Source organism: Lepeophtheirus salmonis, chromosome 8 (assembly GCF_016086655.4).
Source record: "Lepeophtheirus salmonis chromosome 8, UVic_Lsal_1.4, whole genome shotgun sequence".
Taxonomy (NCBI): domain Eukaryota; kingdom Metazoa; phylum Arthropoda; class Copepoda; order Siphonostomatoida; family Caligidae; genus Lepeophtheirus; species Lepeophtheirus salmonis.
Window position 1 is genome coordinate 27,375,399 of NC_052138.2, and position 70,144 is coordinate 27,445,542.

Genomic DNA, 70,144 nt, shown 5'->3' on the forward strand with positions numbered 1-70,144 from the left:
ACGACGGATTCGACTGTGGCAACTTTTCGGCCTCCCATATTTTCTTCTGTCCAGCCGACAATGGTACTCGCACAATGATCAATGTGGAGTTCTTTGGTATAAGACCATCTTCTGTTGAGTACACTTCTCCAGTTTGTTGATTAGTAATTTGAAGATCGAAATCTGTCACTCTGCCCAAACGTTTGGCTCTAATGATAGTCCGCTTTAAATCAATAACTGAGATGTGGAACCCATCACAGGGAACAGCGTTAAATTCCAAATCGTTTTTAAATTTATAACGAACAGACATTTTTTTTTTAAGTCTTTAATTACGGACACATCAAACTAACTTATAAGTAATTTAAATACTTTTTTTTATAAGAAGTGTAAGAAAGTTTTGTTTTTTTATAAACGACGATGTCGCTATAAGCTGTGGAAACAAAAGGATAAATTGGCTTAGCTAGGCATTAGGTACATTAACCACCAAAAAAAAAAAAAATATGACCCGTATAATATTCAAGGACGGAATGTGTTTTGTCTTTTTTTATCTCAATTTATTTTATAACCAAAAATTGTGTTAAAAAAAGCAAATGCTTCATGAAAAAATGTTAAAAGATATTATTTAACATCCTCAATTGTACGATTTGTAAAAAAATGTTTTAAAAAGGGGTAATAATATAATTAATATTATAATATCAGAATATGAGACTCTTTGAAATGTAGAGCATTCAAGCCACCCTTCATCAAAGTGTCTCCAAGAAAATAATAATATAACGAATCATATGAATAATTTTATAAGAATCATCATCAATGTATAGATAAGAGTGAAAATATGATTTATAAGAGACACACCATTCAATGGAAGATTCTTCCACTAGGACTACACATCTACACTTTTTACTTCACACTCTTTTTTAAGGTGTAGGCTGCAACGTTCCTCGTGCATCCAACAGTCCTCTTCCGTGAGCGACCGCGCGAAATCGCACAATAATCAGCGCTTCTTTTAAGTGTCCTCTTTTATCGCCGAGTCATAGAGCGAAATCATCAATCCACGTCCAAGTCCGTTTCGCTCATACGCAATGTCCTCAATTATCTATCTTATTATCACTTCGGCGTCCTCAATTAATTTGGACTCATGATGCGAGAAAATTGCTCCTCTGCACAGAGACTCAGGTTCACACACACAAAACACACATCGATCCACTCTGAAATTGAAGGAGGAAACAATACATTAGAATGGAAACAGGATAAGTGAATGGTCAAGAGGGACAAAATGAACTTACTCTGCAGATGGATCCGCAACACAAAGGGAGGAATATGACGAATGCAAACGGGATACGACACGAAAACCTAATTCCCAAGTATTAATAACTTATACATATAATAATAAAACGCTTCTTTCTCGCGGATTTTAAATTATAATTTATTAATCTGGATGATAACAACTCAAGGATGATGACGACGAATCTATCGTTTCAAAATGGCGTCGCTCCAACTACTCACACAAAAATGTAGTCAACTGCAGTTATATTATTATAGGCAGCAAAAGCAGGCGCCAGGAAGAAAAAGAAGAAAACAATAACAAAAGAGAAGAAGAGAAAAGAGAGAGAATAACTACTAACATATAGAAAGGAATATTATTAAATAAGGGAAAACCCGGGTACTAGCAATGTTATTAAATTATAAAAGTCAGCAACGAAATTTCAGTTCTCACTGAAAATTTACTAGCATAGTGGATGACGTCATTGGGGTCCCAAAATACAGGAGACTAACGATGGTGAATAATTGAAAAACCCCAATATAGCGTGACTAAATAAGGAATCAATGGAAAAAACAAATTAAAATGAATACATTTTGTACTTTTTATGCATTACATTTACTCAAATAAATGTGCCCAATGCCGTCACCAGAGAGATAGAGAGAGAATTACTTAATGAACCCTACGATTTTCTTGTTACCTAACATGGTCCTGATAATATTGAGTAACAGACACGTTTAACAGGGAAACATTTACTTAAATGAATAATAGAATGGCCCGAAATATATCTCTTTTTGGCGTGCACGAATTTTGACTCAAGTGCAAAAACAATTGCTCAACTATATAAAGTAAATGCTGATATTTGAAACTTTAAACACTTATATCTTACTTATTTAAAAAAAAATATATTTTTTTTAAACTAAACTTTAAGTGTTAATAATTATCCTTTCAATGACGTTGTATATGTATTATATATTTTTTATTTAATCCATTTTTTTATTATCAAATACATTATGTCCAATATACGCTACTGAAGTTAATTCAAAATTCAATATAACTTTTGGGAGAAAAAATTAGAAATTGAATAAATTTTTGAAACACTTTGTCTTTTTTTATTTGCATGAAGTTAGCTGTTCACTTTGACAAACACACTGAATAATTTGAACGTAATTTGATTTTAAAATGTCCTATATAGATTGTTATTACTGTATAACGATTTTTGAAACTATGTTAGTTAGATAAAAAACTGTTTAAACCCTAGCTCATTTACAGAAATAAGGTTACATATGTTCTTTTTTAATTGAAATGATAAGTGTTTAATGGTTAAAAATTTTAGTAAAAAAATTAATTAATGTCTGAAATGTTTAGGAAATGAGCTGTTAAAGTATCAATTTATTATATTGACTTTATTAATATGAGAAAATTATTTTGCACTTCTGTCTGGCACACAAAAAGCGCCTTCCACATTCATTAATCATTTCAGTATTCCCTGTATATTTCATAGACTAAGTATTTAATTTAACCTAGTATTAACACCGCAAAATTGAAAACTAGAGGTGATATCAGTTATCACCCTTATGAAATGTGATATGAGTTATGACTATTTAGTATGAAACAAAATGATATAACTATTATGTTGAACTGAATCAGATTATTAAAAGGATTTCATTGAAAAAAAAAAGTACAATTGATGTCCCGATAGACAATGAGCCAAAAAATATTACGTTTTGAATCCGTCTGTACGTTTCTTTTACGCACTTGTACAAAACAAACAAAATACTTTCTATTCATTAATATATCGGTGAAGTCATTTGACTATAAATGTACCCATGGAAACATTTATTTGAAAATACAAGGGGGCTCGCATAATGTGGTTAATGGAAATATAAAAATCCTTTGGTTCATGAAATTACGGTGACTATTTAAGAACTAAAACCCGTAAAATAGAGGATTTTTTTTTCCAAAGCCCACTATTGGCAACTATTTCTTGGATTTTTTACCCAAATTTTGACAAAGAAAAATATTTGGTGTATTAATCAATATTAGTTTAAAATATATTTAGACAATATAAATATTATAATTTATCAATCTCAGTTTTGTTATTATGGAGGTTACTTCCGAGCTTTTCGGCCATTTTAGAAAAAAGTATGATCTGCCAGTATCCTAAAATAAAAGAAACCAAAAATATACGTGGTGACCCTTACAATTTGAAGAATGCTTTGGAGGAAAGCAGCATAGCTGCCTGGTGTTTCATTGATTAGCTGATCGCAGCTGCAATAAGAAAGAAATAAACACAAGTTATATACTCCGTTTCTAGCCATGGAACACTAGAAACTGGTAAGGGAAGGTTCAAGCACGCCCACTAAAAATGGGGTAGAACGACTTTTCAAGCGTGCCCACCAGAAATACGGCCCGGCACGGACTGTGACGTCATTGGATTTAAAGTATCAATTATAGTATACTAATAGTAGGTTGACGTTTTAGAAGAATTATGGGATATAAGGTTGATATATCCATCTGTAGATGTAATAATTATCATAATTTACGATAGTGGCGACAAGGATCAGACCGTTGCTTAACAGAAGGCGTCATTTTTTCATCGGAAGATAATTGAGAGTTCTGATGATCTCCAAACCTAGATTATCAAAGTTTATATAGGTGATTTTCCAATTTATGAGTTTTTATCTCCTTAATAAATTTACAATTAGTTGTTCGTGGATATTAGTTATTCTAATTTTTGGATAAAAAAAAAGGATCAAGTTAAATTAAAGTAGTTTTATTAATATAATTTCCTAACAAAGAGAGTCATACAGAATTATGCGAACTAAAGAGTTTTAATTACAACAAAAAAAATTAAATATTATGGGATAATTTCTTTAATTTTCTACAAATTTTATTATTTTTTTGATTATTTAAACTAATATTCAGGGCCTTAATTCTTATAAATGTTCTTGGACGAGCGTAATTTCCAATAATATCTTGGTGGAAATCTGGAGCTGAACTTTGAAGAATTGATATTAAAGTCTCAATAACAATAGGCTGGCTCGATATTTTCTGTCCATGATATGCTTCAAAGATTGCATCCAATTTTTTTATCTGAGAGAGGAAGGAATTTGTAGGTTTTATCAGTCCTCCTTTGGATAATGCTGATATCCACGGTGTCATATCTGAATCACAAAACGGATCATCTCTAGTCTTGAAACCGATTTCAGGATATTTCGAAGACAACTTCTTGACCAAGAATCCAGTGGTATAACCCAATCCTTGAAGTCTACAGTCATAGGATGAGGAGGAAGAATTTGACGGTGCTCCGAATTCCAGATCCGGATTTATAGAGAGCTAAAAGTGAAGCATCTTCATATTCTTCCTAATCTATTTCCGTTTCTTTATTTTCCGGTTTTATTTCATTAATTAAACAACCAAGAAAGTTCTTCTATTCGAACTGATGTTGACCTAATATGAAGTCGGTCGGATTGGCCAATAACAACTAGTCTTAGTCTATTGATACAATCAACACTAGTTGGATGGACGTTGGATACTCCCAAGGCCCTCAAGCGCGAGAAATTTTTTCGAAGCAATCTTGATTTAACCTAGAAGTAAGTATGTATTTGATTCTAGATGCTTTCTTCAGGTCATTGAATAAGTTTTCCAAAGAGGCAATGGAAATCAAAATTCCACGCTGGAAATTAATAATTTTATTTCCTTTATCAATTCCCGGATATATTTAATTGTCTCTTTCATCTTTTAAGAACCTCTTCCTGTTCCTTCATATGATTACCAAATCCACACAAGTTTGTTTTGGAGTCAAAAGGCTTCCTACTATTGAAAACGTTGAACCATGAATCTACTTTTTTGATAAAATCCGCTGGAGGCTTCTTTTCAGGAAAAAGATATTCCAGCGCAGAGGCAGCTGTATGGCTCAATTGTTGTGTTGCTAGATAAACACGCTGTCTTTGACTATTTTGGCATTCTAAATGAATATCTTTAACCTTATAAGCCATTTTTAGTTCGTTTGAATGTTTTGGCATAAATGCTAGAAAATCATTTGTTGTGATTGTAGATCCGTCCAGCAACATAAATCCTTTATCCAAGATATGGTTCCTCAATAGTTTGATGAGGTGAGGTGTATCATACAAGACGTAAATCTTTTTGGGATATGTTGAATGGATTCCAAAAGTAAGGAGATTCTTCAGATATTCCCAATGTATTTTGCAATCCCACATTTGAGGGACCCATATCAGATACAATGGCAACTACAGATATTCTGCTTTAGATGTCACGTACTCTTTGTCAATTTGTCAACCATTTGTCATATTTTTATGAAAAAACACATATCTATTACATTCATATAGTCAATTGTATACCAATACCTAAAAAAGAGGCCCACGGTAGGCTTGATATTGTAATTAAATAATTTTATAAAAACTGTGATTTATTAATTTCACAGGCCTGATTTTTTTTTATTGGCATATGTTTGACTATTCAAATTTAATAAATACTTTTTTCCCATAAACATATGAGAAATGGTTGACAATTGGCCTTTTGAACTTATTTTATGTCATTACAGTAATTTGTGAGTTCTTCTACCCCATTTGTAGCGGGCGTGCTTGAGACTTCGCATACTTGTTTCGAGTAAATATAGGCAGGACTTACTACAATGTCGATCCTCAATTATAATCCGAGTCCAACAATGACTTACACTTATATCTCTACAAAAAATCATCAGTGTTACTCGTATATCCTCTCTTCAAGAATAAAATAATAAGGATAACAGCACCAAAAAGTCCCGCCCTCTTCCATTATCATATTTAATTCGCCTATAACTAAGCCCCTAACACTAGTTATGATGCAACCTATATAATTACAGGTTCATTCTGATATCAAGCATAGAGTTTATGTCTAAGAATGATAACAGATACCTATGTATGAAATGGACTTGACTCTCCCTCCCGCCCAATAAAAAGTTCCACTCTCCTGTCCTATGAATATGAAACCATCATGTTAAAAAAAAGTAAGGACGTATTAATCATGGTATTCTAGAGACCTGGAATAATCAAGCAGACTTTTTATTCCCACATGAAAGGAATTTAATAGGGGGATCGGTTGAAAAAAGAGTCAACGTCATTTTTTACTCCCTTCCTTCAAGAGGGGAAATTTAGAAAAATAGGCTAGTGTCTAGAATTCTATGGTACTAATCAATCAAAATTATTTTCATACTTTCCTAGGCAAAAAAAAATTGCTTGATGAAATTAATACACAGGGTTGTCTCATTTTCCGAGAATTGTTGTGAAGCAGGATTCCGGGGAAAACGTGATCCCGTTATTAAATAACAAATCTTGTGTAATTTAAGTATTTGTTTATATATTTTAAGAAGAAATAATAAATTTGAAGCGTGTTCATAATTATCATATTCTTTCCTTTTACTATTATCAGGAGTGATGCTAATCGGGAGCATTTTGGGCATGTAAAAAAGACAAAACAAAAATCAACATGATAACCATGACAATTTGAAACTATTTTGAAGGAGAGCAACTTAGCTGTCATGACGTTTCATTTGATCCGCCACACGCAGTGGTGACGATAGGGATAAGGAAATAAACAACGACATTGGCAAGAATGACTCCAATGTCGATCTTCAATTATACTTTGAGTCCAATAAGGACTTAGAATTATAACTGTGCAAAAAATGTCGTTTACGAGCATACACAAATGTTTAAAGTTTCACTTTCCTACGATCTCATCTTTGTGTAGCACATCTAGTTCAAAGATGAGAAAGAGACAAACATTATTTATTTTACCGATAAGGATAAAAATACAGTGTTAATCCTTATTTTGCATAAATTAATTATGATAGACATTATCCAATCCCATACAGGACATTTTTCTGAAGCTACCCTATGGTGCAAAAATAAGTACAACAATCTTTTTAATACTTTTTATAGGTTAGAAAAATGTCTACCTAAATTATTTTATGCAAAATTACAAATATGACAAATTTGCCACACACACTACCCGTAATCGAAATTCGAAAAAAAATGAAAAACTAATCACTCTAATCAGTAAGCTCTAGCACAATTATAAAGTCCAAATGCCGAAAGTTATACTACTTGTAAATACATACTAATTAAGTAATATTAATAGATAAAAATGAAATGATAGCATCATCTAATAACTCGTGATAATTAAAAGGACTGATGATGTAATTCGTAGAAATTGTAACTTGTACACGTCATATATTTATTAATTTTAATTAAAGGACTTGTTCTTTTGAGAATGTTTATTGTAAATATTTTTAAATCTGTTGACTCTGAGTCGAGGGATACCCCATGAATTTCACGGATCCTTCGAAAATGAAAACTCTTTGAGGTACTCCCAAACGGGCCCTTGTGCATGCATAAGTCTAAAATTTCAGACATAGAGTTTTTTTATTAAAAAAAAAAATAAAATACTAACACAAAATTATCAAAATCGCGATGATTATGTCGTGAGAGTGTGTACACGTCAGATCTCTATAAATCATTTTGCAATCCATAGATAATATCTCCTTATTATTATGAGATTACAAGATATTATGCTTACTTGAAGGATGCACTTTTGCTTCAAGAAGAAGATGAACGATCCATTAGGAGATCAGTCTTTAGGTAACTCATTGCTAGATTCTAGTTAAATTTATGTAACCAGCAACGATATATTTAATGCTTGTTCAATTAGGGTGACCCACCGCCTTCTTTTGTTGGGACATGCCATCTTTTTACATCCTTTTGAAAGAGTCCGGGGACTTTTATATATAGTCAATATAATGATAGGTTTTCTGTAGGACAAAAAGTTAGAAAGTACATAGCACAATATATTTATTTGGGCTCTTAATTCTTAAAATCGTGTGATTAATTTGATAACTCTAGTATTTATCCGTCACTAGGATTTTTCTTAGAAGGTGGGACTTTTTTTTCTTTATATATTCTAACTGAAATCTCATTTTTTTTTAACTTTAATATGAAATGACTTTTTCTTCAGGTTATAAAATGTCCTTTATTCTCCAAATATAAAAATAATTTAATAAAATTTGGGGTAATATCTAAAGAATTACATTTAACAAAAGAATATTATAGTTTATTTTAGAATTACATTTTTTAGAAAAGGCCAAACAATCTTTCGACCTTTTAAATAAATTTTATTCATAATTAATGACTATTTAGGTTAAATAACATTTCTAATAATCCCTTTTCCCTCTGGCAACGACACTATTGCTAAAATTTTGAAACATTTTCAATAAAGTCGTGCCATTTCCGATTTAGAGCTGGTATTTTTTTGTTTTTTCATTGCACAAATGAACAAATGTTATTTATAATTAATATTCTTGATACTTTTCCAGAATCCAAGGTAGAATATCCTGGTTTTATTTATGAATGACCTTCTCAGAATGTTTCGTTTATGAGTGACCTTCACACAATGTGGTAAGTCGATTATAATGAATGATTTTAGTTAATATTATTTTAAATGTGTATATTTGAACTGCTTGCTGCTCTGCTAGATACCACCATTGATCTATATGAATAAAAAAAAAGTTATAATACAATGATTCCCAATTTCATCTTCCCGAGGTTATCCAACTCATCTAGAAATTATTTTCTACAAATCAAAAATTCCTAAGAAATGTATTTAAAAAAGTCATAAGATAATTTTTTAAATATATATATAGACCGAAATATTCTGTCAAAATTAGCTGCCCCCCCCACTCTTAACTCCTTTGGATTCCGGAGTGATGAAAAACTTTTTACTCTCCTAAAAAGAGGGGAAGTGTGTAGATAAAAAAAACCTAAATATTGCAATTAGAGAATGAAGAATGGTTGAGTGTGTGCTCTTTCTTCTTTTTTATCATTATTTAATAAGTCGTGGGCGTGTTAACCTCTTCCTCGAAAAGAAGAATTCTCCCATATCTTTGGTGTAAATTGATTTAAAAATGCATAATAATATATATATATATATATGAATTTAAATATTATTTTAATATTTTCTCTTCACTAATCCTATTCTAAATCTAGAAGGTTCTCCTCTTTATAGCAGTAATTTATTTTCTCCCCTAAAAATCATATAACAGGCAGCATATATTAACAATGGTCTTAATTGATACTAGGACTAATAGAAGGCTAATAAAGATTTGACCAATAGGGCTTGCTATAATTTTCAATTTAATGTACCGTCCAACTGCTGGGCAACATTTTGACGTCACAGAGTATAATAACGGTATATTAACAGCATATAATACTAGAAAACTATATAATTATTGATTAACAGTAACAATATATACTCTTTGACGTCACTATTAAAAAGCCTGGTGGAAGTCAAAGATAAGTCGGTAAAGCGTTATGGTATAACCTTGCATTTCTATTAATCTTGAGCAATACGATTTGTCTTGCTCCCGTCTTCTCCTGGCACTCTTAGACAAATACTATCTCTAGTTATGATATTGTTCATACAATGGGTCCTCAATAAAGCTACAAATTCTAAATGTGTAAGGGATTTACAAATATTTTAGCAATGTACTTCAGTTTACCAATTGAAAAATGTATGTATCATTACTGTTCCCCAATAATTTGTAATTATTATTAATTTAGGAGTAAAGTATTTAATTAATATTATGAAAAAAGTAGAAATAGATTAATGTGGACGTTATTTCACAAAAATTGGTGATGATACGTCTTTGGCGTCTGATTCATAAGCGTAATTAAGATTTCAGACATGATGTTAATATTTTGGGACCACTACTTCTTTATGAAAAACAATTATATAGTAAAACCCAGCTTGATTGATTGAATCTGATCGCAGTGGCGCCGGAACCATAGGATCCAAGGGACCATTGGTCCCTCACTTTTAAGTATTTGCTATAGTAATACTAATAAAAAAAATCATCTTGCCTAAAAATAAATGTCAAAATTTGAAATCTAATTTTCAAAAAACTTTTTTCATTAAATTTGGCATTTAAAGAAGAAAAAAAAATATTGTGAAAATTGCCCCTCCTCAAAATCATTGGGTGACCCTGATGATGTCATCATTATATAATTTGGACCTCTCGCTTCCACTTCTAGCATTAGTCAAGTGAATCTGGACTAAATGGAACATTATTTATTCATTTTTTTTCTTTTTTACATGGTAAAATTTGGGCTCGAACGTTCAATTTGTCTCATTTTATTTGAAAATTCAAATTCAAATTTTATTATGTTCTTTTTTTATACTTCTAATGTAAATCTAAATTTTTTTATTGGGATTTAAAAAAAATGAAAAGTACAAAGAAGAATCATAATTAGTGATTAACATTGCGTGTATTTTGAGGATGTTAAAACAAAGAAATCGAAAATCTACATGGTAACCCTGACAATTTGAAGAATGTTTTTGTTGTGTCTTGACGAGGTTGAGGAGAAACAAAATATTTATACAAAGGAATCCAAGAGGACCGAGATAATTGAGGAGAGGACAGACGTGGAGGAATAAAACAAGGCTTGTTTAATAGGAACAATTATTTTCTTATTAATACAAAACACTACTCTGATTTATATATAGAATACATTGCTATTTATACTTATAAAGAGGTAAAGACAATACTTTACAAACGTATGTATATACAAGACAATACGAGAAATAAGAGAACAAGAGGGAAGAAGACACGAATAAGTTACAAAATATAATAGGAACTAGTAGAAAAATAAGTTTACTACTCAGGAGTTAAATAATAATGACAACAGCTGAAGAAACTTCATTCTTCAGATGACCAATTCCAAAAAAGCGGGGTAGCTAAGAAATACAAAGGATTTAAATAACTAGTTATAATAGTCAAGATAAGATGTATCAAAATGAAATACCCTTTAAACACTCGTATACATAATTAAATAATAATTAATAGATTCAAGTTATTGTTTTATTCTTCAAACTCATGTTTGCTGGATGAAGCTCTAACCTGTAAATGCATATCAAAAATTTCATATTTTATTTATGTATATATATTCTGTTTTTTTCTTTTTAATGCTTTTAGCTGATTGAATATACAGACTCAAAAACTCTTATCTGTAATATGAATGGAATCATAGCCCCTCCATGTTTAATTAATTCGATGAGTGAGTGCCAAATTGGGATAAGTCGTGAATAATGCCATCCTCGGCAGTATTTCAAGAAGAATTTAATTTTTTACTTATTAAGTCAACTCTTAGCATGCAATCATCTAGGAATATATTTGTTATTCATGAGGATTTTAATTCAAAAATAAGTATCAATAACATAGTATGAAATATCACGAATTCTAAACAATGGGCCTTGATTGATATAAATTAATGTGAACGTCAAACCCCTTTGTAATACCTTTATGGAGTTGATAATACGTTGAGTCAGCTGATTTAATTAATACTAGAGTCAACTTGTTAAAATGAAATGAAAACAGATAGAAGGAAATGAAGTCAATGTTAAATTAAAAAAAAGGTTAGACTCTAATCGATCAAAAACATGACTAATTGTACAAATCTAGCCATTTCAGAGGGATTTCTCGTACATATTCATTTTATTTTTAAGTTGAAACCCATTTTTTGGTTTTTGGAATTTAAAAAAAATAAAAAATTCAAGAATGAATTTAATATTATAAATTAGAAAATTGATTTGAAAATAATTTCGAAAATCCAAAGTTATTCAGAAAAAACTGAAATTTTTTGGCAAAAAATTTCAATGATCTATAGCTATTAAAATTTTTTTTTTGAAAAATGTAATTAAATTTCAAATATTAAATGTTCTACTAAGAATAAAGAAATCTTTAATTTGGGGGGAGGGTCTACAGCCCAATCAACCCTACACCTGTTGACGTTCCTGACTATTGATGAGTATTTGGTAGTAAAAATGGCTCCAACTAATTAAAGGACTTCAAATACCCCGGTTATCAAAACTCCATACTTCTTATTCCTAATTTTATTATATAATACTCCCTCATATCTATTAAAAATATGCTATTCAATTATTACACAATCATATTTTCATATCGTAGATAATAAATTAACTAATTACAGTGGATTTAATAGGATATTTTTCTCTAATTATCCTACTTTTATGTTGTCTTATCCATCCCAAAAAAATAATTGTAAATAACTAGATATTTGTCTCTTTTGTGGTGTACAAATGTAATGTACTAACATGGTATCTCCTTCAATTATAATGCAATCAATATAGTCCCGGGTTTTATTTGATATTTTTATGTTTATATTTTATCTTCAGAAAATATACGATATATTTTATATAAATTCACGCAACCTTGATATCAACACATCCCATCGTTATTTCCATAGTAAAATGTCAAACAATTATATAAGAAAAATTATACCTTTTCATGGCGTTACCTCGCTAACACAAAAATACTCTATGTATTTTGTTGTCAGCTTTCGCTGCCATCGTCTCACTTGATAAGTTATGGCCATTTCATAGTTTATTCTTTTTGATAGATAAATGAATCAATAAGTTATAATATACAAGAATACAATTTCTTGTGGATCCCTCGTAAACGTTGCATATTTATGTATACATTGACCCTTTAATTATTTCAATGAATAAATATTGGCTATCATATCATATACAAATAGAAATGTATAGCTACACATATAATATAATATTACTATGCAATCTCATAATACAGTATTTGAATAGAATAATGTGTAGAAGTTTAATTTTATGAAGAATGAAGTGTGTAATTCATTCTAAAAATTATGGAGAAGTAATATGACAATTATAGTCTGGTAGTAATTAAGAGATAAATATGATTGGCTTATTTGTCTAAATACCAGATCATTTTGGGCCTTTTTTCTGTTTCTTTTCGGAGGAAAGGTTGCGTGATACAATAAAGGTTTAAGTATACATGAAATACGAGTGTGGTCTGAAAAGTTTCGTACCTCAACGTGAAGATGACAGTACTCGTAAATAAAAGCTAATCACATCTATTTAGCTTCTGTTGACAGCTACTCAACAAAGTTCTAGCTATTTTGGACGCAGGGACATTTTTTTGAGTGAGTTGACGTGAATGTTTTTATGACAAATGACAAAATCTAGTGTCGACCTGTTGGCGAAGTTTTGGCGCAATATATCCGGATTAATTACTATAGATGAAACTTGGATAGACCATAATACCACCGAAACAAAAATACAGTCCATACCGTTTTCGTCAAATGAGGAGACAATCACCTTCGTTAGCAAGTCAATCCAACTCGGTGTAATGGAGTCAAAAACAAAAAGTTCTTGTGATCAATTATCTTGCAAAGAAAAACGCCGACTACTATTTGGCCGGATCGGAGAGATGGGAGCATCGCTGGGAGAAGTTCGTTGAGTTACAAGGAGACTATGTTGAAAAATAAATATTCAGAAAAAATGTCTTGTATCTTTGTTTGGTCACTAACCTTTCAGACCACTCTCGTATACACCCTAATATTTCACGTAATTTGAAGCCTTTATTTGATAAATGAGATTTTTTTAAAGTTCCGATATAATCTTACAAAATCAATATTTTTATTTTTTAACATAGTATTTTAACTCTATACACTTGTCCCGGCTCCTATCTCTCGAATCCGTCCAACTTTTCAAAATAATTTATTAAAACAAATCTAAGGTAGTTAGTAGAATTAGGATTTGTGATCGATTCCTCAATCGCTCAAAAAATTTCTCATTTCGCACTTTTTGTGTGAAAATAGCTCATTTTTCTAAAGTGGTATGAAATAAATAGAGAAAGTTGGGATTCTAGTTAGATTACACATTAGCTGTTGATGATATTTTTCGAAGGAAAATCCACCTGGAAAAACCTACCTTCATTAGGTTCTCTTTTTGGAGGTAAAACTATTTATTTGATGTAATTAAGATTATGATTAAATGATCAGATATGATAGGGAATCAGATCCTGACAATATTTGGCCCAAAATTGACTGTTGTCCCTTCAATCTTGCAACAAAGGAGAAATATTAGATGCGTTAGTTGATTACAAGCGTAATCCTTTCTCATTTATGAGAAAAATCATCCCAACTCGCTTTTGTATGTCTAGTATCCCACTTATGATTGAATTTAATTTTTAGAATAGAACGTAGAGAATATTATCAGCCTGCAAAAATGAAATTAAAACAATGCATCACTAATCCCTAAGGAGAAATTAATTTAATATTTTTTTAACAAAATAAAATAACGCAATGGCTATGTCTATATTTTTTAATGAACATTTTTTTAAATATCATGTACCTACTCGATTCCATCGTTATTTAATAATATGATGCTTTTGTTTAAATTACCCAAATATCCCTAATAATTAATAATATGTATTTTTCACGTTTCAATGGAAAGGAACATTAATTGATGCAAATTGGTAATAAAAGTCTTTCACATTTACAAGTGGTTATAATTAAAATTATAAATAAACGATAAATTCCTATATGAAAAAGATTAGCAATACAGTTTAATCTATATTATTAAAGCAAGGGTTGTCTGTCTGAATGTATGAAAACGAATTAACGGGTGACTTTATGATATGATAGTGCTTTATGATGTATATTATAAACATATTTTTATCCAAGAAATAACATTCAAGTTGTATTTAATCAAGTATTGCAGGTGTGCTAATTTAGATTCGAACGTGCATACAGTGTGTATTGTATATAGTGATCCCTGATGTATATCATATACATTTTCAACATAAAAAATAATCATGTAGTCGCAAGATAGTGCCCTTATCATTCTAGCGGCTCTGGGAGTACAATCAGTTCTGGTTTTTGAGCAGCTGCAACTGGAACCCATACCGATACGATACCGCAATATATTGCGGTATCGGTGTCAGTTCTTGTGCTTTTGTTCCTGTATAGAGTATATAAAGAAAATACAATATGTATTATAAAAAAATAAATGTGCTTTAATCAATAAGTAAACTTTTTTTTTTTTTGTACATTTACAGCGTTTTTCAATCACTTTTTTTACGTAGCTAGGGTGATACAGTTGTATCGGTGTTCCAAATAGCTGAGGGCTTCGTATAGATCTGGAAAAGGAGGTTCAGGCACCAGACGGCGTAAATAAAAGATCATAGATTAAGGACCGTTACTAAGCTTGACAGGCATATAATATGATAACTAAAATATGTCTTAAGCCAGGGGTTCCCAAAATTTACTACACTAAGCCCCCCTACACTTATACACTTTTAGCTGAGACCTCCTTTATACGAAACATGTGTACTATGTATAGTGTAGACTGAAACAATCCTCAGTTCTCTATCTTCCTATGCTTGCCCCCCCTAGCCTCCCCTCAATGTCTCCACTTTGAAAACCATTGTCTTAAGCATCCTTAGTTTTTGGGGCCCAACTGGAACTTGGGCCACTACGCACTCTGCGGTATAAGGTAGCTAAAGCCCTGTTTGTATCTAATATAATTTCCTGTACCCAAATTTTCTTGCAAAACCCCTTCATTTAAGTGCCTGCTACCAAACTGAGCCTCTATAAAAAAGAATCGAGACTGGAACCGAGACCGATAAGGCTGAATCGATACGGAGACCGAAACTATTGAAATAGAAGAACCGAAACCGGGACTGATAGAACCGCTGAACGTGAACAGGGCACAACCGTGTTTTGTCATATTAATGAAATATTGCAGTTGTTTGCATATAGCATCGAAAGTGTGTATAGTGAGGGTGCACTGTATATTACGCTCCCTGATGTAAATTATATTAATATTTGTTAATTTAAGAAATAACACTGTAGAAATGAAATATTGCAGGAATGTGTATATAACAAGAGTACTACTTCTATTTGCTTTTGTTATTGGTCTCTTATGTATGTATGTGTATCATAATTCATGTGCGTATATGTTAAGATTTGAATTCAATATAAGCGCTGGTGTGTTTGTTTTTATAATTATTAGTGGGCACTCCTGTAGAATAAAGTATCCATTAGCAGAGTTGCAGAAAATGCTATTTTAAAAGTGGGTCCGTCTTTTTGCAGTTGTTACCCTAATCAAAAAGTGCTCCCTTCCTTAACGTACATTTTTATTTACCAAAGCTGTCATTAGTGTTGTGTCGGTCCATTATCTCGTGATCTACTCACTCGGTCGGTCCTAAGAAATAAATCAATAATAAAAACCTAGTCATGTGACTCGGTCCTGAATCGGTCTGCGGGCTGAAGACGTAGAACACAAAAAAGGAAGCTTTTAAAATGAAACAACCGGCCTGCGGAGACATAGGATTACCGGTTTTGGAAATAGCAAAGAAAGGAATTATTATAATTCGTATATATTATTTAAAAAAAGGTGTGTGACGTCACCTGTTTTCTTTTTCTAATTTTTATCGGTCCACACCACAGTCCATTTACTCACTCAATTTAGACCGATGGATAATGAGTCCGGTTCATTCCATCCAGATCGACCCAACACTAACTGTCATTATAATTTTTTGATTCCTTTTTTTCCTAACTACGCCATCAAAAAGTCAATGGAGTCCCAAAGTAAATTGGCGTTATCTAAGATTAAGGAAGAGCTGGTGGGAAAGGATATCTTGCGTCATACAAGATTCCAGGGGGATCCAGACAATTTACCTATTTTTCTATGGACCCGCAGCATGATGACTCGGCACTAGAAAGACTAGGAGCATCATGACTCAGACTTGATCTAAACACTTAAAAGATAGACTCAAATACATCTCTGAATATTGGATCTTTACTCTTTCTTTAATTATATTTAATATTTACTATTTAGAATGAGTAATTAATAATTATTTATAGAATATCAAGTAGATCTGAAATGAAGATGCAAAATAATTAATGAGAATCAAGAATATAGGTAGATACGAGTATAATATTGAACATATATATCTTAATATTTGTTTTATTATATTGGTTGTACTATGTAGGTTTTATTGATGATAACCTCGACGAAAATTGTAGCGACCTTATTCATTTGTACACAATTAAGTTGTGTGTACAAATTTCACCATGAATGGATAACATTTTTTACTCTTAATTTATTGATAGCAATACTGTTTTACTCCATACCATTGAGACTGAATTTAAGTACTCGGCGTAGTTTTTGATCAACAGAATTAAGAAACCAAAAATGTACTTTAATTGGTATTTTAAGAAGTAATTCGGAGGTTCTCTCCGAATTGCTATTCTGTTCAGACCATGAGTAAGACAAGTGACGTTCTACATCCTTTGAAAATGTTGCTTAAAGTTTTTGACTGATTTTATTCAATAAGCTGCACCATCGATAATGAAAACCTTTAGTCTTTTGCCACATCGATTTGAGCCAAAAAACGTTGTTCAGACTTCTGACTTCAATTGTTCTATTTTCAGTCTTCTTAACATCTTCCGAATTCATTAAATAAGGGCAACCTAGCAATACCCGTACAAAATACCAATCAGTACTGTAGTCATTGATCAGAGTTTCGTCCAACACAAGAAGAATATCATTTCCTACAAGTTCTTTTTTTAATATTTGACGACACTACTTTACTTAGGGACTCCATTTACTTTATGATGGTGTAGCAAGTAGGAATAGCATAGCCAGCATAAAGTTTGATAAATTTTACAAAATTTGGATGGCTATCAATATGAGTGAGACATTGCCGACGACATGCGTCTTATTCATATCTGACATAAAATTATAAGCATCAATTATATTCGTTGAATAAAGCTTCAAATTATTATAGTTAATACAGTTTTTTTTATACTGTTGAAATCCGAATTTTCTAAAATCTTGAATCCAAAAACCACAAGCACCACATAACAAAGATCTGGAAGCTTTTGCTATAAATCTATACTTTTTCTCCTTTAAGGGTGAAGAAGGAATTAAAATTATATATTTATATAATAACAATTAAACAAAGAAATTTAGTATTTTTTAATATTAAAAAATAAAATATAATTGTTATATTGATATTTCTAGTTACATGCATAATATTATATTTAAAACATGTTTAAATTCTTCATAAGAAAAGTATGTAATATTGGAATTGTATGTCCAATGAATTTGAGAATAAATACACTTAAATTAAATTAAACTACGCATTATATCTTATAAAAATGGAAATATGTATAAATTTTATCTTACATTAAGGAAGACAAGTTAAAAAATTATCATAAGTTTTATATTTAAATTTGATATCATTTTTATTTAATTTTTAATACAACTTCCGTAGTATCCATCACAATTATACATTTAAACAATTTGAGTTGTCGTTTTTTTGGGTCTTGATGATGACGATGGAATTGTTCTTTGACGTTCTACATAATATTGAATCCGATTCTTGGGAAAAACATTTTTTTAATTAAGAAGCTAAAATGATTTCAATATTTAGAGGACATGGCTGTTTAATATTCTAATATCAAGGATCCATATTGTCTACTCATCCTATGCCTTTATTGAGAGTTGCCATTGTAGGGAACAAATGATCAAAGACAGGGCTCTTCCATCAAATTCGAACATTTGGTAAGTCATTCAAACTTGATAAAAACTGAGTGAGATACTGGACTAATATTGTAACTATTCAGGGATATACGACATTGGTTGGGAAGTTATGATTATGGTTATGATAAAAAGTCCTTGTCGGATTAATACTAGAGGTTAGGAGAGACTCCGAAGTAATTCTTGGAAATAATTTTACTAGATACATATGACATAGTGGAACTTGTATTTACTTTATTTCAAACCCTCTCAGGGCTATTCACAGCTAATGTAGTATAGGTCATGACAATTAAGCTGTTCTTCTACAGAACATACTTCAATTGTCAGGGGTTCCATTTAAATTTCCGGATTTTTTTCGTTTTTTTAGCATACCGGTGGCTAACATTATTTTCAATTCTGCTCATCAGTTATCATTATTTTTTTGTCTCAAATTCTTATTATATCCTGTCACTCTTGAGGAGAGAAAACGTCATATGAAATGATATCAGTAGGATTTTGTTGATTAGTTCAGTGTGAATATGCTCATGAAAAATGGAGAGGAACCTTGATGATTTCTTATAGATTATTAAAGAAAAATTTGTCTTTTAGCCGGCGCCTAATTACTTCATGCAATGCGGGGCAATACTGTAAGTATTTCTAAAAGGGAGCATTCATAAGCCCCTTGGGGCGACTCTCTGTCATTTATGATCATATACACTTGATCTATAGATGTTCATTCTTCAAGAATGAAATGATAATTATAATTACTTTTGGAAAAAAAACACTGATTAGGTTGCCAACAAAAACTCGCAAGCTAAAAAATGCTTAGGATTTATTTATTAGCCAGAAATCATCAACAGATAAGAAGGATTTCAATGAAACAGATGAAAACGTCATATACATAATATTTGAAGGGGTATCCAGTGGTTTCTCATTTTGGGTTGTCTTGGATTTTTTTCAAAATTTGATCCTTGAAAGAAAAAAAGAATCAATTATATTTCATTAATTGTTTCTTGGTCAATACCAAAATTATTTAATTTTTTGAGGAGGGGGGTACAGGGCCTCCAGCCAACCTCCTTCATACCCACTTGGTATCGGTAAAATAATTACCAAATAGGAAAGTTTATTTTTTCCTTTAAAGCGAGCTTTTCTTCGAAAATTGTGTGAATATGCTATGTCTAAAGTTGATAATATTGTAGAGAAAAATGCGTGCAAGGAGAAGGGGGAAAATACATATGGTATCATTGTTTAAAATACTGATGTGATTATTATCTGCCTGCTTTATTATGATTTTTGAGGGTATAACGAAAGTATTTATTAGCAAAATATTTAATGAAGATATACTACGTATAATTGACTTAGACGTTTTTTATCCGTTACAGTAGATTTTATAACGTCACACTCCATGAAATTGTAATTCATTATGAACCTTATTCTCAGAATAATAGCTAATGAAACAACAAAGTAGAGTATTTCGAAATATATTTGAAGTTATAAGTTTAAAAAAGAGGGCTTTAATTAAATATAATCTACATAATAAAAAATATACCATCATACATTTATGTTAAATATACAAAATTAAACAATTGGAATCATATAACTAATAACAATAAATTATATATACAGAATATTGAAATTATAGATTGATCCAAATAATCAAAATTCAGAGTTCCATTTCGAAATTAGTAAATATTTAATACTTTTTATTGATAACTTGATCGTCATTTGTTGTGGATGACTCAAAACATTTTTATATGTATTTCTATAAATGACATCAGTACCAACATACTCCATTAATTTAATGATGGTTCCTCGGGAAGGGATAGGTTTACCCGTGTATTGCTCCATAAATTTTTTGAACGTAGATGATTAGCAATGGATAAGGGTATATACATGCAATAAGCATCATTGTGATATCAGAGTTAAAGTATTCATCATTAGCTTGATTTTTTAGATGAATATCCAGCTCTTGATATGAGATGAGGATAATGAGTGGCGTTTAATTCTAGACAGGGGACCAAATGCACATTTATATCGACAAATCCGACAAACCATCTGTTTCTCATCCGGTAAGTATTTTTCAAATTCTTGGGCCTCTATTTTCATAAATCCAGACAGAAGGCGACGTTATTTTAGGCATTTTATTCAGTTCTCTATCGACTATCACCATCTAATATTATATTAATATTGAATAATAAAGGCGGGAATGATAACGTTCTTGATTGATAGAAGAAGATGTATATTATTTAATCAATGATGCCATAAGTATTTCTTCTCTTCTCCTCGCACGCTTTTGTATTCTTACCAAAATTATCACCCTTGCCTATGTCTCAGCTTGCAAATGAAAGAAACTACCATTTCTTTACTCTTTCATGCTACATTGGTGGATAAAATCAATCTCTATTTACAAGGTATATTTCTTGACTCTTTGGCGAAGAAGAATAATGACTGATACTAATTAATTAATTGATACATTAATGTCAATCATTAAATTAAATTATTGCTTTATTTTTATGCTTCATGATTTTATGGTCATATAATACTTAAAATAGTCAATTACGATAATACCTCATTTGTAATCTACTGTACATTTTACACGACTTTGAAAAAAAAAAAATCCAAATTAATCAGAAAATATAAAATTTGTAAAAATATAATGGGGATGTCAAAATTTTTTATTTCTAATCTTTATTTCCACGGAATAGTAGTTCTCTAATTGAAATGATCCTCTTTCAGGGCCTGTACAGTGTACCTTGTAGATGTGTTTTCTTCTCCAATGAAGCCCACTTCTCAATATATATAACAAGTATTATTTAATTTTCAACTGAACAAAGGAGGAGTTTATTGATGTCCCTACATACTAAGGACCCAAAACTTGCAGAATCATGACTAAATTATGAAAAATGTGATTTTTATGTAATAAAGACAAGACAACTCAAAACCAATTTTTGATATCTTTAAATACTACATTTTTTGTTCAATTTCTTCAAGACACCCCAAACTGTAAACTTCAGGGTGTTGAGGTCAGGGCTGGAGGAGGGATAAAAAGAAGGAGGCTAGAAGTTACCCATATATTATTTCATTCATAAGCAATGATAGTCTTGCCACACCGGAAAATAGATTGTTTCAGTTATTCTTGGCTGTATGGGGCTGTGATGGGCTTCTTGATGTTATAGTTAGTTCGGATGGAGATGCCAGCGGTAACTGCAGCCTTCTCGGCACTGATATGGGCCCCGAGGAAATCGGACAAGTGTTGCCTTTTTTTTTTTTACTCATATTAAATATGTGAAGATTAAATAACACTCTCTTCTGATATCCTTGGTTGAACTTGACTAAAGACTTGTTGCGACTTAACTTTTAATTGTCCGACAATTTGAAACGTCCGACGATGTATAAACTTATCCTATATTTATTTCGTAATGCAGTTGTAAATCAATTGTATTCGCTCGTCTCACTTGATACATTATGGCTATTTCATAATTTATTTATACTTGTTTATATTTACACTCCGTTTCCATAAAGACAGGAATACAATTTCTTGTTGATCCCTCGTCGTTAATAATATATTGCCACCTTCTATGATGAAATTTTGGCTAAGCTTTACAAATAAAAATGTATAGCAACGCTTATATGTAATGTTATAATACGGTATCCACTAAAATTTTAATATTATGAAATGTATACCTATGTAATTCATTTTAAAAATTGTGGCGAAATAATATAACAATGATAGTCTGGGAGTACTTAATAGATGAATGTCAGTTGGTATGGTGACTTATTTGGCTAACTATCAGATGATTTTGGTGCCTTTTTCAGTTTCTTTTTGGAGGAAAAGTTGCGTGATACAATAAAGGTAACAACGTGGTTTCTAGTATAATATGCTTCAACCCACATTTTCTCATTCCAAAGTTGTGGATATATTCTAAACTTAATAGAATAATTAATTTACAAATCTCATGAACAATTAAGTTATATATAAACTACGTACTATTCTGCAAAAATTTCACATATTATTGCATTATTGTCGGACCCTTTTTCAGCTTGCGTGATACAATAAAGATAACGACGTGGTTTCTTAGATTATTTGCTCCAATCCACATTTTCTATTTCTATGCCATTCTAAAGTTATGGAAATATTCTAAATGTAACAGAATAATTAATTTGCAAATCTCATTAACAATTAAGTTATATATAAACTACGTACTATTCCACGAAAATTTCACATATTACTTTTTTATTATTCACAACAAAAAATCACAATCCCTTGTTGACCACTAATACAATAATTACAAACCAAAGTTACTTTATTACATCTGCATTATATAGTAACAACCAAGAGCTTACTGTGTTGTGGACTAGTATATAATTTATAAATAAGTATTTTAATGAGATTTCATAAAATAGGTTAGCCTGGAACAGTTTAAACAACTTTACACAAATTAAGTAGTTCAAAAAACCATTCAATTGTAAATCTAAAAATAAGACATCTCTCAATTATTTGGTCATCCCTCTCATTTCGACCTAGACAGAGCCTTTAAGCTTGAGAAAATATAGGTCTCTAATTTTCCAATATATAAAAATGCCATTTTGAATCCGAGAAAATTGAATTTTGTCTAATGCGGTGTTAACTTTTTAGAATGACTGGGTGAAGAATGTTGTAAAAAAATACAACTTTTTATTCCTTGTTGTATATATTCTACAATCCAAGGCTTCACTACCTCCTCCAAGATAGTGTCTTTATAGTTTTAGGAATTGATTTTTAGTCATTGATCAAGGAAAATTACTTTAAGTATCTTCCCTTTGGATAAAATTATATATTCATTCTTTTCAGGAACCTTTGATATATCTTTGGTAAAGCTCATCGACAAAAAATAAAAAGAAATACCCCTCAAGTGACTTTTTTAAGAAGGTATGGAATTATTCTTTTTCTTCTGGAATCATCAAGAAGTTGATGTCGGGGTCTGGGCCTGTAGAAATTCATATTTAGATCCTCTTCGACAATTTCCCACAATTTTTTAAGACTCAATCTCATTGAATGAACCATTCTATTCATTGACTGAGGACAGTTTCGAAAAATTATCATTGTTACATATTTAACGACTTCAGGGTCCTCACAAGGCTAATTTTCTTTTTACAAGGCATTGGATGATCACTGCTAGAGTCTGGATAACGCTATTGGATTTTATAAATCCCCTTTATGCTTGTAAGTCCATTTAAGATGCAATTTTTTTAGAAGGTTTATTTCCTGCTTAATACATATTAGGAAATGACATCTTCCCTTTGATTTCCCATCACGGCTGACAAAGTATTCTTAATGGTCAAATGTTTTTATGCAATTTCAGTGGAAGCAATTACTTGTCATAACTTAATTTTTGGCGCCAACTCATGATTTGCCGCCTATTTAGAAAAGTGTGTGCGCTTATTTTCCGAATACTGTATTTTATCTAAGAAATGACAAATGTAGCAACGAGTGTGTGTAGCTAAAGCTCAGCTTGTCATATTAAAAAAGAAAAGAATAGGCAAGTACATATCTATACTACTGCAGCAAAGTTTATCTTTTTGTCGACGCTAATAAATCCAAGCAATCCTCTCTGAATTAGTTTTGTATTTTGATAAAATTATATCAACTTGTAGCGAAATAATCATGATAACAAATGATATCAGTTACAGGAAGAACAATGAAAAAACAACTGATGTATTACAAAAATGTTGCTTCTTTAAAAAAATTTATTTCTCAAAAACAGTTTTTATACGATATCTCTAAGACAAGTTGTCAAAAATGGTTGATTTTTTTTCAAAATAATCTGAATTATATCCCATGCGTCATTTTACAATGAAGATTGTTTTTGAAACTTTATCAAAAACTAGTTTATGAGGACAGTGAGAACAAAAATCAGTTTATTCCCAGTGAATGATAACTGAAATCAGCATTTGTTATACAAAATGGATTCCTTCATCCTCAATGACAGCCTCCACCCTCTACCTGAAGGCCACTTAAACCTTACAAATGTAACCTGTTGAAAAGCCAGCCAATGCAGGGTTGATGGCGGCCTCAAAATATCTCACATACTGTTGATGATTGTAGCAGGCAGCTCTCTCGACCTTTGCCTAGATGGAATAATCCAAAGGATTAAGATTGGAGGAGCTCAGTAGGCACATGTTCTTGGACATATTTGAAAGAAGCTTGCAATCTAGACAACTGCTTCTCCTTTGTGGCCATTGTAATGAGATGTTTCTTCCTCTAGATTTTGCTTCAAAGTCATCTTTAATAATCCTTCGCAACGTAACCTCGATCAAATTCATCTTTTGGCTATACTGATAATCGTCCTCAGGGGATTTCTGGCAAAGAATGTTGTTCTCTGTTCTTACTGTTCGTTTCCAACCTTGCGCAGACTACCTGGCGACTGTTCCTTCGTTTTTAAATCGCTTTTTAATACCATGCACGGCCTTCCAGCTAATACTGATGTCATTGACAATCTCGGTTAGGGGCATTTCCATGACAAAAATCTTTGGCTTTCATTTTTCCTTCTATGGAGATACATCCAACATTTATCATTGAGAATAATTGTAAATTATTAATAGAATATAGTGCAACTTCACTTTTTAAAAAAATCCTATTAAAACTCGAGCTGTGAAAATTTATTTAAGTGTTAAGTGAAATATGATACATCCAATAATAGTAGTGGAAGTTTTGTTTATGATGTTAAATAAAATATGTTGGGTCTGTTGCAACTGTCATGTGTTTCAACTAACCCAGTCTCTCCTACCTGATTGTCACCGATCCCCAATGTAATTATAATGTTCTAGGATAAATATTTACATATTATTCATTAATTATTCTAACGACACCATCCTTAACCACAAGGAATAAATATACTTCCGTAAGTGTATAAGCATTTAAATATTATCACTATGAACAAAACGACCTTAGACAAAAAAAAAAAAGTTTTTTTCATTTTTAATTTGTTAAGATAAAGGACTCTCATTTGAGGGCGAAAGAATAGAGGCAGTGAGAGAGGGGGATCTGTATATTAAGATTTATGTGATTATATAACACACAAACAATTTTCTTCGCTTCTAAGTCAATCAGTCGAGTACAACCCTTTTTATTGCTGTTTTGGGATGTGCAGTTCTCTTTCTCCCCCAGGAGGATTGGCTTAGGGAAGATACATTCAGAGTTTCATTTATACAATAAGATATAAAATTTATAAATTTATGAAGAAAGGCGATGAAGTATGTAAGGGGTTACACATTTATATAGTGTAAGAGAGTGGAGGTTCATCCACCCAGGATCATAGTTTAATAGTTGTAAGAAATCAACTCCCTTAATTCTACGAATAACAACTAAAATAAACAGAAAAAAGTTATAACCTAGATGGAAAGGATATATTTATTATATTAGATAAATCAATCTTAAGGACTAATTTGGTCCCTACGAATAAAAACGCTTATTTAAAGGCAGTGTTAGGTAATATTACTTAGTTGAGTAATAAGGTACTTTTTACAAGACATACATCCCAATATTTCATAAATATATATGAGTCCTTTATAGCCTTATTATTCAAATTACTGTGATTAGTGGAGATATCCAAGATCTTAACTATAATTTCTCTTCATTTAAGAGATTTATATGGCCTCCGATATAGCCCCTCTCAAATAAAATCTGTCAATCTGATTGTGACAATCTATTTTGGCTACTTTAAGTGCAATTTGTAGTGCCTCCAAAGGATAAATAAGAATAATTTGTTTATAGACACTGACTATAATTGTTGAAGAATACAAATGAAATCCACACTGAATTTTGAGAAAAAATATTATAGCTTGTTTTTGTGTTGACTGGCCACATATTTAAAACCCCATATTTTTCAGAAAATTATCAATACGTAACTTTATTTCTTTAAAAGCCCATCTATGTACAAAAAAAAAACAACAACCCAAATTGTAACTTTTATTATAGAAAATATGTCTTAACGTCAAGTACATTAGAAAATTAAATAATATAATCTTCTCTTACTGCCTTGATGCCCCTGCAACTTAAAAGTCGCATGTCCTGCCCATTATATGGCTATATGATATATCTATTTTATTCCTATAATGCCATACGTATTATATTTCGAATATGAGTTTTCAAATCCTCTATTACAGAAATTTGACAACTTTTTTTGTTTCAAATACATATCAGGTGCAATTGAATAGAAAAATATGCAAATAAGTTAATTAAGAACTTCGAGTGTGGCAAACGTGTTGCCATAACGAAAAAGAGATAAAACCACATGTTTTTTTTTGAAAAATGTGCAAATCCCTTTTTAGAGGTGTTATACTGGAAAAACGTCATTAGGAAAATACTTCCTAGTTAATTCATTCTCTTAAAAATTTATCTACGGATATTTTTTTATCATTTTGAAGAGGGATATTTTGTAATGTTATACGGTGTGTATTATTAAACTAATTAGTATTTTTTGTGTAACGTTATTCAGGGAGGGACGGAGGAAGTTGATGATTGCCATTGATGCGTAAAGCATGCCCTACCGGTATGTAAGAATAAGAGAAACCGAAAATGAACGTGGTAATTGTGACTATTTGTCACTATTATGTGTGAGGAAATGAGGACTGTCTGTAATTGTAAAGGTAGCCATGTCTCTCAAACACTTGCTCCTTTTTGATTTTTTTTTAAATCGGAGAAGAAATGTCATCACGGCAAAATTCAAGGACTATGTCACACACCAACAGAGGTCTACAATTGCCGTAATGATGTTTATGACAGCTTCGGGGAAATCAATGAGGACCTTCGAACTGTAACCACCTGCAAAAACCCAACATCAGCCATGCACTAGGTGTTGTTGCCTCCAACGGCAATGCAGCGCCCCTAATCTGGTTCACATGAGCAGCTCTCCTTGGTCGAGGCAAATTTTTCCGGTTGCAACGTCGTCTTTCAGCAAGAGGGGCCCCTTTTACGCTGCAAAAATTACTCAGACCTTCTTAGCTAACAACATCGCTTTCTAGGACAAGAAAATGTGGCCATTATATTGTCCAGATGGCAATCCCTTTGTTTATTAAGCTAGGAAGGCACTAGGAGGGGGGGGGGGAATAAAAGCTCCTACGTTCACGCAACTTTAAAAAAAAAAAGAGAAATGAACAATTTTGAACGTATATTACTTTATTGCTGCCTTGAAGTAATTATCTTTTGGTATGGGGGTTAATATTTACTTCATTCTTTAACAGTTGCCCATAATGTTTTGTAGATTTGTTTCGTAAATTTGAGGAGTTCCTATTTGGGACCAAAATATTAGCAAAAAAATATCCATTTAGTTTAGATTATGTGTTACAAATATAATTGGTTATTATAAAATAGTACATACGTAATATATTTTCCATTCCCAGTAGTCCAACCTAGCTCTCGACTTTTTTTCCTGTACTGCTGATGAAATGGAATACATTAATTCATATTTAACAATTTTAATCCCTCAATAATTTTTCTATCTACACCTCAGTTCAGGATGATGTCCAAAAGGCAGTGCGTTTCAGATCTTCTCTGGACGTACAATTCTCAACTGGAGATATTTGCCATATCATTCCCCACTCCAAGAAGCTTGAGGCTACTGTCAAGTAGCTTAATAAGAGTGGATAATACTTTGCAAGAAAGCGTGGCAGTGGTTGGCACAACGATATACGTGCTGAGGAGCTGCTGATTGGTTACCAGCGAAAATCGAGATTAAGCCAACTATAAGCATGTAAACTACTGCTAAGGAGCTTCAAGTTGATTTTTAGACGATCCGATTGGCTGTAAAACAATTTCGTTTGGTAAAAATATTCCGCTCCATCGCACAAAATTAGTACAGTTAAAAATTTGACGGGATTCTTAATGTGGGAAATGTAGCCTCCTTCATCACTTGACATATCGCCTCTCAACTCTGCTGTGTGGGTGAAGATATAATTTATTAATTAACAATAGAATTTCAACAAAATTAATACTATCAAATGATGTCTATCTGAGTTATCTTAATCATTATTGTAGCCGTCCTTAGAGACAATAATGGCTTCCAGGCGGTGATGGAAGGCATGGATCCCACTGTGGATGTAGTTATCTGTCATGAGATCCCGGTGATGATAGTGGCTTTGAGGGCATCCCTGTTTGGATGACGAAAAGTGGTCTCTGCACCCTCACAAGCCTCTTTCCACCCACTTTTTTGATAGCTCTATAGATAGTCTGGCGTGTAACCTCGAGATATCTTGGCGTGGGCCATCATGGGCTTAAGGTATTGGTCTGGGCTGTTTGCTTTAACTCTTCCGGGTCCAGTTAGTCTCTGAGTCCTTCTTCCTCTGAATGGTTTTGGACATAATGACGGTTACAATGGTAGTCCTGGAAACGTTCAACTCCTTGGAGGGCGCGAATGGAAAGTGTCGTTTTCTTGAATTGTAGGTAAGCTGCACATCTCAGGTTTGTTTTGTTTTATAACTAATTATTATGCTTTTATATACCGAAATATGAATTAATTTCAGTCACTCAACCTTAATTAATTATTGAATTAGTAAGTGTTCAGATCTCAATGGACCACCCGGTATGTTTAGTGGTCCTGTAGTGAGAATGTTGGCTCCAGGGCGTTTTGAAAAAAGAGTTATTGACCTAACTTTTGTGGTTTAGTAGAATCAACGTGTTAAAGTTAATAGGGACAAATGCTTTCAATTTGGTTATCCACACTGTACACCTACCTGCATTTCCATACTAATTAGTAGCAAACCTATTTTAACCAATCCTTCTCATCCTACAATAGGATTGTCAATCAACAAAGAAAAAATATGTACATTTTTATTATGGAGATATAAGGAAATTCAATTCATCATTTGTCAACACTAATGGGAAAAATGTCACATTTTAATAAAATGCCATTTCATAAAATAATAAAAAGACTGAATAATACATTGACTTGACTTGATTTCAAAAATAAATACCCATGTGAAAAATATATTCGTCACGCAATCAGAAGCCCTCCATATAAACATTCTTATCACACAGTTCTATCCCACTGACAGCCTAATTTCTATGGTATCACGTCCTTATTTTAATGGTGTCTTCCTACCATTCCTTCAAAAAGAAAGCCTAAACTCAGTTGGTAGTAGCAATCCAATTCTTTTGATTTCGAAAGTGACCCAATAGTTTTAAAAAAGTTGTCGCCAGGGGTTTCCTTCACCTCCGCTACTTTTTACTGCAGGGATTAGAGATCGTGGTGATACTGTAACAAAGAAGTTTGGGGGTTTTGGAGTGGATTTTGGATCGTCAAAACATATTATTGATATGTATGCTGACAATATCACTTTGATATTGGAGGGAAAGTCAGAAATCTAATTAACAAAGAGGATTGAAGTTTTAATGAACTACTGAAAGAAATATGAAAAAAGGTCAGGTTTGAAGATTAACAAGAAAAATACAGTTATTCTCTCTCGGGGTAAATGTGTTCCCTTTGAAGGACTTAGAATATCTGATTGCTCTATCAAAAAGAGTGTCGGTATTTTAGGAAGTAAGTGGGAGAGTAAAAGAGCCTCATGTACAAACTGGACTGATCTAAACTTTTGTATTAATTCTTCGATTCACAAATGGAAGAAATTTAATCTCCAAAAAAGAGTTGACCCCTTTAATTACCAAATTGTTCCTGCAACTCATTATAAGACAACGTCTATTCCATGGTTAGCCGAGAAGGTCATTGACGAAGAAAATTGCTGGCTCAATAAGCTTTTTCATGGAAGATACATAGATTCCTTAAAAAGAACCAAAAGTCAGTTAGGAGGAGAGTTCTCTTTGCTCTCTATAATTATTCAGAAAATTTATCAAAAGATTATAATTGACCTTTCAAGAAACTCGGAGTCTAAGTGGAATGCATCTATTTCGTCCCATCGTGCCCACAATTGGTTAATGATAGAAACTGATTTTATGAATGACAAAATTGAGGAATTATCTCCTTATTGGGCAGTTGTCCAGAAGATCATTTGGAAAGGGACACCAGTCTTTTTATCCTCTTTTACTGTTGACATTGTGGTTCAGAATAGTAATAAGAAGCTTTTCTTTAAAAACCTCATAGACCCAAAATGGTCGGAATGAACAGCGTTATCTAAGAATATAATCACGGTATCTTGAACATAATTCTTTCTTTAATAGTGCAAAGTTTTTCTTCCCACTGAAAAGAGCTCACATCATTCATCTTACTCAGATTCCGTGGCACTTAAGAATGAATTTTACCTCCAACTCTGATGAACAGGTGGATAAAATATGCAATGGATATTTAAATTGTTTGAATCTACCTAAAACATGGAAGAAGAGGATCAAGAGTTCCATATCTAAAATCAGGGATGGAAAGCTATTTACTGCTCAATTTCAGATATCCTCGGGTTATTTATTTTTAAATACTCTCTGTAAGGACTGCGGCAAAATGTTCAACACAGTTATGCATACGTTTGCAAGTTGCCCGGCACTTTAAATTTTGAGAGATTTTATCACACTAACATAGGGCTGGAATTACAGAAAAATTTATAACGCCTTAAATTTTATTTGGCCTCTCCTTAAAAATAAATCCACAAAAACAAAAACTATGGAGTTTGCCTTATCAATCTGTAAAAGCATGATCCCAGAGAAGTTTGTAGTAGTGGAGCCTATATGAGTCGAATAAATCAGAGCTATTCTGATCCCAGCCGCAGCCCGTTAGGATTCCAATGGCGTATCAGTCTTCATGGAACTATGCTGTGGACATATTAAACTACTGCCACTCATTGTCATATAAAAACTTATAATTCTTGAGCCGATTTATGCACAATCGTAAGAAATTTAAAATCTATTTCGGATCGTCAGAATAATTATTGCTTATCTTTTTATTTATCTAGTATGTAAAGTTACTGATAATTCTTTTTTACGAATTTTTTAGCTATTTTGTGGCGTTGTTTTGTTTATTTATTTATTGTCCAATTTTATAGAAATAACGTTTTGAAGGAAATGGATTTATTACTAAAGGTATAATATATAGCAATTTTTCAACATGTTTGACTTTGATTTAGTGAATTAATTTTAAACTAGAATGTTTCTTTATATATATATTTTTTATATGTAGCTTGTCTGAATTAATAAAGTCTTTAAAAAAAACAAAAAACAATCTAGCAACCCCTGTTAAAGTCTCAGAAAATACGAAATGACGTCAAATCTTATATTTCAATGTTTCTACGTATTATGAGCGATCTTTGCATTTTGATAATAATGTTGCGGAAAAATACTACTTGAAGTGAGAATTAGTAGTGGGCCACACCTAAATTTAGACACGCCACAATGTTTCCTGCAAGCCCTGATATATATTAATAAAGTAAAGTTTGTCTGTCTGCATAAATGTATGAAAAACCGTCACAGTGTGCTCTGTATATACTGACCCCTTATGTATATCCATCGACGCCATTTTGTTTTACTTTTTCCCCCCCCACTTGAATCATAGATCTTTCTACTTATATATACTACTTTATACACTCACAATTCTTAGTGATTAATTTGTTTTTAATACATTTTTCGTTAATAATTCTTTGCAAATAAACATATTAAAAATTATCCTTGGTTAGTAATGAATTTTTTATTCAAAAATTTTAAACATATACATTTTTTTCAAAAATAACTTGTCTGACTCCACTTATCTTGGGGATGTAGCGACGAGGCAACAAAGGCTTTGGTCGTTTTCTCGCCGCATTAAACTCATTACCCTTTCTATTACCGTCTATTAAATTAACGATAATCATTAAAAAAATGTGAATAAGTCTTAACTCTCCTCGGCAGAAGGACTAAAGTCTACCTTAAAGGTTGGCCTTGGACCCTTTTGTGAACAAAAAGGATGTTGTCATTCTTTAACGAAACCATTTTTGGTAGGAGTCTGTGAATTAGTTTTTCAAAATAATTATTGGGTCTTTGTTTATTCAGATTTAATCTTCTTATTCTTTTCTGGACTATAAGTGATACTTTTTGATTTCGCCATTCAAAAGGACCTCTAGTTCCATGAAGAATGGTGTTGGAGCACCAAGATACTCTGACCTAGTAGTGGAAGTAAATTGACATCTCATTGACTCATAAATAATGATTAAAATTTGGTCAATGAGCCTCGTATATTTAACAAAATCATAATATCTGCACCATCTTCCAGGTATGAATGTTTTATATGCTTCCTTTTGTCCTATTGTGGGTATACCACCATGTTCTCTCTGTTGTATATCACACTCTTTCAACAAGACAAAGAAAATACATTGCTCCAAAAAAAAACAATGTAGCATGAGCGTTGTTTACTGATTTTAGTTCGTCAACAAAACCACAAAGTGTGGTGCTCTCTTGCGGCAAAATAATACAACTCCCTGAATCATAATATTATTTAATAAATAAGTTAATCTTACCCACGCTATATTTTATACTAGTTTCTAGTATCATATGGCCAGACCATTACTTGTTTGGATTAAATAATAAAGGGAATATTTATTATATATAAATTGTAATGTAAGGTATTATGAGGACATTTATTTAACAAACTCATCTGAAAGTATTGTTTGGCGCAACTTTTATTCAACATATGAGCTCTCAGCTTTAATAACTTCCTCAATACGACCCATAAATCCCGTGCAGGGCTTGACTATGTTGTCATACTCGAGCTTGGTTCAATGGAGCCTGGAAACCTCTAGATACAGGACACTCCTGTGAGAAGTACTTAGCACACACCCTCTCCTCCAGACGTGCTAAGAAAGGGTAGTCCAAGAGGTTCACGTCTGAAGATGAGGGAGGCTACATGCTGAAGTCTCAAAATTACGAAAAGTTGTATCTGGATGCCTGGGTCTTAAGTTAAAACAAAGTTTCCCCTAGCTTTTTTCTAGACAAGGTTGCCCTTTTTTTATCCAGAAGGTCGATGCATTGAGCCGCTCATTCCTCTCCACAAAAATTGGCAGGCAGACTTCGGCTGTACAGGCCAAAACGGCCAAGACTATGGTAGCGGTCAATAAGTCACTGACACGATAAACCGTATTACAGATGCATCCAAGCTCCTTGGATATACCCGTGGGGGACATATCACGTGAGAGAAGCTTCAAAATTTCAATATTTTGTTGATCTATTTTACTCGTCCTCATTTGCTTTGTTTTTAATTGAGTCGAAACTTTATATACGGAATTTGGAGTCACAAAACCTCCTTTTCACCGAGTTTGAAGACAATCGACAATAAATTTCCGATTTATTGAATTTTAAATCATGTGCACCGCTATATAAGATCAATCCTGTACTTTTCTCAAAATATGTTACCTTCAGCTATAATCCAAATCCTGTTTTGAATCCTTTTAACCTTTGCCCCCCCCCCTCACACTAACGACAAAGTAAATTAAATACTTTGTTAGTTGATAGCAACATGATTATATAATATAATTAACGAATGTTTATGTTGCATGGCAGGCCGCAACCAAGATATAAAATACGTTTATACGGAATGTTTGTTAACCAACAAACAATCTAGAGAATCTTGTTGTTGTTACTTTATCTTCATCATTTGACTATGAATTGTGGATGACGTGTGTTGTACATATGTATTTATCTAGTGATTAATTAATGATTGTTTTACATAATATTTAAGGATTTGGTAAGTCCATAATCGTATTTATTTTATTGTTTTATGATTGTATATGTCATAAATCATGTGGACATTTGTACAAATGTCTGTATATTGTACATACCAATATTTTTGATACACACATGAGAGCACCTTCCTATTGCGTCGTCCCCGTAAAACTGTTTATCATAGAATTAAATTTTTTGGTGAATATATAAGGTTTTTTTCTTCTTCAATATGCTATAAAAATGTAATTGCCAAAACCTATCATGGAGAGACTGGGGGGGTTGAGAATTCAGATAAGGTTACAAATACCGGCTTGACACAAAGTTCCGGAACATTTTTTAAAAATAATGTAACATTGCCCATAGTACTTGAATATGCATATTTGTCGAAAAACATTTTAAACAAACTTATTGATTAACATATCATCGTCTCCCACTGTATCATCCCCTATGCACTTGCATCAGTGCAATGAAGGCTATGGAGAGACCGTGGGCATCTCCATTTTGACTCCTTAGATTATCAAGAAATCCATTATATTCCCATAGAGTCGAGAATAATGAAAACTTCTTCAGCAACAATATGGCTGACTTTATGGCCTGTTTCCATGTAGCCCGCCTCCAGCCCTGATCTCAGCCTTTTGTACATTGCAGTTTAGAGCGTCTTAGACACAAATGTACGCCACAGCTATCATACAAATTTATATTCGCTCCGAGCTGCCTCATGACAGCATGGTACTCCATGAACATGGTATTCATTGTCAAGAGCTACTAATCCATTCGCCAGCGTGTTGAGGTTGTTATTTCTTGTAAAAACAAAAAAAAATCACAAAGTGATTTGGTAAAATATCTTTTTATGTGAAACCGAACGCAAAGCTTCTATGAATGTAAATCAAAAAGTGAAAATATGGTGCGTTTTCCTCAGAAAACGTTGCCGTGTGAAAGGGCCCTAAATACTTCAACTATCCCTGTCTCCCCTACATGTATGAGGTTTGGTGATATATATAATATATGCAATAATTCATTCCCATTTTTATGATATTATTATTATTATTATTATCGACACCCTCCCGAAAAAGCAATTCTTTTTATAAAAATAGAGATTCTGTATAAATTATTCCATCTCCCATCTCTTCCATCCCTAGAAATGACATTACTACAACGAAAAGGCGGGGAATGAATCCTTTAGATAGAGGAGGGGGGGGGGTAATGATATATATACATAGAGGTAGGTAGGTATATTACCTTGAAGATAGGTACAATAGATATATAATAATCAATCACAGAAAGAAAGGTCCAATTTGTGTACTAAACACTCTCAACATAATATTAAAGGATATAAAATATTCAGCATACGAATTTGATTGATTTCTGTGATTTATTTTTCCATGTTTGCCTGGTCATATTGTGTATTTATGCTAGAAATATACACATGTACATATTATGTACGTACGTTTAAGGCATACAATTTAGGGGGGAAGTTGAAACACGGGACAATTGATACAAACTGTTTTTGAGAGTTAAAAATAGTTTTTATCTAAACAATATTTTTATAATAATGCAGACCGTTTTTTTCTTGTTTTTTTTCTCTACCGGGTGGTCTATTCAAATCTGAGCACTTACTAATCCAATAAAAAATGATGGTTGAGTGATTGAAATTAATTCATATTCCGATAGTTTAAAGCATAAGCAATTAGATATAAAACAAAACACACCTGAGCTCTTTAGCGTACGTACAAGTCGAGAAAATGACACTTGAACATGATCGACCAAATTCCATTTGCACACTCCATGGTGCTAAAAAACCCTTCGACGGAAGTCTCCAAGCAGTTGGGAGTCTCCAGGACCACCGTCTACGCCATCAGCAAGTCCTAAGCGATGGAAAGGAAGAATGTATCTATAAAAAAGACCAAACTGGACCCGAAGGAGTTAAAAAAACAGACCAGGCCTATCCCCTTAAGTCCATGTGAGCCCATGCAAGATACCTCGGGATTTACATCAGATTGTCTAGAAAGCTATCAAAAAGGGGGTGGAAAGAGCCTGGTGAGGTTGGAGAGACCACTTTTGACACCAGCAATTAAAGAAACACATCTCCTTCGTTGCAAAACTCTTCTTCCCTTCTGGCACAAACACTTTTGGCCCTCCTATAGCCCTGTTGCCTGATGCACTGGGACGCCATTACAGAGGACTACATTTGCAGTGGATTACAGGCCTTCTTCTGCAGCTTGGAACCCATCATTGTTGCTAAGGGTGGCTACATTAATGATTAAGAAAGCTCAGACACACATCTATTTATAGTATTAATTTTGTTAAAATTATATTGTTAATTAGTAAAGTACGAGAATATCTTGTTAAAGGTTGAGATTCAAAGTGTTCAGATTTCCATGGACTCCTCGGTAACTGATATCATTAGAATGATTGATTATTAGCAGTAGTGCCCGGCATTGCTCGGAATAATTAGTCATCAGTTACATGACAATAGTCTATTAGTATTTATACTACTGTTTGTCCAATACCCTACTATATTGTTTATATAATATAAATATTCTACAACATATCTGATTAGAGTATACTTGTTAGTGCAAGTAACTTTAGAAGTCACTGAAAGATTGTCACAGTGGTTTCTTCACTCGATCTCCCAACCTCTCCTACTTCAAAAGAAGGAAAAAATATCCTCTAAATCAATTGTTAGTTAGTCAGCCCTTCTGTTAAACTGTTAAACTATTCTTCATTTGTTGCAAAACCAATAGCTTAATCAACTTCGACCAATCAATATTGAGAACACTCATAATAGACAAGTGTACAACTAGAACATCGACCACTAACAAAATGAATATGACAACAATACCTCATTAACTTAAATAATTACTCTGTATTTTGTTGGCAGCTGCCAAATCTTCGGCTTCTTTTCCCCCCTATCAGTGTTCTGAACATTGATTAGTTGAATTTAATATAACTCTTGTTAAACAAGGCAAAATTTCCATTAATTATTGAAGAACTACATAGATTTAGTATCTGACCTTGCCTGGAGCAATTAGACTTCTGCTCAAAAACACATTTTACTTTAATAATATCGAAATTTACATGCCCAGAAGTTCTCTGTGTTACTCTCTTTTTTTTCATGAGCACACTCACACGTAACCCCTCCATAATTATATTTTTTGTTTTGTCCTCAAAAATTAAAGAATAATAAAAATAAGAGTTTAAGATTTTTTTTTCAAATATGTTGGGATGACAGATGAGTAGAGATGGGGTTTGTGTAATCCCATCCCATTTTATATTTTATTCAATATTTAATAATAACCACACTGCACCAGTAAATATACTAGAAGTACTTACTACGTTATATACTGGTGCAGTGGTTATTATTAAATATTGAAGTAAAATAAAAATGTAATATTTATGTTCATGTTTTGTCTATGGTAAGCGTGTTTGCACAATGTCTGCGGTAACTCTGATATATTCATGGATCCATATAACAAAAGCTATGACCTTAATTTTGATTAATTATTAATGATATTTGTTCATTAGTCCTTTATCGAAGAAAAATAAAAAAAATATAATCTTTGCCTAAGGATATGTTGTCATTATAGCCATCTATAGTAATGGAAATCATGTGTATTTTTTAGATGGTAAGCTTTTTTGTAATTCGTATTCTGACTAATGAATTTTCTTTAAAAGAAAAACAACCAAAAATCAACATGGTAATCTTTTGAAGAATGCTTTGTCATGACTTTTCATTAGATAAATTAGCTGTGACAATGGAAGAAGGAGAGAAGGAAATAAAAAGGATACTGACTAAAGAACAGTAAAACCTCAATACTACTCTCTGAGTCCAACAAGGACTTGCAATTTTAACTCCGTAACAAATCAGGAAGTTTACTCTCCGTCTTTTACGAGCACATACACAAATGTTCAATCCGGCTTTGTATATATTTTGATGTGTAGAAAAGATTGTTCACTCCTTCCGAATTAAATAATAATGATAGCACCTTTGAAGAAAAAATGACTCTTCAAAGAAAGGTTATAATCAGTGATAATTATAATAGTTATAATCCCTTGCATTCTTTAGCTTGCCTTTTTTTGGAGTAGGAATCCTGAAGAGTGAACTTCCTTATCCGCTACATAAACCATAGCATTGATATATACGAAACCACATTGAACATTTTCATGTGCTCAAAGAAGACGGGTAGCCCTACTGAGGGTTTGGTCGACCGAAATGATAACTCATGTCATTGCTATTCTCCTCCAAAATATTCTTGAAAATGTCAGGCTAACCATATTATACTGTAATCGAAAGCTAAAGGACACCTGCTACAAATGGGTTAGAAGAACTGAGAAATTACTACAATGACATAACATAACTTCAAAAGGCCAATTCTCGACCATTTGTCATATTTTTATGATTTTTTTCTATTAGATTTTATTGTTAAACATGTACCAATATAAAAAGATCGGGGCTGTGAAATTTATAAATCATAGTTTTCATGGAAAATATTTAGCTTCAATATCAAGCCTACCACAGACATATTTTTAGGGTATATAGGTATACTTTGGACTATTTGAATATAATAAATGAGTGTGTGTTTTTTTTTTTTTTACAACAATGTGCCTTATAAACTTATTCTATGTGATTGTAGTAATTTCTACGTTTTTTATACCCCATTTGAAGCGGGTGCAATTGAGCCTTTGCTAAAAGATTTCTAGTATTATATAGGGGTAACCATGTTGATTTTTGGTGTATTTAATAACATGCTCAAAATAATACGGATTAGCATCAGTGGCTATCATCTATAGCTAATAAAGAATATTTTGTCTTTTCGTCGATACCTGCTCAATCCGGGCAATGCAAAAATTGCAGTCCTCTCTACTTGCACTTAGCTTGCAATAAGGCATCGAATTGTAAACTAGGTTAGAATGTGATGAGTGGGGATGTCAAAATATTGGAACAAATGTATCTACACGGTTCCTATCAAAGGGAAAAAATATATACATACATACAAACTTATGAAGAGGATTTAGACAAAATATGTACAGAGTAGTCGACTTCAAGATCTTACATAGTACACGAATAAAAAAATAAACTTTTTAGATAAAATTAAGAACCATCAGATTAGAATGGATCTTCATGTAGTAATACACATTTTTTGTATGTATATGAAAATATACTTTTAATTAAGGAGCTAGGCGCAAATGCATTGATTCTCTCCGAAAAGCAACATAAATTTATGGACTTTTACAAAGTGCGTTAGGTAATTTTTCTTTGATATTTATATATATATATTCTGAAACACGGCATAGCTTCACTAACACAAAATGTTCAGAGATTTAAATAATATGATATTAAATGTCAGGGGCCTGGTTTTCAGAACTTTTTCGAAATTGTTCTTCAAAAATCCCCAACTATTCACAAAAAGTTATAAATTTAGAGATAAAAAAATTTCAAAATCCTCAGATATTCACAAAAAAAGAAGTTTTTTTCGAAAAAATTTGAAAAATTCAATTTTTTTGGAAAAAAATTTGACAAATGAAATTTTTTCAAAAATTAAGTAATTATTAATAAATCTTGGAGAGAAAAAAATTCAAAAATCGATAAGTATTTAAAAAAATTGAATTTTTTGAGCCAAAAAAATTGAACTTTTGTTTATTTTTGAATGTGTGTGCTTTTAATATAGGTGTGAGGCGGGCTACCCTCCCCTCCAGCCCACCCCCTGTTGACACTCCTGAATGTTAAATATGTACATTTATGTTAAACCCCAAAAAATCAATGTGGTCACCTTGACAATTTGGAGAATGTTTGGGAGGAGAGCAGCTTAGCTGTCATGACAGTTATTTATATAAGCTACAAGCAGCTATTATATAAAGGAAATTAACACAAATCCCTACCCGTATCCAGCAATGATATTGACTGAAATTACAACAATCCCGATACTCAATTTTACTCCGAGTCCAACAAGGACGGACACTTATAACTAAGCATGTAAAACTGTCAAAATCCGTATCAGCATACATTTAAAAAATTGTAATAGTTGGAAACTGCATGATATTAGTGATAATATTTTGTATTTTCTCTATTTTGAAAATTCAAACCTAGGTTAAAGCGAGGAAAGAACACTTTACCATAGTTATTAAAGTGGTCTCTGTTAGCAGATATGTCGTTTATCAAAGTTGCAAACATTTCCTATTCTTTTTGATTTACAATATATTTTCAGTTCATATGATATAAGTTAGCTGTACAAAATATGACTTTTTGTTTGTAAAAATAAAATAAACCCTAAAATAACGCAGCCACTCTGACAATTTGAAAAGTGTATTGGAGGAGTGTAATTATGAGATGAAGTAAATATACACAGATCCCTCCCCGTCTTTTGCAATGATATATTGGGAAATTAGGACCATGTCGATCCTCAATTCTACTCTAAGACAAATAAGGACCTACATTAATAACTCAGGGACAAATCCTCGGAATTACACTTAGTCTTTCACGCACTAGTAATGAGGAGAACTTTAGTAAATAAAAAATTGTGAACAAGTTGCAATTATAAAAAGAGGGGAATCTTCAATTTTCATATTTTTATGAAACTTCTGTAGATGTTTCTGTATCTTTTCTCCAAATTTTTGTTCCAAATATTGATTAGGGGTCTCTAAAGGGGGTAAACTGGAGGGGCTATAACCCTCCCCAAACTAAGACATTTTTCCTATTTACTAGAAAATTTAATGTTTGAAAACTTTATATAAAAATTTAATATTTGAAAACTTTTTATAAAAAAGTTTAATTAAAAAAAAAATTTTTTTTAACGAATTTAATTGTTTGTGAATAGCTGTAGATTTTAATTTATTTTTCCAAAAAAAATTTACATTTGAAATTTCATCTTTGAATTTTTTTTTCAAAAAATTTAATTTTTTGTCAATAACTGTAGATTTTTGAAAATTTTTTCCAAAGCATTTAATATTTTTTTCCACAACTTTTAATATTTTTTCCCAAAACTTTTAATATTTTTTTCAAAACATTTTATATTTGAAATTTTTTTCCAAAAAATTTAATTTTTCGTAAACAATTTTGAATTTTTTTCCAACAAAATTAAGTATTAAAAGTATTTTTAATTTTTGAAATTTATTTTCAATAAATTGTTTTTGTCAATAGATATGGATTTTGAAATTTTTTTTAATAAATTGTTTTTGTGAATGAATATGGATTTAGGAATTTTTTTCCAAAAAATTTAATTCTTCAAAAAAAATTTTTAAAAATATTTTTTTTTTTTTTTTTTTAATATCCCCCCCCCAAACAAAAAAAAAAAATGTATACATATAATTCTGTGGACGCCCCTTGTGATTATTTGTATTAGAATGACTCATTTTAAAGCTATAAACAATTCCCGATAATTATTTACTAGAAGTTCCGTATTTGGGAAGAATTGGCCAACCATCAACTGTTTTTGTCCTGTTTTATCTTTCTTTGTAGAAGCAATTTTACGGTATAAAATAAAGGTAATAATCTTACATTCGTCTCAGGGAGGAATGCCTAACTAAATACAATCCACTGAGAAGGGAATTTTGTTTGGGATCAGACGGAAAATGAGTGCTCAATAAGCAAAAAAGTAACAGGCTTTTTATTTTCTGGAATGATATTTTATTGAGACCGAAAATCTTCAGTGTGAACCAGGTTGTAGACTGCCGAAATGAAATATTCATTGTAGGATTATCCAAAAACTTGAAAAGGACCTTCAATACAAAGCATCCCGCAACTCAGATCATGTGTTTTATGAGAAGAATATGGATTCATATTTCTTCAAGTACAAGGAATAAGTTGATACCGAGGTTCAACATAATGTTTTGAGTTAGACTCTCTTGGTCACGAGACTTGGAAATAAAGTATATTCGTCCACACCCCAAGATTCTTAGAGACAGGGAATATCTAAGACACTGTTTCCGTGAAAAAGAAAAAAAAAAGGAAAAACACTCCCAATTTTGTTTCGTACTAAACAAGGTAATAGAAATACAAGGTTATACTTTAACACATGTACGACTGATGTGTGACTTCTATCACGCTTTTTAATATTGACATCATAGACAATGAGTGGTTGCGTGTTTTGTCAAAATCTGTTTTTCTTGCCCAGCAGTCGGTACGTTATATTAAATTGAAAATTCTAGCAAAAGTGACGTCATAGGCTATGAGTGGTTGTGTTTTTTTTAAAATTGATTTAATCTGTCTGTCTTGCCAAGTAGTCTGTACGATACATCAAATTGAAAATTCTAGCAAGCCCGATTACATGATGATTTAACCTTGTATTTTTATGAAACTTGGTACTAAGTATATATCTTACAAATATAAGATAAGGCACACCCTATATGAGTGTCCAATGGTGATATACTATCGGACACTTACCGGTCTTAACACTTTTAACATTTTTTTTAGTAAAATAGTTTTTTTTTTTTAAATACTACTATTTCAGTGTATATTATGCTCTTCTTTTAAAGCTATAATAACTTTGAGAAAAAAACTTTCTTCCACACACTGTATGTGTTTAATTTCCTGTTATGTACAGGGTATGTCCCATATCGTTTCGACACTTTTATCATCTAAACAAAAAAGTTATTAACTTTTTATATTAATTTTACATAAATTTATATTAAAAATAAGTAAAGCTACAACTTTACCGGGTGGTCCATTGAAATCGGAACACTTATTAATTCAATAATAAATGAAGGTTGAGTGAATAGAACAACCTTGAGCTATCTAGCTTATGCACAAATCGAGAAAATGATACTTGAACGTAATCGACAAAATTCGATCCATGTACTTCAAGCAGTTGGACGTCTCCAGGACCACTGTCTACGCTGTCAGCAAGTCCGAAACTTTGGAGAGGAGGAAGGGCTCTTTCAAAAATGCCAAAATTGGATCCGGAGGAGTTAAAGGAAATAGCCCAGAAAAATCTGCTCATATCCATGAGTGCACCTTAGACCTGTTCAAATTTTAACTTTTTTTCCATACCTTATAATATTTATGTTTTTTCCGATCTACAAGGTCTATAGAAACTAATTATACCAGTCAGATTTTAGATTTGGAACCGCAGCTATGCCTACTGCATGGGTATTGAAAATTTATTGTTGCTGGCTCTAAAAAAAGGCAAAAAATAAACATGATTTTTTGTATTCTTTTGACTATAACTTCGTAATGCCTTATCGTATAGTATTGATATGGGTATCAAATCAAAGCCAATAAACTGTGCTTTAATTTGTATAAAATGCTATTAACCCTTTATTATACCCCACAAATAAACTTTTAACACAGGTATTAAGAAATACTTGTTTGTTATATTTTTTCCCTGTCGTTTTTCTGTTTTTCTCGCTGTACTCGTCTCAGGTGCTCCACAGTACGAGGAAGGGAAATTACTCGGTGTTCCTTTCATAACAAGTTCCACCGAACTTCAACAATGCAAGGCTACATTGAACCTATTGGAAACATGGAACCTGAAAAATAACATTCTTGGTCTAGGATTTGACACAACATAGAGCAATAGTGACATGAATAACGGTGCAGCAAAACTGATTGAAGACAAACTTGCGCAAAAAGTTTTTTACTTCGCTTGTAGACATCAAATATCAAAGATGAAAATTGGAGGAGCATGGGAGGCTATTTTGACAAGAGTCAGGGTCCGGACAGTACAATGTTTGGTAAATTAAAAGAACTTTGGTCCATGTTAGATAAGAGAAATCCAAGAATTTTAGCCAATGTTGGAAAAGATTTGGACTCCATCATGAAAATCAGTTAATGCCATAAACAATTTTCTAGAGAAGACATCTCCAAAGGCAGACTTCAGAGAAGTAGCAGAGCTGTGACAAGAATATATATGCTATTAAAATGTTAACGTTTTCAAATGGACTAAAATAGGACAAGTATACCATCATTGAACTAGAAAGAATAAATAAATCCCTGGTTTTATTTTATACAAAGCACTGGATAACATAAAAATCTGACGCCAATGGTCCTATCCAAGATTTGCAATTGATTAAAAACATGCTTCATTATCAACATATTGATAAGGAACTCTGAAGAAAATGAGAAATTATGGTTGGTATCTGACCCAGGAATTAGTACTATTCACGTTATTCAGTTCATATGAAAACGCCTATAAAACAAAACCTGGTAATCAAGCTATTAAAAGCCGAAAAGCCAGAGTGTTATAAAAAAGGCAAGCCTGTTTTTCGAGTCATCCCTCATTATACATCTCTCACAGACTTCCATAGCCCATGGTCCAAAATCCAAATGACTGGCATATTCAGTTTCGACAAACCTTGGAGAACAGGAAAAAGACAAATATTAAAAGATTTAAAAAAACAAGTTATTTTTTTTTTTAGGTCTAGTGCCCATGCAAGAAATATCGGGGTTACACACCAGAATGTTCACAGAGCTATTTAAAATTGGGTGAAAAGAGCCTCCTTGTGAGGGTAGAGAGGCCACATTTGTCAGGATTAGTTTCGTTTTCTTGTATTTTACATACCGGGAGGACATTTTTATGCACCACTGTACAAACATATGTATATCTTTGTTGTTCTTTGACATCAAATATTGATTGATGTAAATTATTTATACTCTTCCATCTTTAAAACTAATATTATTTTTTTGTCAATAAATGGTAGATTAAAGAAATAAAAAGGTGTCCAAGCAATTTTGAAACACACTGTATTAAAAAAATATAACAAACTAATAACTTAATTTTCTCTATTTTTCCTAATTTTTTATGCATACAGTTTCATACACATTTGCAAAGCCCCAATAGTCTATCAAAAACCTATAATCTCATGCATAGTCCGATCCATTCATTAAAAATCTATTGATCATTATTCCTATGACTTGTCAGAGCATCTGTAAACTAAGAAAGGAATGGTATTATCCATCAATTAGTCCAATTCGGGAGTAAAAAAATATATCATTCCTCATGGGGAAAAATCTTTTTTTTGAGCTTCAAAGAAAAAGTTTCTTCTATTAGCGTTAAATAAATGAATGAATGGAAAACTATACATTTATAATATCAGTTGATATAGAAATACCACAAGGAAGTACTTTTTACTTCATACTTTTTCTGTTAAACTTCTTTTTTAGCATTTTGCAGAAATACTCTGTTTTGTTCGGATTTTGATGAGGTTTTGCAGGTACATTGTGTAACTTTGCTCACACCTAATATTTTCTCTTTCTATAACAAAATGGAGACAGCGACAGCAGATAGTTCAAATTCCAATATCGCAACCTCTTAACAAACAAAAATATATTTAAGGAATATATTATTGAAGCTATATGAAAAGTAAATGGAAGGTCTCATTATGTAGAGGAGATTGTGATTATGTCTCTTATGAACTATTCCAGGGGGGACTTTCGGAATCAATCCGTGGACTATACTGGTCTAGGAGTAGTACCTCATTCAATTACTCTTCTTATTCAGCCTTATTCTATTTTTCATACAAGATAGTATTACATAATATAGTAGTTTGTATTTTAATACCTTGGTCTCTATTCATTCGCACGTACGGTCATACAATGGCGCAGTCGGTCTGTAACAAACTTTATCCGTATAAACGAATACCCCTGAAAATACCTTGGAATTCAGCCTCATAGGTTCATTTCAATATCAAGGACTCATCGTCATAGACGATTAAAAGCGCTTAAGTCTATAGTGGATTTTTTCTTCTCTTTCAAGACACCTAATATTTTATTATTTATTTGTACACTCTATTATAAGTTATCTACATAAAAGGATCAAGAAATTCATAGGGAAAGAGACGATTCTGGAAAATTGGAAGCTCTTCTTCAAATGTGGAAAAAATCTAATAAAAAAACAAAAAAAAACCCATTTATTAGATTGAAATAATCCATAAAAAAATCAAGTTTGTGAAATTCATAAATCACAGTTTTTATGAAATTATTTAGTTATAATATTAAAACTATCATATGCCTCTTTTTCAGGTATAATTATTCAATCGACTATCTGAATCTAATAAATACGTGTTTTTTTTTTTATTTATAGGAATGAGACAAATAGCCTTTTCAACTTCTGTTATGACATTGTAGTAATTTCTCAGTTCTTCTACCCCATTTGTAGAGGGCGCTTGAGCCTTCGCTTACGGGTTTCTAGTATTATATGTTGTGATGTAAATCCCTTGAATTTTTTAGCCGTCACATTTTTTTCTTTTTGGTTTGGTAATCTAAAGAATGAATTTTCTATTCCTTAGCAGTACCCATTTATTTAAGTACTGTAATTATATTCAAACCCAGGGGCTTCCGCAGGGGTAAGGGGGGGGGGTATGTAGAAAATTAAAACAATAATTTTATATTTCACTAAATTTGCAATGGAAGTAGTTAGTAGCTTTTTTTGGAATTGTAAACATGAACACAATTCTACCAAGATTTTTTGCGAATTTCCAAGAAAAAAAGTTATGGCAAATAGTGTCATCTATAAAATAGCCCTGATAACTGATTCGTTTTTGCAATTGTTGCAAAAGTTAAATTGGAAATCCATTTTATTTGCACCCGAAAAAAACAAAAGTGCAAGTTTCCCTATTTTTTTTTTGCCCTTATTTTTTTTTGATTATGAATAAATTTAGAAAACGACATTTTTCTTATAGTTGTTTTTTGAGACGCGAGTCACTTTATTGATTTATAGCTTAAGCCTCTATTTGTCTCCATAAGCTCCAAAATACAATTTATGCATTTTGGATATAGAATAAGCCCTCCTTATATACCCCACCTCAAAAATCGGGACTCTCGTCTTAGCTTGACCAGGTTTAAAAGAGGGGCCCATGTAAAGTTTCAGCCTCCTATGTCCAATGGTGTGGCACTCATAAAGGACAAATACAAACACCTTTATATATATTGTTGTATCAGTCCTTATTCAAGACCAAAGACTACAGTTCAATTGAGTCCTAAAAACTTATAAATTTTGGTCCTTGATGACGTTACTCAACTTCATTTCTTTTTTATTCAGTTTTAGTACTCATTGTCTTAAGGACTAGTCCCGATGACTCATAGGAAGCGTCATAGGATTGGACTGGACCGAATAAAAAAAGACTGAAACCAAAGGAATTATATTCACACATGTATATAAAAAACTTACTCCTATTTTCGTGTAAATTTTTTTTATCCTGACCAAAAAAAATTCTATTAAAAAGCCAAAATTCCTATAGCCCTCCAGCCCACTTCCTAAGGACGCCCCTGCAGTTTGGGGAGATACAATGGTGTAGTGTTTTTAATACTTTTTCGCAAGATGTCGCTGTTCATTTGACGTCAATCAGTTTTTATTTATTTATTGCCGTCGACTGCGATATAATAAAGAGTGATGATTGATGCACGTTTCCCCTGGGGAAAGAAAAAATTATTTGATTTTTCCTTTTTTTGAATATCCCATCAAAGAGGAGTTTTTACTTATACATTTATAATTTAGTCATTGTTGTTATAATAATTAATAGTATTATCTTAAATGTATCATTTAAGATACAATGTTCAATTATTGGCAGAGGTGGGAACATGGACTTGACTTGGATTCCATAGCTAAGTCTTGTCGAGCTAAGCTAAGCCCATCTTTTGGACCTCAAATGAGGATCTTCTATAAAGGATCAGATACCATCAATGTTATGATGTTACTCAAATTATAACAAAAAACTTCCTCTTGTGGATAAAAAAGTTTCTGTGTACCCAGAAATTTTACAACTATAAATTATATGGGTCCTAGTTTTGCTACTTGGTTTAAAGCTTTAGAACTCAGTAATACTAAAAAAGAATAATAGTTATGAATCCTCTAAATCCTTAATCCTATGGGTTAAAAACAATTAAGAATATTACGATTGAAAACGACTCTAAAATTCTAAGTTCTCTATTTATAAAGTCATGGAGGCCAGACGTTAATATTATAACTGAGCCTGTTGTTTGGTTGAAACATGTTTTTGCTATCACTGTGTCTGCTTTTAGGTGGACCAGAGTAGTTGGGAGTATGTTCACAAGCCCATATTCCTCCTTGTCACAGGTTCAACTATGGCACATTGATAAAAAGAATGGAAGAAAGATTTGATATACTCCATGCAGAATGAACCATAAGTTATCAACGGCATTTTCCTTAGATTTGTATGTGAAGATTGTAGACGTGACAAAGCGATATCTCAACCATTTATACCCAAAGTTGGTGAACGGGTTTCTCAAGAATGATTTACATTCTCATTTTTCAATGTTGGAACTGGTGCAGCTTCCGCATTCGTTTGGAGCCTAAGAGATCAGGAGGGGTTTGACTCTGGTTCTTCTTGATTTATCTTCTGATCAATTGTACTAGAGAGCCTCTAGTGCAAAAAATTGTTTACATTTGAGAGCCATAAAAACAATATAATGAGACGAGACACAGATATGAAATAACTAACAAACAAGAGTGGTGCTTTTTTCATCCCTAATTGATCAAAAAAGTACAAATCTAACCATTTGACAGGGATTTTCAAAACATATTACTTTGATTATATTCAAAAATCAGTCTTGACTATTTGCATCAAGTAGTATTCAATTAAGATTTTAAGCTTTTTTTATCCATAAGCCCATTTGATGAAGTTTAATCAAGATTTATTGCAAATAAATCTTGAAACGCTTTTTTATACAGTGGGTTACCTAATTTTTTTAGGATTTCTTCACTCTTACAAGTATCTACCCTGTTGTTGGGGCATTTTATAACCTGAATCCAAGGATCAATGTCCACACTTTCTAAAGGTAATACAAAATGAATCTCTTTGTATGACGCAGTAGTAATTTCTACTAAATAACTCATTAAATCAAAGGAATTTTAATTTGAAAAGACATAAAATGCTCTGCCTGTAAAAATAACGAATATTATAATGGGACAACACCTTGGGATCAAATATCAAAATGAGGTCATGTTATGTATATTATATCTAACATGTATTGTCTTTGTGGGAGTTCCATATTTAGGAGGGGAAAATGTGTCCCTTTTATGTTAGTTTTAGAGCTTTGAATGTACCTAAATATTATGTTAATATATAATCAATAGTGCCCGTCAACACCAAAGCAAGCTAAAATAATTTTTCTTAAAAATGAATTTGGATAATTGATGTTAAGTATTCTTAAATTGCAGTTCAAGGCTCTATGTAGTTTTTGCTCTAACGGCGTCCCGTTCTTAATTTTAACATTATAAACTTTAATGGTGTATTACTCACCCTATTTTCTGTAAAAATAGTAACTAAAATGCCGGACATAAATAGTTGATGGTGACTGGAAGATTCGCCTTGTGAACTTTCGCTCTCATATATATTATTTTAGCATAAATTTAACTTCGCACTTATTTTTCACTTGAAGCCCTTTGTAGTTCTTTTTTTTTTAAGTAGACAATTTTGCTAAATGAATTAAACAGTGCCTGATCAAAATCAATCATTAAGGATTACAGTTCCAGAGCTCCATTTAGTTCCTTCAACGCTAGAAAAAAGCAGTGGTATGTTTCCTGCAATTTAGATGAAAGTAACACTAAAAGACGAGGTATGCATCTTTGTCTAATAACGGCACTTATTGTAAAATGCTGATAATATATGTTTGGGCAGCATTTGAAAGTTACGTCGCAAGCCAAATGCAAGAAGGTTGAAAATCCCACTTTCTACTCCAAAAATTAATAAAGAATCCTTATCGAATTTCCCACTGTCCAATACCAAGAAGTTCTATCCATTGGCTAGCCATGTATATTTGAGAATTAATGCAAAAATGCATTATAAATGACTTCAAGTGGAAGGCACCTTCAATTAAAATGTGAGAAGATATATATTTGAAATAATAGGTATTTGTATACATGAGGGTAAAGTTCTGTGGGGCAAAACATTTGCCCTATAATTGTCGTACTAGAAGACACATTTTCAATGCCCTGGCCTGAGGGAAGGAGGTTGTTGTCCATTATTTTCTTTAATTGCAGTGAAGCACTCAAAAAACTGAATGTTTCCTTCTCAATTTTTGACGGTGGGGATGTTCTTGGTTTTTCATTCTCCAAACATTATAGACCGTTCTTTTCCTTATCAATGGATAAACTTATACAATAAGCAAGGGATCATTGTGTGGATATTACACTGGAATTGGTTTAAAATCACATAATTTACTTAACTTTATAAGCATTAAATCTCTAGGAATCATGCAAAAATAATATTTATCCGAACGAATTAAACCCGTACAATTTAGTCCTTCACTTAAGTCCTAAAACTGATAAAGTTTGGTTACTCAGCTTTATCTCTTCATTTTTAATCAGTTCGAGTACTCACTATGTGAAGGGCTGGTCACAGGGACTAATAGGATCGGTTCTAAGACTGGACTGGACAGAATAAACAAGGCCTGGCACAACACTGCTTTGCTTTGCTCAATAGCTACCCTATTGAGCAAAAAGACAAAATATTTTTTCTTTTCTAAAAATGAAAAATTAAGGATCATCAAATTTTTCTTAGTTTTCCCTCTTGTTTTGTTACACAGTCCTCTTTTATAAAAACAATTTTAAACATTCTTTATAGGTTAAAGCAATGTCTATCAATATTATATAATAATACAAAATAACTAAAAAGTTATTATTACTATCTATATTCACTAAGTAAAGTCTGCCCTCCCATTCTTGTGTAGAGGAAGGAGGGGCTCAATGGGTACCTTGGGGAAGAAAAAAGTTCGGGGACAACTTTTTTCCACTAAAGACGGAGCGCTGTGTTATCGCTCCACTAAGATCCAGGACTACCTGAGAGACAACTTTCTCGACTTTTGGGATTTCAACATGTGACCACCCTCCTCTCCAGACGCCTTGGACTACTCTATCTAGGTGAGTCTGGAGGAGAGAGTGTGTGCTAATCATCACAGGAGTGTGCAGTCTCTAGAAGCTTCCATCAAGAAGGAGTGGACCAAGCTCGAGTCAAACTACATAGTCAAGCCCTGTATTGAGGCAATTATTAGAGCTGATATCTCACATATTGAATAAAAGTTGTGCCAATCACTATTTTACGTTGATTTTTTAAATATATATCTTCTGCACTCCTCTATCAAGTGAATACTTACCTAAATATAATGTAAAGTGCAACAACAGACAATAATTACATTTGATAATCATAATGACAATACTGTTTGTTTGTTTGCTTGATTTATGACTTTATTTTGGGTCCCCAGAAAATATCAAAATTGTAATTAGATAATTGCAAATAACAAAAATGTACCTATAAGCATTAAGGTGAGTTGAGGGTGTGAGTTTCAGGGGTACCTAAATAGATATATACTTTTAAAATACAATTTAGCTGTACAAAAGACGTTAGAGTGGGTCGTTTTGAGGGGTTTGATCAGCTTTTCGAATTTTTAAATCGGGAAACGTTGTGTATTGCCATAATTATATGATCCCAAGGAATTGAGGTTTCCTAATACCTTTTTATTTTATTTATAAGGAGTAGTATTAATTAGGTATTGATGATAGTTTTAACAATTATTATGGTAGAAAAAATGGAAATATTATTGTTTCGCTCTGTTGTATTGGTCTCAAAATACTGCAGTCCTATGAGGCCGGCTCTAATAAAATTTGTCAGTTCTAGAAGAGGTATTTCAGGTATTCAGTTTAAAGTAAGAGATGTGTGGCTAGAACTAATTATTATACGTTCTAGCTTTCATTTATTATTCTCTATGTTTTACATCATTCAATCCTATCTATGAATGAAGAATAGCTATCTTCAGCTAAATGATACAAGTTGATTGACTTAGTATATTTATTAAGCAACATAGTTAATCAGAATTAAAATAGTGCATCTGGTCAGTTCTATATGTTTACTTTTTTCAAGGAATGACACACGAATAAAGTTTCAACTGAATGAAAGAACTTCCAAAGTACGTTCAATCGTCCTCAAATTTGACATGGAGTATTCTTTCATGGATTTACAAATTTCTCTATACCTATTTCTCAAACTCTGACTTTCAACTCACTCTATTGTAGATTGGAAAAACATGGATACATTTATCCCATATTTGTGTTTATACAAATGTAATAACTAATAAAAAAGGTTACACCCATGTGAGGCTCCGATTCTCCACATATTTTAAAAGACAACAACAATTGTATACATTGTATCATTATTTCTAACTTCAAGGTACTTATAATTAATTTATTACTCCATGGTTTGAAGCTCCTTAGAGTAAATAGGTACATGTGGGGTTCGTTCCTTTAGATATATATGTATTTGCTATAATTATGTAATTATCCAACTACGTAGAGAATAGTTGAATAAACAGGTTGCCAAGATATTAAATTCAATAGTCATATGTGTTCTGAATGTTAAATAGAATATATGTATAGGGCCCGGAATGAGAGAGGCAGAGATAAGGGAGTTTGCCCTTCCAATCAGGGCTGATTCTATGACATTTTCTTTGAGGAGTTGTGAATGTTTTTTTTTTTTCAAATCTTCCGACTGATACTCTTCGATTTGTATACATCAACTCCTTATTCGTAAGAGAGTTCATGGAATTTATAGTCGTCTTTTTTCAGCTATGGGGGAGGTCATACATTTTGTATGACTCAATTATAAAATATTGTTCATATAAATTTTGTTTATCTAAATTATTTATTTGTTAAGCTGTAAGTTGTACCAAATGAATGATATCAAAACAAAAATACATATTTTAAAACTTGAGAGCCGTTGAACGACTTTTAAATATTTTGCCAAAAAATTAAAGTTAACCAATGATATTTATAGACTAAAATAAACATTCTAATGCCCTAAAGACCCATATTTAAGAGCTTAAAAAAATAAGCTCCATCTAATGTACTGCTTTCTGGCCCTTTTAGAGCTTCTAATGGAGCTCGTAAAAATCAAATTCATAAATAATTATCTTCATAATGTGTAAATAAAAAAGTATTTGTAAGATTCTCCTGTACAATATCATTCTGATCTGTTGTGCATTGTTATTTGTAGCTATACAGGGTTTGCCAGCAACTGTGGACTGATAATTAATGTTAATTTTTTGATTAATATAGCAGGGTTTATTGATTATTTTTTGACTTTCTGGTGCATAAAAAAACTATAATAAACATTTCTTCATCTCGTATTCTTGAGTGAGCCAGAAGGCAAATGGCAGTGCATCATATATTTTCTTGATGCTTAAGTTGAGGTGGCGAGGATTATTGAAATTTTGAAGTGATCCAAGAGACTAGTTGTCAAGGTGTCCAAGATGAAGAATAATAGAGAAGACCTCTCTAGGAAAGCAGAAAGTGAATGAAACAATTTAAAGAGGGATACAGGGTTCCTGTTCAGCTTCGAGAAAAGATCAAGAAGGGCCACACCAAATCGATGAATCGCCACCCCAACGACTTCTCCGTGGCTTCTAGGACCATCAGGAAGGCCGTGCAGAGCTAGTTGGGATTTTCCTAATACACAAGGGCATCATGCCATATTCTGACAGAGGTAGTATAGGCCAAGAGGCTCAAAAGTCTACTTTTCGTTGTCCAACCGTGTACATACAATTCAAATGGTTTCTACTGTCGTAAACGTTTTTTCACAAATTACTATATTTATCAAAAAATTATCATTATTTAAGCATGAGATATGACTTACTGTTAGAAGGGCCTCTTTTCATATTAATAACTATTTATATCTCTACATACCACCTGTAACATTTCTTGAAAAAGAATAATTTCGCGTTTTGATATTTTTATTATTTTTCTTCTGTGTAACTATGAACAACTTATTGTTGGAGGCATAGAACTTCATTATCTACGAATAATAATCTATGTACCCGTAACTACATATGTATACCCATATGATAATAATTATTATCTATTTTACAGGTATGAGAGGCCCATTTTATCAGTTTATCTTCAAATAAATCTTCAAAGGTTATACATACAGGCATACAAAACCTAGTAGTCGGTTTCAAAGTCCCTCCTCAAAAGCTTGTCTTTGACATCCTCAGAATATGAAGTTATTCTGCCTTTTTGTCTCCTTTTCCCTTCTCATTGGTGAAGGATGGTCTGTCCCAGAGTGTCCAGACTTTTCATCAAGTGTGTGTCGACTAGATTTGGATAATGTTCTAAGCATTCGCAACTATGAGGACTCAGATGCTGGAAATGCGGATAACCGATGCCAATTTGATTGTCGACAAGAGCCAGGATGTAGGAACTTTACGTTCTTTTCTCCAACGGTTCCAGGTTTGAGGAGCACTTGTCTTTTATTCAAGTCCTGTAAGACATCTTCTTTCTGTGCTTCATGTGTGAGTGGTCCACCTGAGCCACCTCTTGACACATGTGGAGTTAAAATACTATTGAATTCTATTCTTTTGGGTGAGTTTTGAAAATATATGAGGCATATAATTTAATAAAGTAATAAATATTTTGTTAGACCTCTCCCACGAAGAATACAATCCAGGAGCCATTCGCAAAGTAGCAGAACTTGCAAGACAGCCAAAACAACTGGAAGATAATAGTGAAATTGAATCCTCTGGAGATGGAGAAGTGTTGACTGAGGGTTCAGGTGAGGAGAACAGCAATGGATCCGGCAGCAATGAGGAAGATATGTCTGCAAATGAGGCTGAAAGTGGAGATATTGAAAACATGGTCGACAAAGAAGATGGTGAAAACTTTTCTGGAAAAGAGCTTGATGAAGATATGTCTGCCAAAGAGGATGAGAAAGTTATGGCTGACAAAGAAGAAGAGGAAGTTATGGCCGACAAAGAAGGCGAGGAAGATATGGACGATAAAGAAGATGATGAAAATGAAGATGTTCCTGAGATTGAGGGTATCGATGACGGACTTTTGAATGGAGAGAAGGAGAGTGATTCTGACAATGATTCAAATGAAAGAGAGGACTTTGATTCTAGCGGAGACGACAATGATGAAGATTCAGATGAAAATGAAGACTCAGACAATGACGAATATGAAGAAACGTTTGGAGAAGAGGATTATGCAGAAGAGGAAGATCAAGACAATGATAAGGGCAATTCAGAGAACGATGATCAAGGGAAAAAGAAACGAAAACCTTCATTTTTTCATTGTTTGATGGGTGGTTATGGGCCCTTGGGACCCATCCCCTCTGTGGACCATTTACCCAATAGTTTAATTCCTGTATTACCCAGAGTTCCACCTTTGCCTCCAGCATTTCCACTCGGAACGGATGGTATGTTTGGAACTATGAACAAAGGGAATCTTCTTGCTTGTAGCCCTGGTGCACCCATTACTCCAGCAGTGTTACAACCTTTAATTGGAGGATCCCCCTTTGGGTAAGAACTAGACTATGTAGTATAGATAATTACTTATTTATTGACACCCATGTTGACAGGGAGGGATTCCTTCCATTGGGCATTCCTCCGAGTCCAAGATTCCTAGCACCTGGACAATGCTACACTAATAGAAATGATGGCTGGTTTCCCTTAGGAGGCCCAATGAACTCTATTCGTCTTGGCTCCTCCATTTCGAAAATGGGCAATTTCTTGATTACTTCAGGTATTGATTTTTATTTGGCCCATGGGGGTAATCTTGTAACAATTTTTTTCCTGTAAAAAGGGGGTAGAGGTCGAGATAATGATCCTCAGGATGACGTGGAAGTTTTAAACTTGAATAAACCCGAGCGATGGAGAAAACTCTCCAAAATCAGGATGATGAAGCCCACATATGATCACTGTACCGTAGCTCTGAATAAAACCGCTGTTCTTGTTACTGGTGGAGCAGGCCAAGGAAATTCTGCAAGTATTATGGATATGAAGAACAAGAAAGTTAAAGAAACGGAGCCCATGAAGGAGCCTCGTTCTCAGGTAAGGCCACTCCCATATATAAGCAAAGAATGATTATGTAAGCATTAATATTATATACCTAATATTGTTGTTTACCTACCATGTACCATACAAATAAATTTGATACATTTATAAGGTAAATTTGTGTAAGTTTTAAATAGAATGCAGTCATACTCTCAACCATATGTTATATTAATTTCGCCCATTTTATTTTTCATATAATCAAAATAAAATGTAAGATATACAAAATTCAACAAAAAGCTATCATGCGTGTCGACTGTACAGTGTACAATACAGCGGTTTGTTTTTAAATTTTTTTTGAACTTTAATTATGGCTAGTTCAAGAAAGTTGTGGTATGCTAAGGAAATAACCTATGCAAAATTTCATTGTCCTACAATGTCATTTTTAGGTAGCAGATCTAGTTCCAATTTTGAAAGGAGACAAAAATTATTATAACCTATAAATAATATTGTTAAAGTTTGTTTCTAAGGCTACCCCAAACAAAAAGAGAAAATGGTATAATAAAAATTTGATCTTTCCTTTCTGAAAATGTAAAAATATGGATGTCCGTTAAACACAAATCATTAAATTTTCTTGACTTTTTTTATGTTCCATAGGACAAAATTTAGAATAAAACTATTTTACATTTTTATATGTAAAAAAATGTCTATCAAAATTATTTTATACAAAATAACTAAACAATTCCTTTTGGTATCTATATTCTCAAAGTAAAGAGTTTTTGCCTTTTTTCATAATTTGATTGAGATGTCCAATCTTCAAAATGTACAATTTTGCATTAATAATTTTCATACCATCTGAATAATTTTCTGACATAGCCGTAAACGAAACGCGAAAAAAGTTGAAAATCAACCCCTCGACTATACTTGTATAGACAATTTATTTCTATAATTTCCTAACCTCATCATCTCTTCCTTTTATAATGAAGAGGTTTTGTGACTTAAGATGTGTCTTGTTTCTTGGAGTGAAAATTTACTGATAAATTAAATTTTGGAAGCAGGAAAATTACTAACGTGCATTTTCTCTGCCCCAAACAAGAAATATTTACAATCATGGAACTTACATTGAAAGGGATAATTGGTGAAGTTTGAAAATTATAATTTGGAAATTTCTTAGAAATAAATTGTCTATAAACCAATGTTACATATGATAGCCCGTCTATACTTTAAATAATATTCAGTGTTTAAACTACATTTTAAATCAAAATATCTTCAAAATAAAAAGTTGTACTATTTTCATAGTACAAGGAATACTTTATCATACTTGATTATATCTCGTAACTTCTCATGCGAAAAGAAACAAAAAAAATACACGAAATGAGTTAGTATTTGACTAATTCTAGCCAAGTATGGAATTATTATCCAATAATGTTTTGGAGTTGCTCAATGTTCGTGCTGCAAAATGTAATTTATCATGACATTTTTATTCCTATAAGAAAAACACGTTTTAAAGCACAAAGTCTCTTCATTCTGATAGGGAGAGTTGTTGATGGTTTAAAGATTATGTACACACATGATAGAGACAATAACCCACCTTTTGTGAGATAATGGCCTGCTATACATGGAACATGCACCCATTTTTTCATCATTTTTCTGTCCAACTACTGGCGATTTTTCCCCATTTTTTTTCATTACTAGAATAGTTTTGAAATGAAAGAGATAATTCTAATACAACAATCCTGTAACAAATTTGTTTAGGAGTTAAAATCACTTTTTTTATCTTTTATTATTCTTGTTTCAACTCTCTAAGACATCTGTTACACGATTCCTTATTTCATTTTATTGTTATTAAAAAATCGCCCTTACTTTGACTAACTATGGATTACTGATGCATTTAAAACGTTGCATCAAGCAATTTTTTCAAGAATCACTACCGTAAGGGTCATTTTGTCATACAATATTGACCCGTCAATGAAGTCATACCCTCTACAACAAAGTCTTCCTTTACTGAGTGGAAACCAAACATGCAGTAGCATAACTAAATGATAAAAAATGGTATTTTTATGGAATCAAGACACGACAACTCAATCCCAATTTAATATATGCAGGCTTGTAAGCGTTCTGTTCATTTTTTTTTTTCATTTGGCGTTCCAATCATAAGGTAGTACTATATACATTGTGGGATAGCAATTTCCACTTCCATTTTGATAGTGTCAGAGAGACCTCTTTGGAGAACCAGGTTTCATGATTTTTTAAGAAAATAGTCTGTTGAATATTTGCGTTCAAATGAAGTACAACTGACTAAAATCTGAATATTCATTGTTGAGACGGAGGTCAAAAGACAAAGTATAGCCGATTTGATGTGTGTCCAGCACAAACAACAAGACAAGAAAAACTGGACCGTGTACTATTCAAGAAACTCCAAGAACAACTGCTACCTCGCCTATGCGTTAAAGGAGGTTCTGCCGGGAGTCAGGCTAAGTTCCCAGCCTCCATGATTATTCCGGGAGTCGTGGCATTAGATGGGAAGATGATCCCCATATTGGTTCTCGAAAGCCCTGAAAATCGAAGTCAATGAGAACCAGGACGTTTTTAAAGAGGTGGTCTTCCCAGGGTGAATTCCAACTACCCAGAGAGAAACGATGTGTCCAAGCAGGACTCCACCCCGAGGCACAAGGCCAGGACCTCGAGGAGATTTTTCCAATTTCTGATAACACGTTCAACATGAATCCTATCGACTATGGTATCTAGGGCTATGTTGAAAGTATGGCATGTGCCGCCCCTATCCCAGGGTTCACACACTAAAGACCTCATACTGAGAGGCTGTGGGCGGCCATGCCCGAGGGCCACGTCATGAAGTTGTGTGAAGCCTTCACTCCTAAGTTCAAGGCCATGGTGGAAGCATAGGGCAGCCATTTAGAGAAATGGCTTTGTGATTATTGTTCTTTTGAATAATATCTAGCCCACTTGTTCAGCATTATGTTGATCTGGATATGGTAGATTTTTCGAATCCTAAGCCAAAAGGTCCCGTTTTGTTGTCACACTCTGTATATAAACGAGAACCAAAAAAAAGAAACACTATGTAAATATCAGAAGGTACTTAGTTATCTTAGCCACATCTCACCTCGAAAGAGCCTCAACTCTCTTTGATAGGACCGAAAAAATCATATTTCTCTATTCTAAAGTTATTCAGCTCTCTTCGATGAAAATTACTTCCAGTTTCATTGCTAATATAAACACTAATTAGTGCAAAACTATGCTGCGGCCCTCACAACACGCGAGAACATAATTTATTATTTTTTGTGGCCCATTTGCTTACATTCACGGCCAAATGATGTTCCATAAGAACCTTCAAAAAGTGCCCCTCACCCCCCTGTACTACTGCCACAAAATAAGTCTCCCAAGCGTTCGTCTTGGCTTGGCTTTATCAGCCCTATAAAGTATAGAAAAACATACCTATATAAACACAATTTGATTACTTGAATTTTTTTGTAAGTGCTATTGGAACGGAACTCTAAAATCTCATTTTTGGCATACAGCATTCAAAAACAAACAAACGATCAATTTCGCTAGGTGTAACGTTCATTAAACTCACGCTAAAAAAAGGAAATACTACGGACGGCCAAATTAATCCAATTTTTTGTTTTTTTATTTTATTAGTCGAAAAAGTACCGACAGTTGTCGAAACATTAATACCAATTTTGGTACCCGAACCACTAAACAATATTGACATTATGACAACAATAATACAAAACTAATTAAAACTTTCAAACTCCGCCTATATTCACAACTTAAAAGATTGTTAAACAAACTTTATCTTTCCCCCTGTATAGCATTCTTGTATGAAGGCCAAAATCAATGGTCGAATGGGAGTGATTGTGGCTGGAGGAATGAATGATGTCGATCCAGCAATGCGATCTGTTGAATTCTTCGATCCTCGAAGGGAGAAATGGTTCCGACTAGGAAATCTCCGTGTGGGTAGAAGGTTCCCCGGTATTATGGCCAGGCGAAATCGGTTAACTATAGCAGGTAATATCTTTAGAAAATTGAAAAACAAATAACTGTTTTCGACTCTTTGCAGGAGGTGAAACAGTTGATCCATTCGGTCAAAATATCATTTTAGATGACATGGAAAGAATGCGTGGCCGCAGATGGTCACCCACTCGAGGACGTCTTCCTCAAAGACGGAGCAGATTTGCCTCTGTTAGAGTACCCTTAAACTTTTTTTAAGTAATGGCAATTTGTATCTGAACATATTGAAATTAATATCTAATACATTTTTTATCATGAAATGTTATAAATATGTAGTTTTGGTAATATTAAAATAATCTTAAACAAAAATCAAGAATGGGAGACGATTCCAATTTATTTTTTATTTCATATTTACATACAGAGTTTACGGATATTAGTGGTATCCAGAAAAACGTTGGTAGCAAGTTTTTTTTTTTTTTTTTTTTTAAATTAGGACATTTAATTTTCTAACATATAATTTTAATATAATTTTCTGTATCATATAAAAAATTAATCCAAAATGGCATCTTCCAGCCTGCAGTGTTCTCTTCACACGGCGGCACTGACAATGTCATGACAGATTTGGTACTATGCTTTTACCAGCTAAGCTTTCAGTCTTTCAATTATTTACAAAGCATTGCACATGCCTTTGCCTGAAGAATTGACCACAAAGAAGAGACTAAAAGACTTAAATCAGTGGCCATTCTACCTTTTGACATAAAATTTGGAAAATTCGGTATGACCAATCCTGGGTGATTTGAACAGTGTCTGAGGGGTCGACCATTTTACTGGAAGTTGCAAGGACCGTCCTCAAACTTGTGTTTGACCCAGGGCTGGATTTGAGCCTTGAGAAGGTTTTCCATATATTTATTGGCATTTATCTTGACACCAGATGAAATAAAGACCAATGGCGTCTTTCCTTCCTCTCAAATACCTGCCCAGATCATATTAGACGCAGATTTTTTCATCTGTCAGTCTGGACTTTAAAGGCCAATTACAAGGTAAATTATTATCATCGGGTAAAACAAGGTTTGTTAGAGTACCTGATTTGTCTTTATTTAATATCTCACGAGATCAATCCAACCAGAACAGCCTCAGAAAGCATTTGCTGACGCTTTTTTAAGTGAGGAAAAACCATCAGGTCCTTCCTCAAAGGCTCTTGCATAATGATTTTGCCCATGTTGTGGATTAGGCCAAGGACCTTTTAACATTCTTTTGGATTTTCCCGCCCACAGGCTTAATTACCTTTGGGTTACTTGCTGATCTCGGCTGACCCTTATCAGAGGACGCTTTGAATCCTCCAGTCTCTTGAAACTTTTTCCAAATCCTCTAAATATTAACTTTGTTAACTTTAATGTGTTTGGAAACGGCACCGTGGGATTTGTCTTATTGAATTGATTAAACAATCACTTTCCGCTGGTTCTCAGTTAGGATCATGTTGGTGAAAGAAAGTTTTCACGACTTAAAGAGATTTACAGTTTTAGTAACAATGAATACGCAGATGATGAAAGTGATGTCATGAAATAGAGCTAGAACCAAATATATTTTCTGATTAGCATAATTTTTGTACGACCTATACACTCAGCCCAATATTTCCAAGGCATATTTCGGTCAATTAATCACATTCTATTCAAATTTCTAGGATAAGACAGGATACCCAACAGTTTTTTCTATAGTTTAGAACATAAATTCAATTAAAGAGATATGCAGGGTGTACAAACTATCTGTGCCACCAACATTATTTTTTTCAAACACAATTTTCTTTTCTACCAGTTATCACATTAAAAAAATATAACTAGAACCTGAAAGATTGATGAATTCTATTTATTTAATAAATCGAGCATACCCACACCTCTTGGTCCCTTGGCAAATACTGAGATTATTTCTTCATCGACTGATAAGTTTCAGCGAGTTCGGTCGGTTTGTCGCTCCATCGCGCTCCTCAAAAAAAAAAAAATATATATATTTTATTCCGATTCGGTGAGTTTGGAAGACAAAATTCCAGCAACATGAAGTCGTCAAAATTGCTTTGGAGCATTTTGACACTTTTTTTTCAAGGCGTGGTTGGACCCTGAGTCTTGCTCCCAAATGTGAGCCCTGCATGCCCCAGCGAATGAACGTCTCACTGAGTTACAGAGTTCAAGCAATTGTTATGTTGTCACTCCCTGCGCCAATTCCAAGGAGGGATCCGTGCCTTTTCCAAATATTTAGGATTACAATTCGTTAATTGATTCCAACTGGTGCAGGTTAAACATGCTAATGACCTATTTCAAATATATGAAATATGCAAATTTCTTATTTTGTTAAATTGCAATCAATTTTGACTACTTTAAGTATTAAAATATGGAGCGCTTTCAAAGGGTTAATAAGGAACGTTTATTGACAGAAATTGACGAGTATGTAATTCCGAGTCAATTTTTATAAACAGGCATTCTAGCTTGATCTTGGGTTGAAGAGTTACATATGTGTTATGTAAATCCTACATGGGTCTTTATGTCAAACAAATTCCTCTTTATTTAAGAATTTGATTGCTTGGCAAAAAAAAAAAAATAAATAAGTTATGTAATACTTAATATTTAAAAATAAATTGTATTTTTTGACAATTTTTTTAAAATAAAGAAAATATGAAATTGCACACTCAACATTATCAATAATTCTCTTTTATGTAATGCAAAATTTTCTTATATTTTATTTGCAAGTAATCTATACTTGCATTTATTTTATTATTTTTGTTTAGCTGGAACTTTTTTAATCGTATTATAATTACATTTGAAAAGAAAATCCTCAGTTTTATACTCTCCATTTTGATGAGCACAGTCCCAAGTAACTACTCCAAGCAATAATTTATGATGTAAATCCCATGAATTTTTTGGCTGGCCTTTTTTTTTTAAATTAGTAATCTGAAGAATGAATTTTCTTTTCCTTAGCAGTTGTCATTATTATTTAATTCTTGAGTAGTGAGCTTCCTTTTTCTACTACAAACCTGATTGAACATTTGTGGGTGCTCATAAAAGACGTAGCGTAACCCTGAGGATTTGTTGCGTAGTTTAATTGTAACTCCTTGTTGAAATCAGAGTAGAATTGAGGATCGACATTGGAGCAATTATTGCCAATGACCTTGTTCCCCTCTCCCTTGTGACAGTTGATTGCAATCGGATCTCCTCCAAAACATTCCTTAAATTGTCTGGGTTACGATATTTTTTTAACATTCCCATTATACACATAATTTTCATCTCTAATAATAATACTTTAATTTATATAACGTGCTCTCGCCTAAAAAATGAACGAATAATAATAAGAGCTTGAGAAGAAAAAAACAACATATTGGGATGACTGATGAGTAGTTTAGTCTTAAGAGCACTCACTATTAAAAGCATACAAAATTCATTTTCACATACCAGCCTTTATATTTAATTTAAATCTTAATATATAGTCAAAATGTATACGACCTATGAATAATATACATAAGCGACCATCAACAGAACCACTGATCCTCGTATTTATAAATGCAATATTTCATTTTTACGACTACATGCCAAAAATATTTATATGATTTACATCAGGGATATACAGCGCACCCTCTATACACGTTCGATGCTATATGCACACCCCTGTAATATTGCATTCCGACGGCGACATTGCTATTTGTTAGATCTAAATATTGATTATTATTGTTGGATGAATGAATAATGAGTATTTTGGTCTAAAGTAGCGCTTCCTCATAGGAACAAACAAACCCAGCTTTTGTACTTTATTCAAATCTTAACATATACGCACATGAATTATGTTTCATATACATAAGCGACCAATAAAAAAAACTCCAAAAAGTGCTCTTGTTATACACACATACCTGCAATAGCCAGAAAATGCTATATACCGTGCACCCTCTGGACAAGTTGGACGCTATATCAATCATATAGCATAACAATAAATATTGCAGGCGTGTGCATATAGCCTGTATGCACACGCCTGCAATATTTCATAAATAGTACTGCATTGTTATTTCTTTGATAAAAAAAATGCTTATCGTATACATCGTGGAGCACTATATACAGTGTTCTGCGTGATTCGTGTTCTTATAATCAGACATTCATACTGACAAACTTTTGCATAATTAATATATAATATACAGTAGAGCGGGTGTTTGATATTTATGAACCATGCTTTTGTTAAATATTCAGATGGTGAACAAATTTACTGATGAGAATGTTGTGTATTTTAGGCATTAAAAAAACTGAAAATTAATATACTAACCCTTACAATTTTAAGAATGTCATGGGGGAGAGCAAATTAGCTGCCATTACATTTCATTAGATAAGCTACAATTTAAATTTTGTTCAAATGATATAGTTATAAATTATATCTTATTGAAGCTTCAAATTCAAATTATTTAGATTTTAATGGACGACTTGGTAATAGATGAAAATATTTATAATTTTTAAAAACATTTATAAACGAAATAGGAGAAATATTTTTCATAGTTTTTTGTCGAAGGTACAGAAAATGTACTTCAAGTAAGGGGATCCAAAACGTATCACTAAATCACGACTAACGTGATTTTTATGGAATAGACAACTCAAAAACAATTTCAAAAATGTTTGATTTACATACTACATATATTTAGCTATATTTTTTATTCAATATTTCTTCCTTCACAAGCAATACCCGCCTTCACACGTCGACGAAATTAATGGTAGATTATTACGATGAAGGCCGTGTCTATGGTGTACAACACTGTCATGATGGTAGCTCTGAGCGAATCCAAATTTGGATTAGAAGTGCAGCGGAAATTGTTCACCAAGACGACCCATACTACAAAGTTTAAGGGGTTGAGGTCAAGGCTAGAAAAGGGTCACATAGTGGCTGACTATAAGTCAGCCATATTGTTGCTGGAAAAGTGTGGGTTATTTTAGGTTGTATGGGTATCTAAGGATGTTGTAAGCATTCTGGATGGAGATATTAACGTTGTGGCTCCGACATTTTTCTACTAAGAGACGGGGAATCAAAACAAAGCATATGAATTTTTGTTTCAACTGTCCTTTGGCTGCAAAATGAAACCTTTAATTAAAAAAATCGTAATGAAATGCTCCCCTAAGTTTTGAGTCCCCCTTTTTTTAAACATTCATAAGTATTATTTTTGAAATCAAGTATCAGTACTGTATTTCATGAATATTTATCTACAAATACTTAATTATAAGATTTAAGGACACGTAAGTACAAATACCTGGTTAACTTTCATGAGAGTTCACTTTGATTTTGGTATTGATGTAAATAACTGTCAAAAATTGTCTAGAGGAAGTTGTTAACCAAAAACCGACAAAGGTATAAATATTCCTTAATGATTTTTTTTTTTTTTTGTGTATTTAAGAGTAAGTAGAGAGGAAAGAAAGGATTAATTATATTTGTTGTCCACTAATTAGATTTTTTAAATAAATATATTATTACATGTGGTCTTTTATTTTTCATACAAGTATCAAAGTGTTTATACTGAAGGATTCTACCACCATGAGTAAAAAAAATAAAAGGAAGAAAAGTAAGAGGTTCTTATGAATATGAAGGTTTAAAAATACGTTAGTAATGGTAATTATATAGGTAATATTTAATTAATTATAATGTAAAATATGATACAGGGAAGAAGAGTGGATGCAGCAAAACTCAATTGAACGGAAGACGAGGATGGAAGCTTTGGGGAAATAACAGAGAGTTTATGTGGCCCGTTGTTCTTTCCATATTTGTGGTTCTTTGTTGTCGAGGACTCCGTAGTCGTTTTTGCAGATTCTGTTGTGGTTTTGTTTGTTTGAGTTGTTCCTGTGTGGTTTGCAGCAAAGTTGAGAGAGGAATAGGTTGTTCTCTCTTCTTCTACTTCTTGGGTAGTTGATTCATTTCCCAACTCATTGAAAGTTGTGGTGATCCTTTTGTCTTCGTCTCCGTCCTCCTTTTCATCTTTTTTGGACTCAAGAGTCATTGCCTCACTCTTAATGTCCTTCCAATAATTCTTCCCTTCAACAAAAGTACCCACAAACTCCACTTCCTTATCATCAGCATCCAAAGATGAGGGAGGCTTCCATTTCAGCTCAACAGAGCTGAACCCCTCCTCCGACTTACCCACTATCCCAGAGGCGTTCTTCTTTCCACAGTTTAATAGCTTCAAGTCCTCTTTATCAACAGAAGGAGAGTCCTTGATCCACTCGCCTATGGGTTCTTTGAAATCCTTGTCGAGGTAGCGAGCCTTGAGGAAGAACTGGGAAAAGGTGGTCTTGGAGCTACCGCTCATAATTTCCAATTTAAATTCCTCACTTCCCGCATCCTTTACTTTTATTTTGAAGTGATGGTAGTTGTTGGATTTGAGTTGGAGATCCAACTCTTTGTTCAGAGGAGTCATGGAGGTGCAGTTAAAGTCGTCCTTTGCGGAAGACACGAATGGCGTGAGAAAGAATAGTATCAAAGGGACTGGGGTGAGGGCCATCTTTTTGAGTCTTAAGATAGTATGCATCATATATGTATATGTCTGTACAATGTTGCAGCTTCACTAGCCCTAAATGATTATTATTGTAGTTTGCAAATCCTGAAATTCAATTCTTCTTCGCACGCATTTCATAATGACTTTATTCCTTTAAGACTCATTGAGCCAATTGCACTTCAGTTTTAAATACATGAAAAAAATCATATAGAAGAATAAAAATAAAAAGGTATAAAATTTTAATTTATGTCGAGGAAGGAGAGTGAAAGATATCAAATGACATAGAATGTACATAAGCACCTATACGCCTATGAAGGGCCCTAGAAGCAACTTGGATCCTATGATAGAGAATCAGGAGATATATACTTAAATGATTAATGAGAGTAATTTTTATTTAATTACCGAAAATTTATTTGATCCAGGGTAATTAATAGGGATGTGAAAATCCTCGCAAGAGCGGGAAACCAAAACTTGTAGTAGCATGACCATGATTTGTATGAAATCAAGAAAACACACAACCAAAAAGTAATATAAAAATGATTATATTTAGCAGTATTTATTAAACAACATGTCCTCCTTCACAAGCAATAAAAACCCCCACTCTTTATGCTGATAACTTGTATGATGTTAGTGATTTTGCTATTAAGTATCCCTATTTGAAAATTCTAACGTATAAGTAAGCAAGGGACATTCTTTATAGCTATCTGCAATGATGCTGATCAGGTGTATTTTGGGTATGTTGAAAAAAGAAAGGGAAAATTAACATTGTAAACCAGACAATTTTAAGATTTTTTTTTTGGAGGAGAGTAGCTTAGCGTTCATGAATTTTCAATAGATCAGCTTCAAGAAGCTGTGATAAAAGGGGGGGATGTCGACTCTTTATTTAACTCTGAGTCTAACAAGGACTTATTTTTATAACTCTGCAAAAATAATCATCACGGATACTCTCCGTCTTTTATGAACACATAACCCTGTTCAATCCGCTTTCGTAGAAATCGATGATATGTTGTTTGTTGTAGAAAAGGTAGTTTACTCATCAAGAATTAAATAATGACGACAACAGCTTAGGAAAAGAAAATTCACATTATCACATAAAAAAAGAAAAGAAATAGTCGAGCTAAAAAATAATTTACATTCAATTTTCATCGTTTATGTAAAAAATATCATAATGGAAGTTTGGGAGTTTCCACACGAATATATGTTTTTTACTTTCCCAAAGCTGTTATTCGTCTTCTTGAAGAGAGAACAGATAAGTATGTATAAAGGAATTACCAGTGCATGAAAGACAAAAAGTAACACTGGGGATCTCCAAAGATAAGTAAATATATATACGTCACAAGTTGGAAAATATCATGACCTAAGTTTCAGCTGTTAACAAACATGGTTGTTACTACTACAGGGAAGGATAGCGAGCTTTCTATTCATGTCTACGTAAGAGGGAAATAATCATACTTGTCATATTTATACCAATTGTAATTTCCAAGAGAAAATAATTGTTTTTAATATATGTAAATATATTTTTATCGTTCTGGAATGCAATATTTTAGAGTGGACTTTAAACTAAGACATGGCAAAGGATCCGAATAGAGTTTGTTGTTGATGGCAATGGAGGATACATTGAGATGTATTTTCAATGGTTTATCTGCTGCTCAGCTTTTTTATAGTAAATCTTAAGGAATGGAATGCGATTTTCATTGGTATACATTGTATTTCGGTCTAGACTGCAATCTCAGACTACACTTTAATCGTTTTCGAATCTTACAGCGATTCTTTTGCTCTCAATCTGTTTAAAATTTAAAGATTTAAAAGGGTTGTACAATCGTGATTTATGCAAGTCATTTAACTTCATATGACGTCATGGTAGGTCAATATTCAAAAATTTCAAAACCAAACTGACAATATGGGCATTTCATTTCATATATAAAATTACTCTAGACACTCGATTGACAGTCTGAAAGACCGGTACCAAGGACTGAGAGGACTGGCTCTAACACTGGACTGGACCACATAAATAAAACTCACTCAAAACTATTAAAATGTACCATTTTTCTTTTAAATGTTCCAAAATCTAATAAAGTATACAGTCTACGCTAATTTTAACTCTGTGATCTTTACTCATAATAGCACCTCTGTTTTTTCAACAGACTACAGATACAACTACTGACAAGAGAACCAAAGGGATCTTTCTTCAAGTACAAATGATGATTTTCCCTTCCCCCATTCATTTGTTTGAATTTAAATTAAAAGTTATAAAGTTTGAATGGCTACGTCCTCAATAACTTACATACAAGTATGTACATTCTACATATTTATTAGAGGGTAACTTATTTCAAATAATATTAATAGGGAAAGAAAGGGGAATGTTTCGAATATAATTCACCCTCTTGTGGTGGATTTTTTAAAGAAATTTATAATATGAGAATAAAATATGAAATTGTTTAAAAAAGTTTTATCAAATTTTTATATGTAAATAAGTTATTTTTATTATTTTCTATGTATACATCATATTGTACAAGAAGATGGTATTATATATTTGTGTCTTTCAACCTCTTTTCAAAAAAAAAAAAAAAAAAAAAAATGACCAACATAATTTTTAAGTTAAGTCAAGTGGGACTAGCGGCAGTGCATTCCATGGAAACTTGGAAGAGATTCACCTCAGAAATTTCAGCTCTGCAAAGTTTCACCCTAGTAAATTTTGTCTTCATGTGTACAAGGGTGGTCTGAAAGGCTTCTGACCTGAACGTGAAGATGGCAGCATTTGTCAATAAAAACTAGTCACATCTATCTATCTAGCATCTCTTGACCGTTACTTACCAAAGTTTTAGGCGTTTTGGATGCGCAGTTGTTATGTATTAGCTGTTTGAGTGAAAAAATGTGCGTTTTTTATGAAAAATGGACGAAATCAAGGTACTAGTTATCATTAAATATTTGTTTTTGCATGTGTAACCTTTAAAAAGGTATTTGAGGAAAAAGTTACTAGGAGAAACTTCCAAGGCCAAAAAAAAAAAAAAAAAAAAAAAATAGAAGAAATAAAGACGAGACATTATACAAAAAAGAGATTTTTAAATGATAGAGCATATTTTATTCAAAGTATTGCCTATATTTTTTCTTGACCTGTTTGACAATTTGTGGATTTCACAAATTTAAAAAGAAACATTGTTCTTGCGAGCTAAACCTGCCATTTAGCCATTTTCGCCCATCATTGTAGGAAGTGGAGCGCTGCTGAGTATTTCCGTGTCCCATCGATGCAAACAGGTGGTAATCGGATTGAGCCAAGTCTGGTGAGTAAGCCACATATTTTCCAAACAAACGTCTTGATCGTTTCAAATTTTGCTATATGTGATGGTCTTGAAGCAAAATCACTTTGTGTTGCCTTTTTGGATAATCCAGTCCTTTTTTCCCATACAAAAACTATTCCAAAGGAGCATTTATTGACGGTAGCGTTGAGAGATTATGGTTTCACCAGGTTTTAGGATTTCATAATAGATGACACCTTTCTCATCCCACCAAACTCAGAGCATTGTCCTCCATCCATGTTGATTTATCCTTGCAGTCGATGTTGCTCCATGGGTTGGAGTTACCAATGACATTTTACGCTTAATATTCTCAAAATATATCCAATTTTCATCGCGATTCACAATTCGATTGAGAAATTACTTTCTTCAATACCTTGTGAGCAGCATTTTGTAACTGGTTTTCCTGCTGTCT

At 32.6% G+C, this 70,144-nt stretch overlaps 2 protein-coding genes and 1 long non-coding RNA gene across 4 annotated transcripts in view; 2 read left to right on the forward strand and 1 right to left on the reverse strand.

Moving 5' to 3' along the window:
• The window catches only part of LOC121123459 (uncharacterized), a 9,607-nt gene extending 6,727 nt beyond the window's left edge, over window positions 1-2,880 (reverse strand). Inside the window, 3 exon segments of the mRNA XM_040718581.2 lie at window positions 1-409; window positions 832-1,184; window positions 1,263-2,880. The exon segment at window positions 1-409 is cut by the window's left edge and continues 333 nt beyond it. Coding sequence (XP_040574515.2) covers window positions 1-289 — 289 coding nt within the window. The 5' untranslated portion in view covers window positions 290-409; window positions 832-1,184; window positions 1,263-2,880.
• A 781-nt stretch (window positions 2,881-3,661) lies between these two features.
• On the forward strand, window positions 3,662-12,519 carry LOC121122655 (uncharacterized). Its single transcript, XR_005865822.2, has 4 exons — window positions 3,662-3,895; window positions 4,166-4,833; window positions 8,610-8,691; window positions 11,265-12,519. It is a non-coding gene; the product is annotated as an uncharacterized lncRNA (long non-coding RNA).
• Window positions 12,520-34,108: 21,589 nt separating this feature from the next.
• Window positions 34,109-60,306, forward strand: LOC121122657 (uncharacterized). 2 transcript variants are annotated; one of them, XM_040717686.2, is made up of 7 exons: window positions 34,109-34,281; window positions 54,071-54,562; window positions 54,621-55,497; window positions 55,557-55,720; window positions 55,781-56,028; window positions 59,799-59,994; window positions 60,047-60,306. In XM_040717686.2, exons 2-7 carry the CDS (start codon window positions 54,199-54,201, stop codon window positions 60,193-60,195), a joined length of 1,998 nt encoding a protein of 665 aa, XP_040573620.1. In that variant the 5' UTR covers window positions 34,109-34,281; window positions 54,071-54,198; the 3' UTR covers window positions 60,196-60,306. The 2 variants fall into 2 exon arrangements, with proteins under 2 accessions (XP_040573620.1, XP_071746434.1); XM_071890333.1 differs by lacking the exon at window positions 34,109-34,281 and adding an exon at window positions 53,839-54,014.
• Window positions 60,307-70,144: the final 9,838 nt, after the last annotated feature.

What these genes read in the sequence shown, in the direction of transcription:
- LOC121122657 (XM_040717686.2), top strand. Translation starts at nt 54,199, where the DNA reads ATGAAGTTATTCTGCCTTTTTGTCTCCTTTTCCCTTCTCATTGGTGAA. An exon ending in ATTGGAGGATCCCCCTTTGG is followed by an intron (nt 55,498 to 55,556) that starts GTAAGAACTAGA and finishes CCATGTTGACAG; the next exon opens with GGAGGGATTCCTTCCATTGG. An exon ending in AAATCGGTTAACTATAGCAG is followed by an intron (nt 59,995 to 60,046) that starts GTAATATCTTTA and finishes GACTCTTTGCAG; the next exon opens with GAGGTGAAACAGTTGATCCA.